Here is a 72089-nt window from a genome sequence, read left to right as displayed (position 1 = left end):
ACTTATGTTCTTGGAGGTTTTACGACAGCAGTTTATGACATGCAAATATTTTTGTCATGAAAACTCTGTTTTCGTATACTTTCCTTGATAAAATTATTTATATTACATATTTATAAATAATCACTAACAGTTTGCAAGAAGTCATTTATAGGGCATAAAGTTCCAAACTTTGAAGATTCTAGAAATAGTGATAATTTATAAGGTCTATTTTAGCAACTTTTTATTTCTAGATATGGAGATACGGAATAAAGGGGGTATATTGGATACACCCAAAAACCTTGAGAGGCTCTTTTTGTATACAAAGTATTCTTTTTGTGGTGATTTTTAAACATTTTGCTGTTTTTCATGAAATCTGTGAAGTTTCACGTTCATGAAGATTGAAATAAAATAATAATATTTCAACTCACACACTAAACATACAAATACATGCAATTATCCAAAGATTTAGACAAGATTTGACTTGTATTCTCCCCCAAAAACAATAAAAACTTAGAAAAAGGTGGGGTATGAAGCTCACCTTGAGTTATTTGATGAGTTCTTTGGAATGATGGAGTGAAGATCTCAAGCTTAGACCTTTGGCTGAGATGAGGAACTTCTTGGGAGGAATGTTGTCCTAAAGGTGATCATCACATATTATTATGAATAAAATAATATGGATTCATTTTGAAAATTACATAACATGTTAGATGAGTAGAGGAACTTACTTAAAACTCTAGAGAGAAGTTGAGAAATCTTGCTTTCAGCAAGATCCTTGATTTTTGCTCTTGGGAGGGGTATGTGAGAGAATAGGAGAGAAGTGAGAGGAGTATGTGAGAAAAAAGGAGGGAACTTTGGTGCATGGGGATCTGATGGTTCATGCATGGATATCTGGTGGTTAAAACATTGGATACTGTGATTTGCATGGGAAATGGAAGGTTACATCAAATCACAAGGTCAAACCTCCTTGTCCTTATCTTGATTTAGGATAAGATCTTCATAAATCCTAAACTTTTATTTTATGTAAATATGATTAAAATAATTAATTTTGGCATAAAATAAGGGTTAAGGGGTCTAATTTACAAAAAGCACGAGTTTGGTGGAAATCCCGACGTCAAAATGTCTCAAAATAAAGAAATGGCCCGAAATAGACAAAAATCCGGAGTGTAGTCCGGAGCCTGCGAGGGTCCGAAGTCTGATTCAAATTTCCGGAGTCATTCTCAATGTTTCGGAGTCATCAGGCGAGATCCGGAGTGACCTTCTCGGATCCGAAGTCAGGTGCTCAGCGGTCCGGTCCGGCCAGGGATTTTCGAAGCGAGGCAAGGCGAGGAGGGTCTTCCGGAGCAGAACCCAAGGGTCCGAACATGGTGGTTCCGGAGCAAACTAAGTGTCCGGATGATAGGCTTATTCTGAAACTGTGATTCCTCTTGGTTCCTTATGAGGCATTTCGGACCAAGAGGGTTCCGGCCAAGAGGTGCAGGACCAAGAGGATTCCGGACCAAGAGGGTCCTATTAGGTTTTCTCTTTCGGTTTTGAGTTGTTTTCGACAGAGGAAGGTACTTAGAGAGATTTGAGAGAGATTTGAGATATGTGGAGAGAATTGGGAGAGATTTCATATACTTGGAGAGATTTGGGAGAGATTTCACATACTTGGAGACATTTGGGAGAGATTCGATATTCTTGGAGAGATTTCACATACTTGGAGAGATTTGGGAGATATTTCACATACTTGGAGAGATTTGGGAGAGATTCGATATTCTTGGAGGGATTTCACATACTTGGAGAGATTTGGGAGAGATTTCACATACTTGGAGAGATTTGGGAGAGATTTCACATACTTGGAGAGATTTAGGAGGGATTTGATATACTTGGAGAGATTTCATATACTTGGAGAGATTTGGGAGAGATTTCACATACTTGGAGAGATTTAGGAGAGATTCGATATTCTTGGAAAGATTTCACATACTTGGAGAGATTTGGGAGAGATTTCACATACTTGGAGAGATTTGGGAGAGATTTCACATACTTGGAGAGATTTCATTCTAACACTACATGGCTCATTAGGAATTCATATTGTACACTTAAATGTGTTAGCACAAGTCTCACAATAGTCCTTGCTTACCTGAGGACGGAATTTCCTAGCCAAAAATGCTAGTTGTGACATACAGCTCCTCACTTTTATTGATTTTGATTTCTGGGATACTCTGACATGAAACTATTTTGAAAACACTTTGTAATAATTAATGGTTTTTAATTGGTTGAAAAAATTTTAAATTGCTTGAATTTTATGGGATACTCTGTCAAGGAACATTCCTTGACAAAAAAAATATTCAAGAGTTAGTGTGAGTTCTTATCAAGAAAACACTTCATATAATTTTATGTTCAACCCAAAACATCACAACTACCAATTTTAATTGTGCAAGAGTAAGAAAACATTTCTACTCCACATTTCATGAGGCGTTATAAACCTACTTAGAACATGTTACTCAAGGTACAACTTGGAGTAACTAGAGTTTTCGAACGAAGTATGACTCATCTATTGATTGAACTATTTCAACAATTCCCGATTCCTCTTCTTAGCCATACAAATACCCTAAGGTGTCCTTAGAGGATCAAAATTGACATGGTTCCATAATCATTAGGGTGATCATAAAACATGATACCAAAGTATTCTCCTTTCCTTTCATATTGGAGAAACTTTTATCTTTCTGCCCAATTTGATTCTTCTTATTCGCTCTGCTATACTTTGAAACCTTTACAAGGTATCAGAATTACACTTAATCTTGTAAGCATAACCATATTAACTGAATCAACAGTAAATCGTGACGAATAGACTTATCATCCCTTGTGGTGGATCCGACCAGTTCACATCAATGTGTACTAGACCCTTTAGTCCTTCACTTGACTCACATAAATATGTGAATAAGGAATCCGTCCTAATTTACCAAAGATCAAGATTCTCCTTCCTCACTTGGTAAATTGTGACACTACCACAAACGATACAATTAAGAATCAAATTCATTTTTCAACATTGCTAATAATATATAAACACCAATTTTCACAAATGCAAAGCAAGGAAACATAAAATAATACAAAATCAAAAATTTTCTTTATTTATAAAATGCGGAAAACTTTTCCTTACAATGTAAATACATATGAAAACTATGTTTCTAAATATTCCTAAGAAATCTATCATAACTCCTAAGTAGCAGCTCAAAAATCTGATCATCGAACCATGCGACCGAAATCCATCTCTTCACGATCAGACTCAACTTACTCTTCTTTTAAGCTTTCTTCTTTCTCTTTGATTCTGAAAAACATCAAAATGTAACTTTACATCATGTATTAAGAATCTATAAATAGGAACTTAATAGAGTTATCTAGTGGATGTACCTTAAGTATAGTCATACAATTTGATTTTACCATCTCTTAGATCTCTCAGGTAGTTAGGGCAGCTTCGCTTCCAATGCCCCTTCAATTGGCAATAGAAACAAATGGACTATTTAGGAGTGACATGTGGAACTATCTCATAATTTGCCTTTCTCTTATGGTCAAACTTTTTGACCTTGGCTAGTTTCTCTCCCTTAGGAGAAGAAATCATTTCTGGACTATTAATGTTATCGCCTACGTCCATGGAAATTTAGGAGGTAGATCTTCCAATCAGGTTTGCTTTACTAGTGCGCTAAATCATTGCTGATTCAGCAGAAATTAGCAAATATGTCATATCGATAAGGGTCACGGCATGGTCTGTCATATAGTAGTCCTTAACGAAATGACTATACGACTCAGGAAGTGATTGAAGAACCAAGTCAACAGCCAGCTTCCTCGGGAAAACAACACCCAACATTCCCAGTCTGTCAATGTGTTGCTTCATTTTCAGAACGTGTGCACACACAGGACTTCCATCTCGATGCTTACATGCCAATACGGCTTGAGTGACCTTGAACTTTTCAAGTCGAAGAAAACGTGGGTCTGGGAGAATCACTGGAGGATGTGGAGGAAGTGAAGTATGATTTCCAGTTCCACCAATGCACGAAGAAGGGAATAATCTCTCACCTTGATCGACACGTGGAAAATCATCTTCGGAGGGAAAACTTTTCCCAAAAGGATAAGGAAGACCATTGTTGTCAGAACTAGACATCTACAAAAGGGAGAAATTCAAGTTAGTTGATTTAATCCTTAATATAACACCCAAATGAAATATTAAGGCTAGGACCTAACACAATAATTTACAATTCAGAAGGGGGATGTCGTAATCTAATTGCAAATTATTTGAAGGTAGGTAAATGATGATTTACCAATTCCACCACGAAAACAAAATTTTAGCGAATTAGGTTTTAGATGAAACTCCTAGATCTTTTGAGATTCATTGAACTTTTCAATGGCATGTTTAATCTCGATTATGCCCTTCAAGTTTGTGACTGGGATACCGAGGATCACAAACAAGGTGTGAATAACCATGCAAATTAGCTTGGTACTCTCGATGTCATTTATCACATAATCAATGTGCCGGTTAGCCACACACGCTCCATCGATCTATGATAATTTACGAGCTACCCATTGTCATCCTTCATTAGTCCATATTAGTGTGTCGGTCAACCACACACGCTCTACTAACTGACCAATAAGGTGCAATGTGCAATTTCATGGATTAGCATCAAATTCACATTTTCCCTAAAGTGACTAAGATTTGGGAATTTATAAAAGCATTTAGTTACTTTGTATTTTCATTATACTTTTAATGAGATTTAATGTCCTATCAAACCCGTTCGGTTAACAACCCTCTACTAGTCAAGGTTGTGGTGGGTAAGAGTGGATACCCAATGGCGGTCATTTTACAGGCCGTTTCCTTAAACACCCCTTATAGACCAGCTTAGTGAATGAGGCCTACTAACGGTAAGACTGGCTTTTCTTATACATATATAATGAATTAGACTTTTAATGTTATATAGTATAAGGGTGTATTTTAAACTTTTAAAATACTAAGTGGTTTAATCTTTTAATAAATTAATCTTTTAACTTTATTAAATTTAAACCTATCTATGGATTTATTAATTGTCTTTTAATTAAAACCATTAATTAATTAATTAATAAAATCCATGAGGGTGTATTTTTAAACTATTAAAAATATTAGGGTTTTACAATTTAAATTTCCAAAAAAAATAAAACTTTTAATTTCAAATTCAAACTATAAAACCAAAAGGGGTATTTTGAAACTTTTCAAAATCTAGGTTAAATCTTTGAATCAAAATAATCTTATATTATCCATATTTAAACAAATCCTTTAATTTTGATAAGGATATCAAATTACCAATCAGAAAAATCGATTTTAGGCAATAAAAACGAGTTATGGTAATTATCCAAATCAAAATCTGATCTAAAAATCGAAATTTTAGGTAACAGACTAGTCAACTCGTCGAGTTGGGCTCTGAACTCGTCGAGTTCCATATAGAACTCGTCGAGTCCAGCAGTCAGACAACCAAAAAATCGATTTCTTCTTCTTTGGACAGTTCACTCTTGCACCAATTCAATTGAAAAAACATCATAGGCTCTGATACCACTGATGCGTTATGAGCATAACAACATTCCTATGTGATCATGCAACCCTAATTGCTTTGGATCTAAGTTTTTCTCTAACATACAAATATGAACACCAAATCAATAACCCTAGATCTGGTATATACAATTTCGAAATTCACATATATATTAGGGTTAGAAGATCACCTCACTTGTTATATGGTAATAACAAGAACAATCCTTGCTTGATCTTGACTTCTAAAAGCCTAGTGCCCCAAGTTTTGCACCTCTAATGGATTCACAAACACTCAATGCAAAGGGATGAGCTGGAGAGACAAGGAAATCGGCTACACTAGGGTTTCATAATCCTTGGCCGAAATTCTTATGCCTAGGGGGTTCCTTATATAGTTGTGGGCTGCTAGGGTTTCTGGAGGAAACCCTAATTCCTGCTTAAGGCTTAAGCAGCCCATGAACTCCTCCATATGAGGCCTTGGACGAAATCTATAGGGCTTCCCTATAGGATTTCGTCCACTCCTAATTAAGGAGTCCAATAGCCCAGTTCTGCAATTATCAATGATTTGCAAAACAGCCCCTCCATTATTAACCAGTTCCTTTAATCCCAAAATTAATATCAAATTAATTTCTGATTAATCATTAATTAATAATATGATTTCCAAATAATATATTAATCTTGTAATATATTAATAAAATCATTTGAGTACCAATTTATTATTTCACATAATAAATTCTACTCTCTCTCCACTTGTCATCCTGTCAAGTTGCATGAGTGAAGGCAACCCAAAAGGACCATACTACATATCAAATCAAGTACATACCAAAAATAGTTATGGGCTAAGACACCTAATCCAACACTAACAGAGGCCCATACTCAGTCAATGGCTCAACCCCAACAAGTTTTACCAAAATTCAAACATGTTCAAAAAGTTAAAAAGTCAATGGACCGGGTAAAGGGATCCCCGCACACCTTCTTAGGCGTCTAGTGCATGCTACAGGATAAAATAATCAAAAATATGGAAAACTCACAGACACCATGTACCCTCAAGGAGGTGCCCCATATCTATTCCTAAAATGTATTAATCAAATGAATTAATCCATTAAGTCAGAAGCCTAATTTTCAGACCTAAAATTCCTTGATGTCTTAATGGATAAAGTTTCCTATTTTATCCATTTGGATGGTCAAAACAACCAATATCTAAAACCCTAGTTCATAATGTATCTAAAATGAACTCATCTTCATGCAATGAAGCAAATATAGATCTTGCATGTACTCTTTACTCTGTCAAATGATCAGATCTGAACCCAAATATCATCCATGAGCTCTAGAGTTCTTCAAATTCCATGAAACAAGCCTCAAAGGGAGCAAAACTTAACAAAATCCTAGATCTATAGATGAAATAAGATAAATCTTGAAACTTTTGAACTTATAAAGGTACATAAGATTAAAGAAGGTTAATAAATACAAGTGTAATGCTACAATGACCAATCTTTCTTGTTTCATTCATTCAAGAACATAAAAACACACCAAAAATGGATTTTAAGAGAGAGGATGAGCTCCAAACACTTCAAAAGAGGCTATGGTTTTATTTGGAATGTTCAAGGGGTGATGGAGGCTAAAAATGATGTAACCCCAGGGGTTAATGCTCTTAAATAGGCCCAAATCCAGAGGCCTACGACCTCGACACACCACGCCCATAATGGGGCACCCCATAACTCAATACTTTTTCTTCTGATTAATTCTTTATTGGTTATAACTTCCCTCCTCACATATCTCCTTCCTTGGACTATAAAACACCAAACATAGGATGAAAAAACTCAATCGAAACTCAGTGTTACATTTTTTAAAAAACATATTATAACTGACTAAGCATCTTTAGAATTAATCGTCTAAATTACAATCCATGTATGGTCTAAGTAGTTTATGCCAAACAAAAATAATTTTAAATATCAAAATTATTTAGAAAGTATAGTTGGAAAATAATTATGTTAAGCGGTAAATAATTATGAAATAATAATGAAAATTGTAAATAAACTAAATTATGTATATGTTTAGACCGTTTGTCGACTAAAGTGGAATCACTGGAAATTATCTTTTGTGTAAGTTGAATTTATTATGTTAGTATATCGGGGATGGTCTGTGGGATAGGAAAAAAATCTAAAGCGGAAGGGATTCGATTCCTCACATCTGTTGGGGATAAGGTAGGGGATGGAAACGGGGTCAAGGACTCGGTGTAACGACCCAAACTTATGCTAAATAACTTTGTTAGTTTCCATTATGTTACTCTTTTTTATTTAACCCTTCATGACCCTTGGACTTTAGTTTTTTGGGATAAATTATAAAAACATGAACCCTGGACCTATATATGGTTCTAAGGGGTGTTTAACATACTTTGAGGGGCTAATATGAAACTTATGGGGTATTTGAGGGAACTTAACTCTATATAACTGATTTTAATCATATTTTGTAGCCTCCCCCATCCTAGGACACCTTCTTAATTAGATTGTGTAGCCTCCCTCATCCTAGGTCACCTTCTTAATCTAGGGTTGGTGATGATTTTTGAATAATTATGCTCAAATCCTTTGATTTCTACCCTTCTTATTGTGTTTTATAAAGTGCCAGAAGTTTAGTAGATATTCACCAATCAATATTTCTGTTTAGATTTCAATAGAAAGCATGTAGACTTTATTATGTGGAATGATATGATGTTTTAGTGTAAGTTGTGTCATTCCGTGTTTATGGCATATTTGGATTGCTTGGAGTTGTTCTTTGTGCTTGAAAACACCCCAAAATGGGTTGGGTGGGGTCTGGAATGGCTAGGTTTTCAAAATTCGATCATTGAACTGTTACGTAAAATACGGCACGTGGATTCCTAAAATGTGACGTGTCAACGGGTTGAATCGAGACATGGCCAATATACTGATACATGAATAGGACACGTTCTTCCTACATATGTGACACGTCAGGTAGTTGATCTACGAATGGACTTATTATCGGGTGCATACACATAACACGTCCTCCCTATGTACGCGACACATAATGTCTCATGTTTAGACCTTTCTCTTTGTTTGGTACTTTTTATGATTAGGTCTTCATGTGATGGTTTGGGGTGTTATATAGCATTGTTGAGGACTCTTTTGCCTTCTTATCACTTATCTATTGCCACTTGAGGTGAGTCAATAGTTTTCCTAAATCTAGTAAATTGTCAAAAACTACATCTCATGATTAGCTCGTTAATGCAAATTAGTATATTGTCTTTTATGCTTATACTAATGGGTAAATGTGTGATAACCTACTGTTTGTATTTTATGGTAATTTATATGCTTTGGAACTTATATATTGTCGTGTGACACATGGTTTGCAAGCACTACGGTGTACATGAGTTGCCCGGTCCTTCTAGACGGTCATGTGACACATGGTTTGCATGCACTATGATGTATGTAAACTATAGTGATGTTGGTCTTTCACTCGTTCCCAAATAAAGTATTATAAGGTGCTGTGAGTTGCATAGTTCGTACCGATTCCTGAATGACATTGCAAGTACTTGTACCTTTCAGGGTCAAAGTAGCGAAAGTGGAGTCTCAGTGTTGGTGTTTCGGGTGGGAACTATAAACTACTTAGAGAATTTGAATGACCAGGCACACTAGTAGTAAACAAGGTAATTCCTTTGGCTTAGGTATCACAATGAGACAACTAACTAATATACGGTTGAAAATGATACATAAAATCTGATTGAAAATAATATATAAAATGAGGTTGAAATTATATATGAAATACAATCGAATGATATATGAAATACGATTGAATAATATATTAATTTCCAGTGAATGATATATAAAATGCGGTCGAATGATACACAATATGTGATTGGAATATGCCTAAAAATAATTTGAATGAATGATCCATTAGGGGATTGTATGTTTTCCCTTTTATTGTGTACAACTTCTATTGGCTCACTAGGCATTTGATGACACTTGTTTCTTTTAGTTCGTCCCATATGGTTGGTGCAGGTAGCTTAGGAGTTTCGTGTGGTGAGATTGTGTCACTTTTTGGGTAGTATGTTATTAGAATAATAGATGCCACTTGAACTCGTTTTATTTACTTGTGCATTTTTCTTCTATTACATTTAAATGGTTTTGGTTTTTGAATGAACGTAACGTTGTGGTTTGTTTTGAAATGATTGAAATAAAGTCTTCCAGAAGTGTCTATATACTCAATTTTTAGGCTCTACTTGTATTTAGTTTTTATGGTTTTTTCTACCTCTTCCATTGCTAATGACCGAGTTTGACTACTTAACTAATATTAACTAATCAAATGTAAAATACTCGGACACTACTTCAATATTCTTTTTGTACATATGGAAGAATTATACATGGGACTGGTGATCTGTGTCAAAATAATCGAGATATATACGCTGTTTACGTAGAGATTTATCAGCCATCATGTGAAATGATAAAGCTACTACTCTTTAAATTAATACATATAATAAAAACATGTATTTATTTTTAAAATATTTATTTGTAGCTATTTATTATGACATGGCGTTATTAGTTGGATCATGCGGAAGAAAAATTCATTAAGGAAGATAGTTTTCAGTATAATGCATCATTGTAAGTTATTGATAAGCTCGTGAACTTTTCTTAATGTTATTATAAATTTCATGTTATAAAAAATATGTTTTGCATTACATTACTACTATTTTAGTTGGATTGCCGATAAAGGTTTAAAAGAACTTCAAGAAGCAAGCATATCAAAGTAGTGCTTTCTTATTACTATAATTTATTTAAAAGTATAATGCATTAATAATAAAGAAATTAAAAGAACAATCATTTTATGTTTATTTGTTAAATATTGCATCCTATTCTCACTATTATAATTGAAACAGTAGGTTGCATGCATGCAAGAAAGAACAATATACTTTCATTTATTTGAAAGTACAATGCTTTAATAAGAAAGGAATTGAAAGAATGATCATTTTATGTTTATTTGTTAAATATATCATCCCACTCTTACTAATATAATTAAAACAGTAGGTTACATGCATTGAAGAAACAACAATGTATTTTTATTCATTTGAAAGCACAATGCTCTAATAAGAAAGGAATTAAGATGAACATTCTATGTTATTTGTCAAATTGATGGATACTATATATATTATCAAGTTGTTTATATTTTTTTCTACATATCTCAAGCTTGTGCATGTTATTCCCTCTTTATAGTGTAGTATAATTTCTTTCTCAGGTTGGGGCGGCAAAGATGAATACACATATGTTGTTATTCATGGAAGTCGCAGAGAATGGTCGACTTTTGTGATGAATTTTATTTTCTGGTTGTATGTTATATTGACAAACAATATTTTTGATAACTTTGAAATGTTTTTAGTATTTGAAACATGATATCTACAATATTTTTGACAACTCAATTAAAATGTTTTTAAATTAGTATTTGACATGACGTTCTTGTGTAAAATGTATTCTTTTTTATATAGGAAAAGAACATGACATTTTGGTGAAAATGTCTAATTATCTGTTGAAATGATAATTCTTTGTTGAAATCGAAAGTTACCAAGATTTTCACAGAAGATAGCCTACGGAAATTATGGCTATTATGATTATTTTTCGGATTTGTAGTTATCTTTTTGAAAAGTTTTGGAAAGATTAGCTATGATTATTTTGTAGTTTTTGTTTTATTTCCTTTGTTTTATTTAAATAAATTACACTAGGTTTAAGAAAATAAATATTAATACCACTAAAGTTTCTATATAAAAAGTTAAGAACTAGTTATTATATATAATACAAAAACAAATGCCTTATGAACAATATATTTTGTCGTTTTAAATTTTGTCCACAATATTTTAATATGTTAACAGACAAGTTTGGTCCTTATATAAAAATAAATAAATTATAAAAGTTGTCCATATAATTTGTAAAAAACATACCTATGTTTTTTTTACATAAATGGTTCATGTGTTTAAATTGTATATACATTGGGTTTGACACTTTTGTTATAAGATTTTCGTATGTTGGCAGGTTTGGTCTTTTTGTAAAAAATGCATTATGAATAGTAGACTTTGGTGTTTTAGACTTTGACCACAATACTTTAGCATGTTGGCATGCTTCGTCCCTATGTGGAAAATAAAATACAAAAGTCGTCCCTCTAATTTAAAGAAATTGTCCTTATGCACTTTTTTTTTAGAAATGGTCCACGTGTTTAAAATTTAAATAGTATACTCTTTGGGTTTGATATTTATACCACGATACTTTTGTATGTTGGTAGGTATGATCCCTTTGTAGAAAATAAATTACAAAACGATCCCTATAATTTATACAAAAGGTCCCTACAACGACTTTTTTTTTATAACAAATGGTCCATGTATTTAAAAAAATTACAAAAATACTCATTGCCTAATAGAAAATTTACAGATTACGTCCCCCATAAAGCAAACATTTGGATTTATGAGTTTGACAAACGTAATTGAAAATAACCGTTGCGTCCCCACCAAGCGGGGAGGATGCATCGTGTAATAAAAAAAATTCAAAACAAAAATGTTAATGGTTTAACTAGAAGATTCCCACAAAGATTGTTACCAAATAAAATATAGAATGTAGTGGTTAAAAAAAAAAAATACAAACATTCACTATTGAATGGGATAATCAACAAATAATGCATGTACTTTTAATGCACCAAAATGCACTGTACCCTGGGCATGAAGCCAATAAACATAGCATATTGTATGGTAATAATATCTTTGAATGTGTAGCTAGTGGATGCAGCAAAGTTGTAGTCTTATTAATAATATGATCCACATAAAGAATAATGGAATAACCTTTAACATTCAGAAATAATGCACAATTATAGGCATGCATGTGTTCTTGGGTGCATCCCCTTTCTTTCAAGAGAACTATTTTCAGTATTTTAATTCTAGAAGTTAAATGTTTATGTATATCATGGTAAATTATTTTTCTTAAGTCACATGCAATTTTGATTTTTAGATGAAACATGTAACTATATTTTATATAGGCCTATAATGTACAATATTTTACTTGTGTCATGTCTAGATGGTCAAAACTTGAATGTGTAATTCATGTTAATTAATTGCATAATTGATAACAAAAACAATGATGTATGTATTGGTTAAGGAGCAGCTGGTTGTAATTTGTAAAGAAACAAAATATTGTTCTAAAAATTGGTAAAAAAATACACTATAAGGCAAGAAAGAATCGCTATATTATTTTTTAAATATTTTTTATAAAACATTTATCAATTTCTATTACACATCCATAATATATTGAACTTAATAGAACTTTTATATATATATATATATATATATATATATATATATATATATATATATATATATATATATATATATATATATATATATATATATATATATATATATATATAGGGGAAGAGTTATATAGAAAACAAAAAAACCCTAAAAATCATAAAATACATAAAAAAAATACTTAGAGATCACAAATCTTTTTTTTGACTTTATATTCTTAAAAATCGCAGCTTTTTTATAAATTCGCTGAAAAAAAATTAAAAATCGATTTTTTATTTTTTATTTATTTTTTAATTTTTTTTTAGTTTTTTTCAAAAAAAAATCAGAAAAATTATATAAAAAATTACGATTTTTAAGAATATAAAGTAAAAAAAAAAAGATTAGTGATCTCTAAGTATTTTTAATGTAAAATTAGCTTATGCAAGTCAAACATGTAAAATTAGCTTATGCAATTCACTTTCTTTCACAATGGTCCTCATTAACGACGGATCCTTTATATATTTTAATAAATATTTTAATTGTTTGTAAATATATAATAATTTAAATGATAAATAACTATTAAAATATATAATAACTTAATTAGTATGTTTTTGCAATTCTTTTACTTTATTTTATAATATAAGTATTAGTTAAATAAATAGCATTAATATATAAACTAAATTGTTTTAGTGTGTAAACATCTAAAGGCATTCATATAAAACAATACATTGATACAATAATTTTATTTTGTGATTAAACAAAATAAATATATCATTATATGTTTTAAACTAGATGATGGGCACTTCATGTCAATTGCAACTTGCACGGATTGCCAATTCTGCACGAACGGGGGCGTGGTACTCAAAATAGTTTTGAAAAACATTTGAAAGGGTGTTTGATATAATACTTGTTTTCAATAGATCGTAGAATTATCATTTTATTTTTATATATAATTTTTTAAAGTTTAAAAAACATATTAAAAATTTTTATTTATTATTTATTTTATATTAAAATACTTTCATTTTCTAAATGAACTCTGACTATTGAACTCTATATAGATTAGAATATAAAAAAAGGCATCTCATTATTATTTAGTTTAATCTAAGAATACAACTAGATACTTCAGTATTTCACATCATCCATCTATCTATTAAACTATACAAAAAACCCTAAAAATTATAAAAATGCATTAAAAAATTACTTAGAGATCACAAATCTTTTTTTTTTGACTTTATATTCTTAAAAATCGCAACTTTTTATATAATTTTGCTGATTTTTTTTTGAAAAAAAAACATAAAAATAAAAATAAAAATAAAAAATTGATTTTTAAATTTTTTTTTCAGTGAATTTATAAAAAAAGCTGCGATTTTTAAGAATATATAATCAAAAAAAAAGATTTGTGATCTCTAAGTATTTTTTTATGTATTTTTAAGATTTTAAGGGTTTTTTTGTTTTCCATATAACTCTTCCCTATTTATATTAGTATTATATGGCATTTTAATTTATAAAAATAAAAAACTATACATTGACATGTAGATATAAAATTAATTCAAAAATACCACAAAATAACATGTGACAAAACTTATAAAAAAAATAACATATGGTAGAAAAGGATTTTTATTCATTAGGGTAGAAGAGAAGATGACTAAATACAAAATATGGTGTATCAAAATCAGAATTATTAAATACAACTAATTTTAAATAATTATTGCAAAAATATTTATTTGGTATGGTACTTGGTTGTTATTTATTTTTTTAGGGATATGAAATTCAAATATGTTTTGAATTTTATATAGTGATTTTTTCTTTAATTCAAATGAAGAGTATAAAAGTCAAATCATATTTTTTAAATGGATAAATAAAAAAATATAAGGGAAAATATCACCTCCAAAAAAAATTGATGCAACCGTTTTATTATTTCAATTATTCTATGAATTCTATGATTATTATTTAAACATAAATATCTATTTAACTATTAAAATTAATAAAATATATTCCGTGGAAAATTGGTTGTTATGCCGTACATAACGTACGGGAAATTCCACAAGCGAAGATGCTTAGAAGCCTCCCCCTAACGTCTTGTGACAATCAACCCGGTGATCATGGCTAACATTTTCTCTATACAAGCGACAATGGATGCATAATAAATTCTTTCATATAATTTAAATTGTTATTTGAGTTCAGATTATTAAACAAACATTTATTAGCATATATATATATATATATATATATATATATATATATATATATATATATATATATATATAGTTATAATAATAATATTATTATAATAGCGTAATTGTTTTTTAGTATTCATGATATCGGTGTCTTTTTAATTCTTATACAAATAATTTTCAATGATACATATATATTTTTTACAAAATATACTCCTTCATGTTTTATATAAGCTCTGAAAAATCACAAAATCTTTTGGTTTGTGAAACTCAAAATTTTTCAATATTCGATTTTAACTTTTGAGAAAAAAAAAGAGGTATAGATGTTAAAATTAGACTAAAGATGTTGAAGTAAATATATGTCGTTTCGATCATTGTAAGCTATTACTAATTATGTTAATAATATAAATTTGTTTTTGACTAATATATGGAAAAACAATGATCTTGAATCAAATTGTGGCACACAAAAGCTCTATTATTTTTTTATGCGTGATGTGGGAAAACGGATTTGTGGAGTAGTAGAAAAAGACCTGTAACTCCTTAGTTTTTATTATATATTATTTAATTAATATGGGACCAAATCTTATAGTTGAAAAGTCGATATATCCTGTCAACGAGTTCTGCCCTTTCAAGTAACTTAATCAAAAATTGTAAAAACAAATTTGCGTTCTTTTAGTTTTTCGAAAAGGTACTTATTCTATGTTAAAAGATATTTTGATTTATATGTTTATCACAGTATTTAGTTAATAATTAAAATATTTATTAATAAGACAAAAATAAAATAAGTTGTGAACCATAACGTAAAAATGTCTATTAATAAAAATAAACTAGAGAAAAAATGCAGAAAAAAAAAATCAATGTCACAAGTAACAAGTAGATGCTGTTAATTATCAAATAAGTAGGTTTAAATTATAATATTTACTAGAAAAAAAATGATTTTTCTTAGCAACGTGATAAATTGCAATATTCTCTTTCTTAAGACTTTAATCGACATATATTATTTTATCCGTTAAGGGTCATTGCAAGATGTATATGAATTTTGCTATGTCCACATGTTTTGTCAAGTTAATTTACTAATAGTTACGTGTTTTGATTATTAGAACCATTGAAAAGCTCTTTTCAGAGGTTGATATATCATTCTATAGTCTGTACAAATGCATTTTTATCACTGGAGTCAATAACCTCTTTAGCAATACCGTTGACATTTAACTTGTATTAGATATTTTTGATTTTGGGTTTTAAAAAAGCAACCTCATTCATTCAATACTATTTGACTTCATTTTCATTATTACATTTAAACTTTAATTGTTTATTAGTCTTGACCTTTAATTTATGATGTTGTAATCTTTACTAGCAAATATTAGGTGTATAATGATTATATAGTATTTTTATTATTTTTATTATATATATATATATATATATATATATAATTTTCAAAGAAAAAGAAACTCCACACAATGATTATTTTTTTGATTTATCATATTGTAATATATTCATTTCATTAAATATTTTCACAAGTTAAATGAGAGGCTATTAAAAAAAATACGATATACACTTAAATAAGACAAATTAAATATTCAGCTGTTAAAAAAATGACAAATTAAATGAGAGGTTTAATTAAATATTTCCTAAAAATAGGATCATTTTTTTGTAGAATCGACACTTCAAGGGTATTTCAAGTAATAATCGATCAAACAAAAAAGCGTAGATGTCTTTTTAATTTTCTTTAAGGCAAATCGATAATATTTTCATTACATCTTAGTCATCATCGTACAACGAATGAGAAGACAAACAGACGACAAGTTGCGCCGCTAAACCTTTTTGTATAGTAAAGTCAATTCTTTTGAAGACTACATCCATAGATTTAGGGATATAACATTGTTATGCATGATCCGTTGTACTCTACTAAGAAGCTCCACCGCATCCGGTGCAAGAAAATCAAATGTATCAAATGCAAATGGTATGAACACGTGTTGATTTTCCATGCACGGTTTCTCATGTTTGATGACCTTGGTTGTAACAGCTTTTAATGCAGCCTGTCCCACCATGAAACCCTCAGCTCTCAAGCCTACAAGAGGGGATACCACCATAAGGTCCACATATGTGTGTTTCCCTCCAACCCATCCAAAAATCAAAACGTCAGCCGGTCTAAAGGTTGACTTTCCTTCTGTCGGATCAGTCAGGAAATTCACAGCAGCCTCTTTCTTGGCGGAAGCCCCAACACGCTTTAATAAAACAATAGTTTTTGTTCTTTTATATTCATCAGATCGATTTTGTGGGAAAGGTAGTACCTGTATGTCTATAAACTCCGATTAATTGTACACAACATTGATTAAGGTATATTTTTCTCCAATGTTGTATAATGTCTAAACTTTGAAACCTTAATCTTAACAATACAGATCAATGCATACAGGATGAAAAATTCCACATACATTAGTGCTTATGATTCATCATCGTTGACAGTTGTCATACAAAGGTCCTTTTGTTCCAAACCCCTAACATACATAGGCCCAACAATATTATCTTACGTTGATACCAATTTCGTGAATAAGGACCATGATGGCTTTCTTTTTTTTCATCATGAAATGGATAATAGTATCATCCACAATGCATATTACTGTATATTCCAAACAAACCAATCTACAATGGCCTTAGACTCTTGAAGTAATAAGTGTCTACATTGAACATATTGAGTATGTTATATGTAAATGGCTTGCAGATGAAATGGGTATAGACGAAACAACTGAAAATTGATAGCCAAGATGATGAAAATTTACCAAGATGACCAAGACTTAGATCAACATGAAAGTCAAGTACATGATTAGTCCTTAACTCAAGTACATGATCAGGATGACACTAGGGATGAATGGTATCCAGATGATAATGTGTCATTTGATCTTGACCCTATAGAAGGTTTAATAAGTAATTTTGAGCAATTGAACCCTTTCTTGACTAAAAACCTAAGATTTTGGTATTTTATAGCGAATTCCGCAGAGGTTCGACTTGCAAACTTCTCAAAGTTTTTTTATTTTTTTGGCAAGTGAAAACTACAATGTCAAGCTTTCTTTTGTTGAAGAGACGGTATTTGAAAACTTCTGACTCAACAAATAAATTTAAAAAACAATTGTTCTTTTTTCGTATTTTCGCAGATAGAACCTACGATTTTGCAAATGACATCAACGAATTATTATTATTATTATTATTATTATTTTCAAAATGACGTTTTGGTGATGACATCACCATTTCGTAGATGACATTACCATTTTGCATAATGCATCGACAAAATTGATGACTATTTTGATGATCATACTAATTTTCAACAATTTCTTGAAAAATAGTTAATGTGATTAAATATGTTTTCATTTTTTTCTTAAATATTTAATACACCATTATTTAAAATATTAATGAATGACTTATCAAAAAAAAATATCTGAACAATCAAATGAATAGTATAAAAGATAGATAAAATTGTCAAACATAAAATAATGTTAATAAATTTTGCAAGAAAATTCGTACGAGAAGAAATGTGCATTTTGACTTCTAGTAAAGACTACATTTGTCATCATAAGTTTTTATTAATTGGTCAAAGTAGTTGCTTAAAGGGAACTTCCACCGTACCTTCTTCATTGTGAAATACATAAATTTATAAACATTTTTAAAAGCATAATATATATTGCAAGATATTTTTTATTGTAGAAAGTGCATTTTATAACATATTATATTTGAATAAACCTTATTCTAATGATATTAAGTTTTAAGAAAATGTCACATTTAATGTATACATTTAGGTATGTTTAGTTGGACACGGTAGTTTAGGTTCATTTAGGCCATTAACTTAATATAAACTATGTTTGTCTAAATCGATGCATATACTATACACAAACATTTTGATGGTATGAATCATTTTCATGATCAATGTGTCTATAGTATAGATACTATCTGTGATACTTAAATAATTGTTAATTTTCTTTATAAAGATGATAGACATTTTGGTACCCTAAGCCAAATAGCGCTACATTCCTACTATCAATTAATATACTTGGATCATATTTGTTTGGTTGTTGTTTATGGCACATGTATTTGTACTATATAAGATTTGAATTATCAATGGTGTGATTTTAAAGTGATCCACACATCTTTAATACAATATGCAATAAGTGTTAAGTAATTAGGCTTGAGGTCGTAGATAGAAAAATAATAATTTCCTTTTGACTTTAGATTGAATTTTGATATTCCGAGGATGATATAGGCTGTTTATTAGCATTTGAATCATTAAAGGGAAAATTTGTGAAATGACCAAAAAGAAAAAAAAAAAAAGGGGGGGGGGGGGGGGGTGAAAAAAAATGACTAACGAAATGAAATGACCACGATTTTCGCAAAGAGGGTCTTTGTGAAAGTCGTTAAGCTCTAGGGAATTGGACACGTGGGGAAAAAGACAAAAAAATCACGTCTGAGAAATGGTTCCGCAGAGAAGGTCTCTGCAGAAATGGTGAATGCTCTGCGGAACTGGTAGTTGAAAGCACTAAATTACGTCTGACATTTCCACAAAGGACGTATTTGCGGAAATAGTACAACCCTCTACGGAAATGGTACGACCGTTTGTGGAAATTTCAATTTTCTATTGAAATGGTTGTTGGATCATTAATGACGTTAATCAGGAATATATAAAGTTTTTTTTTCATTTTTTTAAACGTTTTAAGCATAGAAACCGTTTTTCTTCTTGATCCATATCTAATTCTGCGGAGAGTTTTATGAAAAAAATGAGTTTTATTATTTTGTGTACGGGAGGGTTGTGGCAGTCAGTTGATGGAAATGACGTGTACATTAGAAATAATGTTAAAAACTTTGGTTTAAATCTTCCTCCTAATTTGGACCATCAGATGTTGATACAAATGGTTAGAAATAAGGCATGTGTGTTCGATAGTCATATATCGTTGTCTTTTAAACACCCAGACTGTGGGTATGTCATGGAGCTTGAAGATGATTTAGATATATTTCAACCGAGACATGTAATGTCTGAAATAAAGCAGACGGTGTATTTGTATTTATCGGTGCTTGGTGTAGAACTTGAAGAACAACCTGTGGTGAATCAGGTTATTGGAGCAAAAACTAGTAGTGGTTGTCAAGGAAGACAATCCAGTGGAAACCGTTCCAGTGGACGAGGAGATGACGTGGGAGTGGGTTGTCAAAATAAGCTTCAATTCCTGATAAGTTCGTATCAGATAGTGATCAAGAACAAAATTTGTGCATGACAGAATTAGAAGAATAAAATTTATTTGAGTGTGGAGAACTACTTGCTTTGGATAATCAATTATCTGATGAAAAATCAATTGAAAGATGGTCAGAAGATGAGTTCACGCAACGAAATACTGCTTTTAACCCATGGTATTGTATTCCTCTTATTCCTGATTGTGCAGATCCGATTCTTGAACTTGGACCATTTCACAGTTTAGGTCTAAATGATAAAATAGTTGTGAATCAAACCTATAACACCAAAAAAGCACTAACATCTTATGTTAAATTCAAAGCCGTTAAAGAAAAGTTTCAGATGAAGGTTAAAAAATCAACTAAATCTCGGTACCAGGTTGTTTGTTTGCAAGAAGACTGTCATTGGCGTTTATATGCAGCTGTCATTAAAGGAACTGAAATGTTTGAAATTAAGACGTTTAATGACGAGCACACATGTTCTTCATTACTGACACACCCAATCATAGGCAAGCAAATATTGAAATTGTGGGAACCATAATACATGACATTATTGGTCAATGTAGTTTGAGAGTTTGGAGGCCTAATGATATAATTAGGGATATGAATGCGTTGCTACAAATTAATTTGAGTTATTCACAAGCATGACATGCAAGAGAACTTGTTATGGAATTGATGATGGGGACCCCTGAAGAAAGTTTCTCCAAACTTCCTATTTATTTTCACAACCCAAAGAAACATAATCTTGGGACAGTGGCGTACATAGAAATAGATTTGGAGGATCGGTTCGAGTATTCTCTTTTCGCTATTGGTTGTGCAGTAAATAAATAAATTAAATTTAAATTTTTGCAAATATATAATGTTTATAAACAAAATATATTGTTCATATATTCATACTTTTTACAAAATTGTTGCTGATACATGATTTCAGAGGGTTTTGTAGAAAAGTTGTAATGATGGATGGTGCCCATCTGAAGAGAAAGTACAAAGGAACCATATTGCATGCAATAGCCATGGATGACAACAATCAGACATTGCCTATTGGGTATGGAATTTGCCCAAAAAAGAGTACCAATTCTTGGACATGGTTTCTTGAAAAACTACATGAATGCATTGGTGATTTGGAAGGTATAACATTGGTAACTGATAGGGCGGCGTCAATTGCCATAAGTATTCAAAAGTTTTTTCCGAATGCTCAACATGGCTTGTGTGGTTTTCATCTAATAGGAAACACAGTACACACCTTTTGGAAAAAACAACAGGAGTGTTGTTTTGGAAGCTTGTCCGAGCTTACAAAACCAGTGAGTTTGAAGAGTTATGCAAGAGATTTAGTACTCTTAGACCAGATGTAACGGCGTATCTTAGTTAAATTCCACGTGAAAAATGGACTAGAGTGTATTGCCCTACCATAAGGTACGATTACTTGACCTCAAACAGTGTGGAGTCCTTGAGTGCTTTATCAAAACATGCAAGGAAGTTGCCTATATTACCAGATCTTGATTTCTTCCGCGCACTTCTGCAGAGATGGTTTTACCAACGTCGGATGGCTAGAGGTATGATTTATATTATGTCAAATTATACTATAAATCTCATATATAATTATATATCTTTGTTTTTACAGAAAAAAGTACAACAATACTAACGAAGTGAGTTGAAACCATGGTTAAAAAAAATAAAGAGGGGATAACATGATGGACAGTATCTGGTGTTGACAATGCAACATATCAAGTCCAAGAGTTCAAAAGGGGTGACATAGTTGATTTGAGGCAAAAGACTTGTTCTTGCAGATATTGGCAACTAACTGGTTTGCCTTGTGGTCATGTGATAATGGTTCTAATGCACTAGAAAAATGAAAACTGTGGGAATTTGGTTATAGACATGTACAAAATTGAAACATATCGAAGAACCTATAAGGAGGCCATGTACCCCCTTCTAGAACATCATGATTAGGAGGTTCCTGATGACCTTATGGTTGTTAACCCTCTGGTAATGGAAGTACATCAAGCTGGTAGACCGAAAATCGTATCCCCTCACAAGGTTAGGAACCGATACTAAGAAGATGTACTAGATGTCATAGTGCAACACATAATGCAAGGACTTGCAAGGAAATTGTCCCAAAGAAGCAAAAGAAGAGTACAAAACATAGTGGTGCGTCAGGAAGTGAGACAAAAGCGACAAAAAACCAAGGGACGCACATGACAGAAAACCAAGGGACGCAAGCCACACAAAACCAATGGACATAATATGAAGACGGAGCTTACTTTCCGTGGTTCGATTTGAAAATTTGATTTTTATTTTGAATTATGTTTTTTATGAAGTTTGTATAAGACAAAATTTTGAGTTTTCCAACCAACTTCCGCATTACAATTTCATCAACTTCACAACAAAGTATTGTTAATTCCGCAATACTGTTCCACCTACTCTGCATGACATAGTGTTATTTTCCGTAGTAGTAAATTTTTATTATATTCAAAATACGGTTTCATAAGTAAGGTTTTACTATAAAATCACTTGAAACCTTGTATCATTTCATCTACTATGTATCTTTTCTTCATTTCATTTTTCTGAAAAATTTACCCTCATATTTCACTCACAATGGGTTCAAAACCATGGAGCATTGAGGAGGACTTGCTTATCACTCGTGCATATATTAATTTCTATGAGATCAACAACGTGAATGATACCATGTTTTGGACCCCCTTTAACCTATACCTTCAATGCTTACGCTCATACCACCGCAGAAAACTATTGTACCACCCTTAATATCAAATCAAAATTGTATGAAATTAAAACAAAAATTTTGTTATTCAACAATCTATATAAAAATATTGAATACTCACATCTGAATGATAATGAGAAAATGATCTTGAAGGCGCGAACCTTCCTTACTGCTATACGCCTCAAATAAACTTTTTACCTGCTTCCAAAGTGGTGCCTTGAGGATTAATAATCGTCCACCTAGCAGTCGCATGACTGATTTCCTTGAGCAACGACGTCCATATTACCAAAGGTTGTGTGTTATAATAAAAAAAATGTTACATTTTGTACAATTAATTATCTAAAACGCTTTGTGCTATGAAATAATATATTTTACTGCAGAGTCCAACCACCCACTCCCATGCATACTTATAGATGTCATTCTATGCATCTTTTAGGGTAGTTTTTATTAGCATTTAGCATCATATTTTGTACATTTGCATGTCAATTATTTAAATAATGTTCAGCTCATATCTTTTGTCAGAATTCTCGCACTGTTAGTATTTTTGTGTCGTTTTTAGATAGCTCGAGTGGAGCAGTACTTTGGGCGCAGCTTTGGATGCGTTTGATGGAGCATTGTAGTTAAAATGGAGCTCGGAACTTATTAAGGATTATGAGGAATTCTTTGAAGATTTTTTGGTCAAGAAAAATTTGATTGAATTGATCATACGAAGACAGATTGCTACATTCTAAAGCTTAAAGGATGTTGTCAGCAACTTTGACCCCCTGTCAGTATCTTAACCATATCTCATGACTCGTAACTCCGATAGACGAGATTCAAAATGTTCTGGAAACTAGACAAAATTTCGGACGACTTTTGTGTATGTGAAAAAGGCCAAATCTATGATCTCATAAGCCAAACATGCGATCATAGAAGTGATCGCATTTTTTTTATGCGATCACATAAACATGTCGAAGTCCCAAAAAGTTCAGAAATGGCTTCGTACTTCATTCAGACGCAATCCTAGAAGAAATTGAAATATTTTTTATTGCAATTCCCTTTTTGAGATTGCATTTATGGCCCGAAGTTCTAAAAACGTTGAAAATAGCATCCAACATCATTCAGGGAAAATCTGGAAAAAATCACATTTTCTGGGATCGCATATCAGACATCTGTGATCACGTATTTTCGGTTTATTTCTCCAGAAGCTTCCGTATCGCATATAAATACGAACCTTATCATCATATTAGAAGGTTAGACGGTTCCAGGCAACGAAAATCACTTCTGAATGAGATTTCTGATACCTGTTAGGGATTTCTGAAGATCTGAAGGCTACAAATCATCTCACACATTTAGTTTAGAAGATTATTCAGTTAATGTTTCTTTTTGCTAGTTTAGATTCGTTTTTAGTCATGTCTGGATAAAACCCTAGTTTTCAGTTCTACATAGACTAGTACTTTTCATGTGATTAGTTTTCAGATCTGGTTTTCTTTTTGTGTTTATATCTAGATTTTTCTGTTTGAGCTAAATGAATGTTTAATTTTAATTTTTGTTAGTCTGATCACCTAGCTAGGGTTTTATCATTCCAGTTAATCAGTTAATAGAATCCGCAATTGTTCTTGTCAACTGGTAAAGGTTTCAAGTATCAGATTAGTTCCATGTTAGGATTTAACTCTGATATAAACTATAAAAATCATATCTTTACGATTTCAAGCTTGTGAAAAGTATTTGGTATTGCTGGGAATTTTGCATAGATCATAAAGCTGCTTTTCTGATTTAAGAGCTTGTTTAATTGAACAGTAAGAAGTTATGGTTAATTCAAAGAGCTTGTTTTGGTTAACTAATTAGGTAAAAAAAGATTATAATAGAGCTTGTTAGTTTTTCTCAGTACCAGCCTAGATAGAACGCATTCCGAATAACTAGATCTGAGCTGATTGCATGATTAGGAAAGTCGCAGCAGAACTGAAATCGTTTTTATTATTGATTTTCGTTAATTTATTTTCACTGCAATTTTTAGTTTAATTATTAATCAAAATCCCCCATTTATATTTTCTGTTTTAATGACTAGAATGTGCCTGATGGAAAACGACATTGATTATTAGGCTGTGTCCCTGAGGATTCAACCCTGCTTCCCTGTGTTATATTATTAGTGCAACCAGTAGTGAAGTTTTATTTGTTTAATACGTTCGTGATAGCGTGTTAACACATACCAAGTAAAATCGCCCAAAATTCTCAATCCATATCAAAACCTCTATAATGCTTATGTTCTAAAAAAGTGTCGCATGGTTCTTTCCCCATAATTTCCAAAATTCCTCATCGGTAGGCATGTAATGGTCCAATAGTAATTTTTCATTCTCTATAGTAGCATCATTCTACAACTTTCTTCCTTTTTTGTTCTTCACTAGTGCTGTGGACAGAACCTATAAAATCACATTGTTAATTAATTATCAATGATGTTATAATTTATAAATACACAAAAATTAGTTTAATACATGTACGTAAGGCTCCCTTTGATATTTCGGTTTCATTTTAACCCGCTTTACCGGTGTAACTGTCTTATCGTCAACTTCAACAACAATCGGTGGTGACGGCACATATGTACGGGGTGACTCCGTCTCCAAACCATCGAAAACTGTTTTCGGGGCACCTACACCAAATATTTCATGCACAACAAATCTTGTATTTTGTTTTTCATTTTCCCATTTGTTTATTTTCTTCGTTAAGTGCTCGGTTGTGGTTTCCAAATTATTAACAACGCCTACTATCTTGTCTAATTTATTGTCTTGTGAGGTGTTGTACTCTGTTTCCCGAACATGAGAGGGTGAGGTGATGTAGTATGGTTCCAAAAAAAGAGAGGGTTGAGGTGATGGAGACCGCTAATTAGGGGGACTCTGTTGCATCAGTTGAGATTCAACTCCATTCAAAGTCCAATCCAGATAACGCGTATAAAATGGTACTCCGATCTCAATATCCGTTGTTTGGACAACGCGTGGAATGTTGTTTACCTGTAAAAATAATAACATTAACTTTAACTACATATATATATTTTTAACTATATAACTATATACAAGTATGTATAGTTGTTGGATTAGGTGTCTAAGCCCATAACTATATTTGTTATGTACTCAATTTGATAGTAGCATGATCCTTTTGGGTTGCCTTCACTATACCAACTTGACGGGATGACTTTTGGAGAGAGAGGTTGAATTTATTATTTGGAATAATAAATTGATTTATTAATGTATTATGAAAATAATATATTAATTAAAAATCGTGTTATTTAATTAGTATTTAATCAGAAATTAATTTGGAATTAATTTTGGGATTATAGGAACTGATTAAAGGAACATGGGCTGTTTTGCAAATCATTGATAGTTGTGAAACTGGGCTAATAGACTCTTTAGATGGTAGTGGACGAAATCCTATAGGGAGGCCCTATAGATTTCGTCCAAGGATTATTGTTAAAGAGTCCATGGGCTGCTAAAGCCTTAAGCAAGAAATTAGGGTTTCCTCCAGAAACCCTAGCAGCCCTCAACTATATAAAGACCCCATGGCTTAGGATTTTCAGCTAATGTTTGCATTTGGTAAACCCTAGCCGAAATTCTAAGTGCCTTCCCTCCTCTCTCCTTTCATCCTTTTTCAAGTAGTGTTTGTGAGCCATTAGAGGTGCAACATTTGAGGCACTTGCTTTCAAGAGTCAAGGATCTACAAGGTTTCTGGTTATAGCTACATAACAAATGAGGTAAACTTCTAAACCCTAATTATGTGTAATTTTTGCATTATATATGCTAGATCTTGGGTTTTGCTTGGTATTCAATTTGCATGTTCAACTAGTGAAAAAGTTAGATCCAAAGCAATTAGGGTTGCATGGACACATAGGTTTGTAGTTATGCTCAAAACCCATCAGTGGTATCAGAGCCTAAGATGTTTTTCAGTTGAAATTGATGCATATGTGAAATTTACAAAGGTGGAGGGAACAGATTCGTCAATCTGTTCATGGAACTCGACGAGTTCCTCATGGGACTCGACGAGTTGACTCGCCAGATCCCTGATTTTTCATTTTTCATATCTTGATTTGATTAGGATAATTACCTTAATTCGTTTTTATTGCTTAAAATTGAATTTTTTGAAAAGGTAATGATATATCCTTATCAATATTAATGATTTGGTTAAATTTTGGATAAAGATAAAAATTATTTTGTTAATTTACAATTTAACCAAGTATTTTGAAAAGTTTCAAAAATACACCCTTATGGATGTTGTTAATAATTTAATTAAATGTTTCATTAAAAGATAATTAATAAATCCATAAAAAAGGTTTAAATTTAATCAAATTAAAAGTTTAATTTATTAAAAGTTTAAATCCTAGTATTCTAAAATCTCATTCTTAGTTACTTTAGAAAAAATGTGAATTTGATGCTAAACCATGAAATTCCACATTGCACCTTATTGGTCGTTAGTGGAGCGTGTGTGGTTAACCGACACACTAATATGGACTAATATTGTTGGAAATGGGTGTCTCGTAAATTATCATTGATCAATAGAGCGTGTGTGGTTAACCGACACATTGATTAGGTGATAAATGACGATGAGAATACCAAGCTAATTTGCATGGTTATTCACATCTCGTTTGTGATCGTCGACATCCCAGTCACAAAGTGAGAGCATAATTGAGATTAAACATGTCATTGAATAGTTCAATAAATCTCAAAAGATCTAGGAGTTTCATTAGATTGAAACTGGTAAATGCTTACCTACCTAAAATAGATTCGAATTTGATTACGACATCCCTCTTCAGAATTCGAATCGAAAATATGGATCCTAGCCTTAATTAAAATTTTGGGTTAATATTTAAAGATTAAATAAATCAACTAACTTGAATTCTTTTCTCCCTTTATAGATGTCAAGTTCAAACAACTATGGTCTTCGTGGAAATGGTTTTCCTTCTCTTTCTGAAGATGATTTTCCACAAGTTGATCAAGGTGAAAGAATTTTCCCTTCTTCAAATGGTGGAACTGGAAATCATACTTCTCCAACTCTTCCTCTACCTCCTCCAGTGATTCTCCCCGACCCACGTTTTCGTGAAATTGAAAAGTTCAACATTACTCAAGCCTTATTGGCATGTAAACACTTAGATGGAAATTATGTGTATGCACATATTCTTAAAATGAAGTCGCACCTTGACAGATTGGGAATGTTGGGTGTCATTTTCCTAAAGGAGCTCGCTGTTGACTAGGTTCTTCACTCGCTTCCTGAGTCATATAGTCGGTTTGTTAAAGACTACTATATGACTGACAACAACGTGACCCTTATTGATCTGACATATTTGCTAATTGCTGCTGAAGCAGAAATGCTAAAGTGTAATGGTCAAGCAAATGTGTTTGAAGGATCAATCTCCCAAATTTCCATGGACCTTAACAATAGCAACATTGGTAGTCCAGAAAATGTTTCTCTTCCCAATAGAAATGGATCGGCCAACGTCAAACTGTTTGACCATACTGTAAAGAGAAAGGCCAGTTCTGAGATAGTCCCATGTGCCATTCCTGAAGAGTCTATGTTTCTATTGCCAATTGAAGGGACATTGGATGCGAAGCTGCCCTAACTACCTGAAGGATCACATAGATAGCAAAGTCAAGATGTATGACTCTACTTCAGGTACATCCATTATCTAACTCTATTAAGTTCCTATTCATAGATTCTTATTGCATGATGTGATGGTCACATTTTTATGTTTTTGCAGGATCTAAGAGAAAGAAGGAAGCTTAAGAAGAAGTAAGTTAATTCTGATTGTGAGAGATGGATTTCAATCATATGGTTCGATGATCAGAATTTGAAGCTGCTGCTTAGGAGTTATGATAGATCAATAGATTGCTTAGGAAATATGTAGAAACATAGTTTTCATATATATTTGCATTGTAAGGATAAATTTTTCCGCACATTATCAATAAAGTAAATTTTACGTTTTATCTTATTTACTTTATATTTCCTTGCAATGGTATTTATGAAATTTGGTGGTTATATTTCCATTATTAGCAATTTTAAGTATGGATTGATTCTTTCTTATATCATTTGTGGTAATGTCATAATTAACCAAGTGAAAATGAATTCTCATCACCCAAGGTTCAATTGGATAGAAACTTGGAGTCATACAATTCAAATTGTGTGATGTATGAGAATCTTGATAGTTGGGAGATTATGATTAATTCCTTGTTCACATGTTTGTGTGAGACAAGTGAAGGACTAAAGGATCTAGTACATTCTGATATGCACTGGTCAGATCCACCACAAAGGACAATAAGTCTATTCGTTATGATTTACTGATAGTTCAGTAAATATGGTTATGCTTATAAGATTAAGTGTAATTCTGATACTTTGGAAAAGTTTCAAAGTGTGACAGAATGAATAAGAAGAATCTATTAGGCAGAAAGATAAAGGTTTCTCCAAAGGAAAGGAGAGTACTTTAGTATCATGATTTATGATCATCTTAATGATTATAGAACCATGTCACAATTGATCCTCTAAGGACATCTTAGTGAAATTGTTTTTGACTAAGAAGAGGAATTGATAATTGTTGGAATAGTTTAATCAAGCGATGATTAATACTTCGTTTCCAAATTAAGTTTTAGAATCATACTCTAATAACTTCGAATTGTATGTTGAAGCTTATCCCAAACTAAGTAGGTTTATAACACCTCATGAAATGTGGAGTAGAAGTGTTTTCTTACTCTAGCACATTTGGAATTGGTAGTAGTGTTGTTTTAGTTAAAACAAAGGATAAACTAAGACCAATTGTATGAAGTGTTTTCTTTTCGAGAGTCCACACTAACTTTTGAATATTTTTTTTGCTTGTCAAGGATTGTTCCTTGAGAGAGAAACCTATATGTAAAGAAGTCAGTAGGAGTCTTGTTGATCCTAAAGAGTTTCAGGAGTCAATTGAAAATAAACCTTTTAGTTATCACTAGTACACGACCTGAAGTTGATAACCTATCGTATTAAGTTGACACATTCTTGTTTCTGTGCACCTTCCACTAAAGTTGACTATGCATGTGAGTTTTATGAGTCCTCATTTGAATGCAAAAGGCAGAGCACATTGGTCAGTGATAGTACATTGGTCAATGGAAGTGAGCTGCTTTACAACTTGGAAGCAATGGTAGGCCCTTGTGCTAGCAGCAGGCAAGGAAGTAAGAATAAACTAAGTTCAGTCCATGAAAGGGAACTAAATTTTATTTTGGTTTTGTCCTAAACCTTATCTTATGATTGTAGGTTGGAAGTGACAAATTCACATGGATAGAACACATACACCAGAAAATCTAGGTGGAAAAAGGTTTCACTCAAATTCATGAAAATGATTACGAGGAAACATTTTCGCCAGTAGATTTTAAATCTAGTTGATATCATTATGATCAACAGTTGTGATAATTGCGTTCTCAAATTTGTATATGATTATGACATCCCTTTTCATAGTTCGAATTGTGAGAAATGGCAAGTAATAGTTTGAACATTTAGGACTTATCGCTATAAGTTCTAAATGGGTTTAAACACATACACATATGCTATCTAATGAAAGGTGTATGAGTTTGATAAGTCTAGATGAAGACTTATCAAAGCACAATGTATTATAAATCTGAACTTTAGTAAGAAAGTCAAGATAATTGATTTTCTGGAAGTCCATAAAGTCCGGCTGGTGAAGCCACTGAGACAAGAAGGCATTGATTGAAGTGTTTGCATCAGGAGTCCAAGAGGGACGGGTAAGCAGTTGATTTATGGATACATGTCAGGGCTAGTGGGAGCATAAGTGTTGTGCTAATAGGAGCATAATTGTTATGCTAGCAAGAGTATAATTATTAAGCTAGTGGGAGCATAATAGTTATGGTAAGTATTGCAAGTTGGTAATACTATTTATAGGAAACAAAGTTTTCAAATTGCAAAGTGCTATATTTGAGAATTGTTTTACTATAAAAGGATTTAGGGGAGAAGGTACTAATACTTCATTACAAATCTAAAAGTTTAGATTTAATGGAACTTAGTCATGAACATATATGAATATCGTGTTGAAATAATTCAACATAGGAAATTGTATATTTGGAAATATTATAGCAAAAGATTGATCACATATGCTATAGTATTCGCTTGTTCTAATTTTTCCGAATGCCTAGGGCATTAAGAAGGGAAAAAGGACTGGAACTGGACATGCCTAGAGTTGCTAAACAACTGTTAAAGGAAAATCTGAAGTTCGCTGAAGATTGGTTGCTTATGGACAGTTGGAAGTATAACATTTGGACGGACCATATTGACATGTTTCAGATTGGGATAATTCCTTATCAGAATTGATAGTCATATGGAAAAATGGAAATGTTTCCATAATAGGAGTTGCTGATTAGAATGTGACTTAGAAACCTTAATGCAAAGAAGGTGTTCAAGGAGTTACTGATACTTCATTACCATGGAATTGGTTTAAGTAAAAAAGCTTCATTGGAGCATTTTGTGACATCGTTGGAAAAGTCTTTGTGACTTCCAGGCCACAACATCACAATAGGAACATTGCATGAAAGGTTAGATTCTAAAACATTTAGTCAGGGGCGGAGGTAATGCAAGGGCTAGCAGATACGCTGCCCCCCCCCCCCCCCCCCACCCAACATCTTTTATTTGCTTTATATAGTATTAGTATATCTAGTTTTTTAAGCCCAAAAAAGAATTAATTTAAGCCCACTGGCCCCCTATAGGCTACAACCCATTTATTTAATATTATGTTAGACAAACAAATACTTACTTTAGGCATACCGCATACGATATTTACAATTTAAAATTTATCGGCAGCCGGCAAATCGTCGATTACTTCGAAGGGATTACTTCAGTTATATTCATCAGAATTAAATTCAAGACTCCCAAAAGGTAAATTTTAATCCTCATTAGTTAATACATATTTAAGCTTTTGTAATTTGTGGTAATATTTATTTTAAACAGTATAATACTTCAAAGGGAGTACTTCAAGTCTTCAGTTATAGTCAATTGGTCATCACAGTAGGTTCATCGGACATCCAAAAGGTAATTTTTTAATTCTTACTAGTTAATATATATTTAAGCTTTTTGTAATTTGTGGTTAATATTTATTTTGAACATTATAATTTGTAATTAATGATGGTATTATGATTGGTTAAGTGGTTTCTTAATTTTTATAATTATAGGGTAAACTATAAGCAAAAAAAAACCATCGATTCTTTTTTCAAACGAATAGAAGATTTTAATGATAACTGCATCTTGTTAGTGATAATATTGGGAAAAATGTTAATACATGCCCACAACCAGAAAGGAATAGTAATATGGAAGATCCGATTAATGTGGAACCTGGAAAAAATGATATTTCAAATTCAAGAGAGGTAAACTTAGATTCTTTGATTCGTGATCCCGGAGAACGGCCTTTGATCTTAAGCTATCCAAGTCACCAACGGGATGAGATATGACGATTGTGTATTACACTTGGACCATACCAAATTCAAAAATCAAAGTATCCTTCTAGTCCTAGTGGTCCAAATGGTTCTATGCCCAGTTTTCAACAAGCTTGGTTTAAAAGATTTTAGTGGTTGGAATATTCTGAGAAAAAAGATGTTGCATTTTGTTTCCCTTGCTTTCTTTTTAATAAGAAACCTATTGGACGAGTCGGGTCAGATACATTTGCCGTGACAGGATTTACTAGGTCGAAAAAGGTGAATTGTGGCAAAGATTGTGCTTTCATCGCCCATGAAGGTAAGACTCCGGCCTCAGCACATAATTTTTCTGTTAGATGCTATGAAGATTTAAAAAACCAGTTGTGTTACATAGAAAATGTGATTGAGAAACAAACGACTCAACAAGTTATGGATAATAGATTACGCCTTAAAGTTTCTATTGAGGTTATTAAATGGCTCACATTTCAAGCATGTGCTTTAAGAGGTCATGATGAGCGACCTGACTCAAGAAATCAAGGGAATTTCCTTGAACTTATAAAGTTGCTTGCTTCTTATAACAAGACTATTGATGATGTTGTGTTAGAAAATGCTCCTCAAAATGCAAAGTACACATCACCCGATATCCAAAAAGAAATATTACATGTTTTAGCTACAAATGTACAAAAAGCCATTTGTGATGAAATCGGGATGGCAAAATTTTGTTTGATAGTTGACGAGTCTCAACATGAATCTAAGAAAGAACAAATGGCTATTGTTGTGAGATTTGTTGACCGAGAAGGACATGTCAAAGAAAGATTTTTGGTTTTGATTCATTTCAAAGATACAACTTCATTGACCTTGAAAAATGCGATAATAGGTTCATTGTCTTATCATAAAATTAGTGTCCAAGATATTCGGGGTCAAGGATATGATGGAGCTAGTAACATGCGTGGAGAATGGAATGAGTTGCAAGCTTTATTATTAAAGGAATGCCCTTATGCTTATTACATACATTGTTTTGCTCATCAATTGCAATTGGCTCTAGTTGCAGCGACTAAAGATGTGACTGAGGTACAAAACTTCTTCAAAACTTTAAACTTTATAGTTAATGTCATAAGTTCTTATTCCAAGCGTACTGATCAATTACAAGATGCTCAAATTGCTGAAATTTCTCATTTAATTGAGGTTGATGAGATTGAGAGTGGAAAAGGAACAAATTAAATGCGAACATTACAAAGGCCTGGAGATACTAGGTAGAGTTCTCATTTCAAATCAATATGTAGTTTGATGAGACTTTTTGGTCCATCTTGTGTAGTGTTGACTGACATTGCTACAAAAGGTTCTACATCTTCTCAAAAAGGTAATGCAATATTTGCACTTAAACATGAATTGTCATTTGATTTTGTCATTGTTTTACATACGATGAAAGAAATAATGGGGATAACTGACAAGCTTTGCTAATCTTTACAAAAAAAATCTATAGATATTGTTAATGCATTGGTCTTGGTTTCCACAACAAAAATATTGCTTCAAAAACTAAGAGATGAAGGTTGGCAATCGTTTTTGCATCAAGTGGTTTTCTTTTGTAAGAGGAATGACATTCTGGTTCCTGGTATGAATGAAACTTATAGATATGTAATTCGAACACGGCGTGATAAAGATGATATCACTGCAGAGCATCACTACCGAGTTGAGTTGTTTATTGTTGCTATTGACAGTCAGTTACAAGAGTTAAACTCTAGATTTAATGAGTCTGTAACGGAGCTTCTTCGTCTTAGTGTTGCGCTAGATCCAAAAAAAATCCTTGAATGTTGAAGATATATGTAAATTGGAAAGAACTTATTATCCTTTGGACTTTACAGAGCACGAAATTAATTTGCTGAAACTTGAGTTACGACATTATGAGCTAGATGTGCGCAATCAACCACAATTGAAAAATTCATCTACAATTTCTGAGTTGTGTAGGGGCCTACATGAAATAGGAAAGTCAAGTACTTATCCTTTGCTTGATAGATTGATTCACATTATATTGACGCTTCCTGTTTCTACCGCGACATCTGAAAGAGCATTCTCAGCAATGAAAATCGTGAAAATGCGACTTCGGAATACCATGAATGATGATTTTCTTATAAGTTGTCTGCTTATTAACATTGAGAGAGAGATTGATGACACGTTTTCCACAGATAAAATTATAGATGATTTTTCTTCTATGAAGCAAAGACGGACACAACTTAAAGTGAGCAAGGTACTACTTTTTATAATTTTAAAAAAATTATTTGTATTGTAACGACCTAAAAATCAAGGGTAAAAATTTCATTTTTAATATAGCTAAAACATTGATACCATTTATTTCAAACATTTCAAATCATCGTTAAGTAAAACATTTATCAGAGTTCATCCCAAAATCATTCATTGCGGAAATCATAGGTGTGTGCACTGCGATCAATCCGAGCTCTTCTTTTCCAAATCGATGATACCTAAAACCAAAACTGTAAACCGTTAGCACAAAGCTTAGTGAGTCCCCCAGAGCATACCCCACACACAATCCACATAACACATATCATATTAGCTGTAAAAGCCATCTCTACCACATAAGCCCTGCATATAATCATATAAGGAAGCCATAGAAACCCTCCAGGGCCTTACACCTAGTGCCACAAGAACCCCCACGTGGTCTTATCTGCCATGGGAACCCCCACATGGTCTTCCTACCTTGGGAACCCCCACATGGTCTTCCTTCCAAACAAGTCATAATGCAACTATACATACAAACATATAAGATAAACATACAAACATATAAGGATGCCTTAGAAACCCTCCAAGGTCTTACACCGGGTGCCACTGGAACCCCCACATCGTCTTAGCCCTCTGCCATGGGAACCCCCACATGGTCTTATGTCCAACTGCCTCGGGAACCCCCCGGGGTCTTCCATGCAAGTATCACAAAGACAACTAGCATACCAAATACCACATAATCAACTAACATACTGCATATATAACTATTTGCATGGGAACCCCCGCATGGTCTTCACATAAATACATAATGTATCAATAACAAATTCGCAACAATCATCACAACTAAAAAAATGGCCCGACCTTGTTGCCAGTGGCGGAGACAATAGGGGGGCATGCGGGTGTTGAGCCCCCTCTAAGTCTCTTAATTTATGTATTACATATATAGTCCATTTAAAGCCCACATAAGATAACTAAACACCAAAGCCCCTATCATTTTTATTTAATCTCTAAAACTTTGAAACAAGTAGACTTCATTTGAAATTAATTAATTTTTTAAACAAACCAAACAAACAAGTTTAATCTTAATTTATATCGTAATAACTCAATACTGCAGAATTTAAAACCCTACAAAATTAGCAGGCATATTGCAGCCGCTGCTCCCTTGCGTAAAAGAGAAAAAGAAGAAATAAAGTTCTCATATTTTGTGACTAAGAAGAAGAGATCAATATCTATTATTTTAAATTGTTTCAACCTTTTCAGTTGAGGTAATTCTATTGGCATTGTTTGTGGCAAGGTTATGGAGAAAAAGGTCAAGAAGCTATTGTTTGTGATTCTCATTGGAAACAAAATGTAACTTTTACTGTCATCATTTTATTTGTTTTTATTTGTATCAGTTTTGTTTCTTTATTGCTTTCAATAATTATTTATCATCGGTTAAATAAATCTTAAAATTTAATAGGTTGAGATAAGTCTCAAGAAACGAGTTCAAGCTCTAAAAGAATTAGATCAAAAGATAATTATCACTATGTCTATTAGAATTAAACAAAAATACACTTATAACTTATTGATTGTTAATTTACTATCTTATGTTGTTATTTTTATTTTGTTTTTTAGCTATTAACTTCTCAAAATAACGAGTTGTTTGACAAAACATATTTGTCAGTTGTTATTTGTTTGTTAAACATGAAATTTTTTTCAATATCATGATTGTTTTCTTTATAAATATACCCCTACCTCTAGTGTTTTTTTTACCAAGAACCAATCTAGAAAAGAAAACATTGGGTGTTTCTTTGGAATTGTTTTGAAGTTTTACTTACGGTCCCTGATTCTTGTGTTTGTATTCCACCTTTGATTACAATGTAAGCCCCCCTTATTTTAAAATTCTGGCTCCGGTCCTGCTTGTTGCCTTAGACCCATTGGTATGGTGAGAAGACTCACCTCGCACTGCAGAAGCTTCCCGCATGAATTCCTTAGCTGCTGCCCCGCCAGCTTCCCGAGCTGTCACTACCAATCAATATACCCAATTAGCAATTGGGTCCCATACCATAATCCTTAATCCATGCATGGGGTAAAATGACCATTCTACCCCTGGCCCAGTAAGATCCAAAACTAAGGCCCAACCCAAAAACAAAAGCCCAACACTATAATGTCCATAAAACCATCAATGGCCCTATTTTACAAATTGGGCCCAGACCTTTCTAATGGGCCTTATCCTAAAGCCCAATATTCTCCTTAGTCATTAACCCAATCCCCATATGGGCCATGAAGGCCCACAACAACCTAATCCAAGAATTGGCCTAAACCAAGGCCCACAATGTGAAGTCCATTTCTATATTGGGCCACAAGGCCCAATAGGCCCAACTATTCCAATATTGGCCCAAGATACATTCAGGCCCAGCAAACCGCACATCCAGGCCCAAACCATTACGGCCCAAAGGTCCGAAGTCCACTAAGGCCCAAGTCCTCCTGAGAGCGTACGCCCAACGTACCTCTTCTGTACGCTTAGCGTACTGGGAAAATGGACTGTACGCGCAACGTACTACATAGTACGCCCATCATACAAATAGCTCATGCACAAAAATCCATTAAGTGCTTAATACTTGATCCTACCAGTCCAAATCACAGATCTGAGCTATACTTAACGTCTAAACCCATAAAGTCACTGACTTGGTGACTTTGCATGCCCCAAACAAACCCAAACTCCAAAAATGGCATTCTATTTCCATAAAAGTGACCCTAACTCATGCATGAACCCATTAAGACCTTCAAGATGGCAACTTTCTATCTTAGGGACTCAAATAGCATCAAGGGTGGCAACCCCAAGTCTAAGAATCGAATTTGAACCATAAAGCTTCATCCTTGGGACCAAAAAGGAACCATAACCCAAAAATGATAGAGATAAGAGATGAATGATCAAGTTCAAAGCTTTATACCTTCATCAAGCTGAGAATGAGTCCTAAAAGCCAGATCCATAAGCTCCTCCATGATTCCCATCTTTGCATCAAACTCCATCTTCTTGAAAATTGATCAAACACCCCAAAATGGACTCCATAAGATCAAAATGCCACCATGGATGATATATGACGATTTCTAGGGTTTAGAGGGGTGGAGGCTGAAGATATTAGGGTTAGGTTATGAGATAAGGAGCTTAAATAGGGTCCAAGACCCTAAAATAGGGTTCTGATCTGACTGGAGTACGCCCAGCGTACTCCTGGGAACCTTCGGGACCATCCTGGTCAGTACGCCCAACGTACTCCAAGGTACGCCCATCGTACTGCCTTTTTCACTAGTACGCCCCGCGTACTCTGCTAAGCCTGAAAACCACGAAACTTCCAAAGGCCATAACTTCTTCGTTATAAACCCGATTCCGACGATCCTTATATCTACGGAAAGGTGACGAGACGCCCTACACTTATATAAACTTATACCTTCCTTAAGACCTTCTGAACAAAAGTCCATTTTCCACAAAATCCCAAACTGCCTCTTTACCGAAATAGCCCTAGGCTCCAAAACATGAACCGATCCAAATGGGCCTAAATCCTACCTTTTCAAAAGCCCTAATCCTTATGATGACCGATCTTCGGGTCACAACCTCGGACTAGGAATCGATTCGGAACAGGATGTTACATGTATTATTCTTAATTGAGCATAATATCATATGTGTTTATGTCTAACTCGTTCTTTTTATAATTTTAGGTTAATATATGAGAATCAGTGTTTATAATCATTGGAAAACTTTTGAATATTGGTTCTTACAAAGATCGATGCAATTTCTATTTAGACGGTTTTTTTCTTTATTAGTATATCTTTCAATTTTACAGACTTGATTATGTTATTTGATTTTTTTTTAAATATATATAAGCCCCCTTTATCCTAAAATCCTGGCTTCGCCCCTGCATTTAGTGGTGACAAGAATTTTGGAAATTCTTACACTTGTAATATGGATTTGAAATTGTGAAATGAACATCACTCCAATTGATCTATTCACAAAGGAAGGACCATAGAGAGACATGGTATGCTTGTTTATAACATGGCATGACTAATGTTTAATTCAAGTGATTAGTTGATTACTCGAAACATTATACAATTAATAAAGTCTAATTAATATGGTGATTAAATAAAAGGAGTTTTATTTATATTCAAATAGTTTTGAGACCATATTTAATTAGGTTATTATTGTGTTTCACTTCGCATGTTTTACTTCCCGAATAATTGGATTATTCAAAACATCCACAATCGATCACACTTTGGAAGTAGGTAGTGAATTAAGGCTGTCGTGAATTGGATTGTAGATTGTCTAAGGGTTTAGACATAGAAATGGTTTGTTGCAACATTCACGAGTACTTCTGAAATGGAGATTTTATCACGAGTAATTTCGAGACGATAATATCTTATATTCTTGAAACGGAGACATATGATTTGTTGTTTACGAGTCAGTTGTGCATTGATAATACGTAACCGTATCAGTAACTTGATGTTATAAAACGTATTGTTGTGTGTAATTTGATGAGTAAATGGTGCAAACATATAAGTCGAAGTTTATCCATTCCTTTTTGCCCTAACGGGGAAAAAGCAATATCTGTGGGCCCCTCGATGATTTGATGATGACAACTAAAGCGCTTGGACAAGCCTGGACTGAATTGATGTGTTCAATTAGTAGTCTGTTATCAGTCGTCATAAATCAGAAATCGGGAAACAAATCTTGGACAGAGAGAATGATTATAATCCATGTCTCATGTCCATATAATATCTTATAGAACGGAGGAATATTTGATCCCTTATCTAAAGGACACATAAGTGACTAGGTCAGAGTTCGACATCGACTTTTGAAAGCTACGATTGCTGGTCCAATTTTGAGGTCATACTTGCAATTGTAGTTATTAGACTTATCCAAGTGAGAGACTGTTGGATTAGGTGTCTAAGACCATAACTATAATTGGTATGTACTTGATTTGATAGTAGCATGGTCCTTTTGGGTTGCCTTCACTCTAGCAACTTGACAGAATGACTTTTAGAGAGAGAGAGGTTGAATTTATTATTTGGAATAATAAATTGATTTATTAATGTATTATGAAAATAATATATTAATTAGAAATCATGTTATTTAATTAGTATTTAATCAGAAGTTAATTTGGAATTACTTTCGGGATTAAAGGAAATGATTAAAGGAACAAGGGTTGTTTTGCAAATCATTGATAGTTGTGAAACTGAGCTAATGGACTCCTTAGATGGGAGTGGACGAAATCCTATAGGGAGGCCCTATAGATTTCCTCCAAGGATTATTGGTAAAGAGTCCATGGATGATTATTGCATGTACAATGAGAGAAAACTTAGATCCAAAGCATTAGGGTTGCATGTGCACCATAGGAATGTTGTAGTGTTCAAAACCCATCAGTGGTATCAGAGCCTAGATCATTTTTTCTATTGTATTCGATGCTATGCTTAACCTTTCAAAGATAAAAAATTTTCGTTTTTTGATATTGTCTGATTCCACGACGTGGAATAGCCTTCCACGACACGGAATGGAATCTGACGAAAATTTTCTGGATTTTGGCTAAGATTGGATTTAGATGATTACCATAAATTGTTTTTCTAATAAAAAATTCGTTTTATCTGTTATGGTAATGCATATCTTAATCCAATTAGAAGATAATTGTCAAACTATAAGACAATTATTAGTTTATATGATAAAGATAATTTTTTGTATTATTTGATGTGAATTATCTTGCCATAATCTGAATTAGGTCAAATTTAGATAATGACAGATTATTTTAATTATTTTAAATTTGATCTAGAAAGTTTTGAAAAGTTTTAAAACTTGCCCTCAAGTTTTGGAATTTAAAATTTGATTAAAAGGTTTTAATTTTGAAATATTAAATTCTAAAACCCTAGTGTTGTAAAGGTTTAAAATTACACCCTCATGGATTTTATTAATTAATTAATTAAGTGTTTTAATTAAAAAACAATTAATAAATTCATAGATAGGTTTAAATTTAATTTATTAAAAGATTAAACCATTAGTATTATAAATGTATAAAATACACTCTGATACTATATAAAATTAAAAGTCTAATATATTATATATGTATAAGTAAAAGGTCAGTCTTACCGTTAGTAGGCCTCATTCACGAAGCTGGTCTATAAGGGGTGTTTAAGGAAGCGGCCTGTAAAATGAACGCCATTGGGTATCCACTCTTACCCACCGCACCCTTGACCAGTGGTGGGTCGTTACCCGAACAGGTTTGATGGGACATTTAAATCCTCATTAAAAGTATAATGAAATATAAAGTAACTAAACCTTTTACAAATTCCCAATCTTAGTTACTTTAGGAAAAATGTGAATTTGATGCTAACCCATGAAATTGCACATTGCACCTTATTGGTCGTTAGTGGAGCGTGTGTGGTTAACCGACACACTAATATGGGACTAATGAAGAATGACAATGGGTAGCTCGTAGGTTATCATGGATCAATGGAGCGTGTGTGGTTAACCGGCACATTGATTAGGTGATAGATGTCTTCGAGAGTACCAAACTAATTTACATGGTTATTCACACCTTGTTTGTAATCTTCGGTATCCCAGTCACAAACTTGAAGGGCATAATCGAGATTAAACATGACATTGAAAAGTTCAATGAATCTCAAAAGATCTAGGAATTTCATTTAAAACCTAATTCGTTTAAAATTTCATTTTCGTGGTGGAATTGGTAAATTGTCATTTACCTTCCGACAAATAGTTTACAATAGGATTACGGCATCCCTCTTCTGAATTGTAAATTATTGTGTTGGATCCTAGCCTTAATATTTCATTTGGGTGTTATATTAAGGATTTAATCAACTAACTTGAATTTCTCCCCTTTTGTAGATGTCTATTTTTGACAACTATGGTCTTCCTCAATCCTTTGGAAAAGGCTTTCCATTCGAAGATGATATTCCACATGTCGATGAAGGTGAAAGATCATTCCCTTCTTCGTATAAAGGTGGAACTAGAAATCATACTTCTCTTCTTCCACCTCCTCCAGTAATTCTCCCTGACCCACAATTTCGTCAACTTGAAAAGTTCAAGGTCACTCAATCCCTATTGGCAAGCAAACACCAAGATGGAAGGTCTGTGTGTGCACACATCTTGGAAATGAAGTCACACATTGATAGACTAGGGATGTTGGGTGTCGTTTTCCCGAGGAAGTTGGCCGTTGACTTGGTTCTTCAGTCACTCCCCGATTCGTATAGTCAGTTTGTTAAAGGGATCGGCCAAGGTCAAACCGTTTGACCAAATGGTAAAGAGAAAGGCTAAGTCTGAGATTCTCCTGTGTACCATTCCAAAAGATTCCATTTGTTTCTATTTCCAAGAGAAAAGGCACTGGATGCGAAGCTGCCGTATCTACTAGAAGGATCGCAAGGATGGTAAAGTCAAAATGTATGACTCTACTTCAGGTAAACTCACTACCTAACTCTATTAAGTTCCTATTTATAGATTCTTAATACATGATGTGATAAGATTTCATTTTGATGTTTTGTAGGATCGAAGAAAAGAAAGGAAGCTTAAAGGAAGAGTAAGATGAGTCTGGTCTCGAAAAGATAGATTTCGATTGCATGGTTGGATGACCATATTTATGTGCTGCTACTAAGGAGTTATGATAGATTGCTTAGGAATATTTAGAAACATAGTTTCATGTGTATTTGCATTGTAAGGACAAGTTTTCCGCATTTTTTATAAATAAAGAAAAAATTTGATTTTGTCTTATTTTATGTTTCCTTGCAATGACATTTGTGAAAATTGTTGTTTGTATGTTTCTATTAATAGCAATGTTGAAAATGTTTGATTTTTAGTTATATCGATTGTGGTAGTGTCGTAATTTTCTAAGTAAAGAAAGATTCTTATCGCCCAAGTTTCAATTGGATAGAAACTTAGAATCATATGACTTGAATTATGTGATGTATGAAAATCTTGGTACTTTGGGAAATTAGGACTTATTCCTTGTTCACATGTAGATGTGAGTCAAGTGAAGGACTAAAGGATCTGGTACACATTGATGTGCACTGGTCAAGTCTGCCACAAAGAACGATAAGACTATTCTTCATGATTTACTAAACGCTTAGTAAATATGGTTATGCTTACAAGATTAAGTTTGATTCTGAATCATTGAAAAAATTTCAATGTATAGCAGAACGAATAAGAAGAATCAAATTAGGCAGAAAGATAAAAGTTTCTCCAATCTGAAAGGAAAGGAGAGTACTTTTGTATCGTGTTTTATGATCATCCTAATGATTATGGAACCATGTCACAATTGATCCTCTAAGTACACATTAGTACATTTGTATGGCTAAGAAGAGGAATCGGGAATTGTTGAAATGGTTGAATCAAAAAGGGTGAGTCATACTTCGTTTTAAAATCGAGTCTTAGAGTCATACTCGAAGATTGCGCCTTGAGTGACATATCTAAAGTAGGTTTATAACACCTCATGAAATGTGGAGTAGAAATGTTTCTTACTCTTGCACATTTGAAATTGGTAGTTGTGATGTCTTGGATAAGACAAAGACCAACTAAGACCAATTATATGAAGTGTTTTTGTTGATAAGAATCCGTACTAACACTTGAATGTTTGTTTTTTGAGGAACGTTTCTTGACAGAGAATCTTATATATCAAGAGTTCAGTGGGAGTCTTAAAGGTCTTGAAAAGTTTCAAGAACTAATCAAGAATGAACCTCTTGTTCATCACTAGCACACGATTTAGGTTTGTAACCTATCGTGTTGACATATTCTTGTTTCTGTGCCTTTCCATTTAAGTTGATTATGCATGTGAGTTCTATGAGTTCTCAATTGTTTGCATAAGGAAAAGCACCTGATCAGTGAAAGTTCATTGATCAGTAAGGGTGATCTGCTCAACAACTTGGAGTACATGGTAGGCCCTGTACTATTAAGTGACAAGAAATTAAGATTGAACAAGTTCAGTCCATATGAGTTTGGATTTGTCACAAACCTTGTCTTGTGATTATGGTTATGACAAATTCACATGGATAGGAATACATACACCATAAAATCTAAGTGGCAAAAGGTTTCTCTCCAATTCATGAAAATGATTGTGAGGAAACGCTTTCACTAAGTGGATTTTAAGGAGTTAGCAATTGTATTATTTGCGTTCTCAAATTCGATTATGATTACGACATCCCTCTTCATAATTCGAATTGTGAGAAATGGCAAATAGTTTGAACATTCAGGATTTACTGCTGTAAGGTCTGAAATAGTTTAGACACACATATGAGCTATCTAAGGAAAGGTGTATGAGTTTGAGAAGCCTAGATAAAGTCTTATCGAAGCACCGCATATCAGAAATCTGAACTTTAGTAAAAAAGTCAATAGGTATTGATTTCTAGAAGTCCATCTGATTTCTGGGTACATGTCAATGCTAGTGGGAGCATAAGTGTTATGCTAGTAAGGCAATAATTATTATGCTAGTGGGAGCATAATCATTATGATAGGTTTTGCTAGTTAGCAATGCTATTTATAGGAAACAAAGTTTTGATTTGCAAAGTTGCAGAGTTTGAAAAATTGTTTTGCTATAGTAAGGGAGAGGATACTTATACTTTATTTCGAATCTAAAAGTTTAGATTGAAGTATTTATCGAACTTAGTCATGAGCATATATGAATTGCAAGTTGAAAAATGTTTCAACGTTGGAAATTCATATGTGGAAATATTATAACGAGAGATTGGTAAAGTATCGTATCTTTATTATGAATCGTATCCCATATGCTTCGGGTATAGGATCGATCACATATGTTATAATATTCGTCTATTCTGATTTTCCAAATGTCTAGGGCATTAAGAGGGAAAAAGGACCAGAACCGGATATGACTAAAGTGATTAAACAACTGTCAAGGACGATCTAAGGTTAACTAAGGATTGGTCGTTTGTGGGCAGTTGGAAGTATAGTAATGAATGGGCTATATTGACATTATTATGAATAGATAGGACTTTATTAAGAATGAATTGTCATATGGAAAATATGGAAATGTTTCCACAATGGGGTTTGGAAATTAGGAATCTATGTGTAGGTTAGAAACTTTTATGCAAGAAGGATGTTCAAAGGAATGTACTTTGAATATGAGACTTCGTATCTATGGAATTGTCTTGTAACAATCTCCAATGGAATGTTTTGTAATTGGCAAAGTCTATGTGACTTTGGTGCCTAGACATTACAAAATAATCATTGCATAATAGCTTAGGATCTGACACATTCTAATAGTGGAAGAATTTGGTATTCTTACACTTATGATAAGGATTTGGAATTGTGAAATGAGCATCATTGGAAATGTGTTCAATTGATCTATTTCACAAAGTAAGGACCATAGATAAACATAGTGTGCATGCTTGGAGCATGGAATAACTATTGTTTTAATTCAAGTATTAAGTTGATTAGTCGAAACATTATACAATGAATAATGTGTAATCAATATGGTGATTAAATAATAAGTTTTTTATTTATATTAAAAAGTATTGAGACCATATTGGATTGGATTATTATTGTGTTTCACTTCGCATGTTTTACTTCCCGAATAATATGATTATTCAAACATCCACAATCAATCATCTTTGGAAGTAAGTAATGAGGTAAGGCTGTCATGAATCCGACTGTAGATTGTCTAAGTGTTTAGACATAGCAAAAGTTTGCTGCAGTGTTCATGAGTACTCCTGAAATAAGATTTGAGTATTGGATTAAACCCACGCTCACTTGAACCACTTCATGGATTTTATCACGAGTGATTGTGAGACGATAATATCTTATATTCTTGAAACGGAGACATATGAGTTGTTGTTTACGATTCGGTTGCACATTGATAATACGTAAACGCATCAGTAACTTGATGTTATAAAACGTATTGTTGTGTGTGATTTGATGAGTAAATAGTACAAGCATATGAGTCGAAGTTTGTCCGTTCCTTTTACCCAAAGTGGGATAAAAGAGATATTTGTGGTCCCCTAGATGATTTAGTGATGACAAACCTAAGCGCTTGGCCAAGCCTGGACTAAGTTTATGTGTTCAATTGTAGTCTGTTGTTAGTCGTCATAAATTGGAAATCGGGAAACAACACATGGACAGAGAGAATGATTATAATCCATGTCTCATGTCCATACGATATCTAGAATGGAGGAATATTTGATCCCTTATCTAAAGGACGCGTTACTGATAAGATCAGAGTTCAACAACGGCTTTTGAAAGCTACGATTGCTGATCAGATTCTGAAGTCGTACTTGTAATAATAGTTATTAGACTAATCCAAGTGGAAGACTGTTGGATTAGGTGTCTAAGCCGATAACTATTTTTGGTATGTACTTGATTTGATTATGAGCATGGTCCTTTTGGGTTGCCTTCACTCATGCAACTTGATAAGATGACAAGTGGAGAGAGAGAAAGAGAGAGAGAGAGAGAGTAGGATTTATTATGTGAATGATAAATTGGTACTCAGAATGATTTTATTAATAGATTATATGATTAATATATTATTTGGAAATCATATTATTAATTAGTAATTAATCAGAAATTAATCTAGTATTAATTTTGGGATTAGAGGAACTAATTAACAATGGAGGGACTGATTATGTAAATCAATAATAATTATAGTTTGGGCTAATGGACCTTATTGATATGGGGTGGACGAAAATCTATGGAAAGCCCATAGAGTTTTCGTCCAAGGCCCTGTCATATGGGGTTTCATGGATTGCTTAAGGCCTAAGCAAGGGAATTAGGGTTTCCACCTGGAAACCCTAATAGCCTCAACTATATAAGCCCTCCTAACATAAGGATTTTCTGCCCCTATGAGTTTTAGAGAACCCTAGCCGATTTTCCTTCCCTCTCCAAGTCTTCCTTTGCATTGAGTGTTTGTGACTCCATTAGAGGTGCAACACTTGGGGCACTAGGCTTTCAGAAGTCAAGATCAAGCAAGGATTGTACTTGTTATTACAATATAACAAGTGAGGTAATGTTCCAAACCCTAGTTTACATATGAATTTCGAAATTGATATGCTAGTTATTAGGGTTTATGCTTTGGATGATTATTGCATGTACAATGAGAGAAAACCTAGATCCAAAGCATTAGGGTTGCATGTGCACCATAGGAATGTTGTAGTGTTCAAAACCCATCAATAACTATGTATAATTAGATAATATAAGAAAACATACCAGTGGCACGTGTAATATATGTAAACATTGCTCAACAGTTAATTGTGATTTTATTCTTAATGCCCTCATCCATGGAAATTCATTTGCAGTGTGATACACATACCTCATAGCTTCTGGAAACCTCTCCAAAATCCATACCTAGTATTACTTTAAAATGTTATGATTTTTCGATAAATATAAACACTTTATAATGTAAATTTATAATATCAATTGCACTTAAAACTCACCTTAAACGGAAGGTGAAAACCAGTCACCGTATACTTCAATATTGTCAAGAACCCACATTGTCGTGATCTCATAAAAATCTGTGGATTTTCCCGAACACGAGACGTAATTGTGTTTCACTATACCCCCACAAAAGCTTACCCCACGCAAACTTGCCGTGCTTATTTGAATTAATATAAATCATTTTGTACTTATAAAGAAATACTAAATTTAGTACATGTTTTAATTATATAAATTATCGACGAGCTCATACACTACCGACAAAATGCACGTATTTGTATCCTGTCCTATGATACCTTTCAACAATAACAAAATTTGCATAAGCAATACCGCATCATCATAGCCACAATGAATTATGACACTTTTATGTAGTCTTCTATATCTTTCAGCCGCAGATCTCTGTCTGTCACATTTTGGAACAACTGATTCCGTAATAAAGATTTTCTGTCAAATTTTGTATTTATTACATCGACATAAGGTCCACATCTCAACACGCTTATCAAACAAAATTCTGTTTCACCATATTCCACGACCTTCCCTTGTAACTTGAACCGAAACCTCCCAGTCCTGGCTACCACCTCATCACGTACCTCATGCAATATCATCAAATGATAGAGCATCGGGTCACCATTCGGGATGGGCATACTGATGAATGTCCCAAACGGTGCTTGTTGAAATAATTCAATTCGCCTAGTAGTTAGTTTTGGAATGAACTTCCTTAAGACTGTCCCCACCACCCGTCTAAAAGTTAATTGTGCAGCCCATCAACGCATATTATGCTACAAAAGTCTATATATATATATATATATATATATATATATATATATATATATATATATATATATATATATATATATATATAAATGTTGAAAATTTTAGACGATCACAAGTATATAATTACTACCAATCCGAAATAAATATCACAGTATATGTAAAAACTAAACCACTTCGATCTACAATTTCAAAAAAATAACAAATTTCCACGCTTAGACTGCATTTTTTTTAAATCACCATTTATACAGAGGCCTAAGAGAATCCATAGAGCAGCCGTCTACGAATCTGTTCTTCAAACACATGTGTCTGAGGAATTGTTCTTAGTGTAACCATGGCCTAAAAACGATTTTCGAAACTGTTTTCTTCTTAATTTAACAAGGTATCACTATTTCGCACATATCATTGAGTCAATATAACAATTTAAACTATAAAACTACGTTTCTAAGACAACTTATAAGCTAGGGTTTCATATCATTTTAAAGGAAGATGATGAAATTACATGAGTTCCATAGCCATCTGATAACACGTCTTCGTTTAGTTGTTGTTGCTTCCTCGCTTGCCTCACCATGTTGATCGATTTCCAGCTTTCGTTCGGATTAATTTTGAACGATTTCTGCCTCGTTTCTTCCTTCATTTCCCTTGTTCCGGAGTGACCCTCATTTCTTCCGCAGCCCTCCCTCTTCGAATCCGCATACACTATCAATTTGCTTATTTTTTTGTGTTTTAACAAATTTACCTCTGCCACGTCATTTCCTCAGACTTTCCTCTTCATGAGAGGCTAACGAGTTCCGTAGAGACCCACTTTGCGCAAATCGTGGTCATTTTCTGAAAGTTCCATTTTCTTGGTTATTTTTTCAAACACCACCCTTTTTTGGTCATTCCCCAAATTTTCCCATCATTAAAATGGTAAATACTTCTAACGTTGAGTTGTATTTTGAGGATTAAATCCTTTAGTGTAAAAAAAAAAAAAAAAAAAACTATGAGGCAAAGAGTTTCATACACAATAGTTTGTTGGTGAAATTCAAATATCATCATTTAAGAAAAAAAAAGTACTTTGGATTGATTAACCGAGCATCATTTTAAAAGAATTAGTTTAGAATTACATACTTAGTATTTTTCAAATTAAATTTCACTAGTTTCCTAACTTTCGCTCAAAACAATATGTAGTTGATTTGTTTAACGGTTAGGATGTAAGAATCAATAAGTAATGTCTCATGTTACTGTTTAAAAATAACCTTTTCTCCTAAAGAGATATTGTCATTTACCTCCGAATATTAATTAGATCTCTTTGTGGGATAAGGACGCCAAGTGAGAAATGACATTACACAAATTTTGGATATAGAATCTACATAAATTGTCCTCATGGTTGTCCCAAAGTTGAATTCTCAATACATTTTTTTTTCTAACCATTCCATCCTTAAACATAGCATTTGTTTTAGTTTTGATCTCTATGTCGACTAAACAAAGGTAAAATTATTAAATTACCCTTTACTACTTGTTTCTTATTGTAGCAATAATATTACCGAAACGTACGAAATTAAACAAGAAAATAGAAAAGGCTAAGGCATGTTTTTAACATAGTGTCCTTAAAATAAATTTGTCCGCTATCGGGTACTTGTCTTCCAGGATACAACAGTTTAAAGTGGTTCTTTCAGACCACCCGGACTCTCAATAGATTTGGATTATATCTTCGATATAGAAAGAAAGCGAAGAAGACCAAATGGGGAAGAAGAGATTTGGGTTGCATTCTTTTGTTTCTCCTAAATGGTTGTACAATGATTGTATTTATAATACACCACATAACCAACAAAACAATTAAATTGGCATTAAAACGCAATTCATAACCGACATTATATTTAATATCGTTCTAAATTACGAAATATAATCGAAAATTAAACATCAGTTTTCGTTTATACACTATTCAACCCCTCAACTTTGGTGATTAGTTTCAGTTTTTTTCACCAATTATTTTTGCAACAATCCCCAACATGAATTGAAATTGATCTAACATTTTCAAACAATTTAGATAAAATCTAACAGTTGAATCATGCATATCATAGGTAGGTGTTACCCTTTGAACATTCCCTTAAGATACATATTTATTTTACTAGCGGACCAGTAAACTCAATGTCATTGAACTGTTCTACCGTTTGTGTAAATAATCAATATGTGTCCCACATGATTTTCCCTGGCCTAGTTAGGTTCTCATGGGTGTGTCTATTATGGTCATGGACACTTTACTGGTTTTGTAAGAGCTCTTAGAAATGTGCCAATACAATTCCCCTTGAAGCAACCCCACTTCTCTCTCACATAAGTGATTCTATAATAATCATTAAAAACTAATTCGTGATGATATATATTTTATCATCCACGACTATAAGCTTAACCCGCGTCATTGTTTCTTTTAGGAATGAGTTGGGGTTAACCCATACAATGATTCACAAATGTCATATGCAAGAAGGTTTTCCTAGTGAACCTAGATATGGGGATCTCTAGTCAACTAGGTTGGGTTTTCCTTCACAATAACTTATTAATTCATGGGTTTAGTCTCATTCCTCATAACGACCTCTCATTTCAAGCATTTCATTAACAGATCTGCAATCTTATTCTAACTTTATGTAGTCATTAAAGATAATTCAACTTGAGAGTCGTTGCTCAATGGTGTTCTATGTTTGACAAATACATATAGGCTCACCATACTATATATATATATATATATATATATATATATATATATATATATATATATATATTAGCTCATATCGTGACATCTCCCAAGAACTTGTGGAGCCCTTTAGTTCATTGTCCAACCTTGGATAAAATTCAAAATTTATTCTCCTATATTTTTCAACAAATGTTGACCATTATTAATATGGTTATTACTACATTATAGTTACCATTATTGAATATGCATAATTGTGTCAACATAATACGATAAGCATCTGCCCTACATGTATTTGTAAATTCACAATAATATTGGCCAGATCTAATTATGAATATACCATAAAAGAGTATCCTTGAAAATATCGTATTTTTCCATGCAATTTCTTGATTTAACCATCTACATATAAAATTCTTAAGGAATCCTATCTCAAGGATTCTATTAAGTCATAAAATAGAATAACACTTTAAAGTTCCATTTATATGGATCTATTTCATCACATCCATTGATGTTGAATGACATATTCAAACTTTTGATACCCGTTGTTCCAAAGCTTGCTTGTCACACTCCCGGCCGGCGGCGGAAACGTCGGGCTGTGCGACGTTAGGATATTGGATCTGGAGGCAGGTATATTAAACAGTACACAGAAATACAACACACGTACTTCATTTATTCATTATTAACAAAGGGTTACATTGTTTGATATCCAAGCACACTTTCTAATCATAAACTAAATAATAGGAGAACAAACAAAACTTCCATCAGCAACTTGTTGATTTCCTTGAACACTCCACTGCCTCTGATACCATACATGAGTCTCCCTCCAAATATCGTATTTTTCCATGCAATTGCTTGCTTCAACCATCTACATGTAAAATTCTTAAGGCATCCTATCTCAAGGATTCTATTATGTCATAAAATAGAATAACACTTTAAAGTGTCATTTATATGGATCTATTTCATCACATCCATTGATGTTGAATGACATATTCAAACTTTTGATACCCGTTGTTCCAAAGCTTGCTTGTCAAACCCCCGGCCGGCGGCGGAAACGTCGGGCTGTGTGACGTTAGGATATTAGATCTGGAGACAAGTATATTAAACAATACACAGAAATACAACACACATACTTCTTTTATTCATTATTAACAAAGGGTTACATTGTTTGATATCCAAGCACACTTTCTAATCATAAACTAAATAATAAGAGAACAAATAAAACCTCCATCAGCCACTTGTTGATTTCCTTGAGCTCTCCACTGCCTCTGATACTCATTTCCATGAGAATACATGGCCACATGGGTTTTGAAAACGTCAAAGAAATGTTGGTCAGTTCACAGGTGTTTATGGTTTTATACTTTTTAGAATAGTTTTATCATCTATTTAAAAAGTTTATATTCTTTCTATCTTATTTTTCTAGGATAAATTAGTCATTTCGTCTTTATCCTATAACTTTTCCTTTTATAGATTTTTATCCCTTATTCTTATCCTTTTCATACTTTGACTACTTTCAAGGCGTTCCCCTCTAGGTAGTTTAATTGATTAAGTTGGGCGAACAACGTTACAATGAGTTCCTATAATCGAGCTATATGGCTTGATATTTCCTCGCCACGACGCTTCATTAGACGTCACAAAACTATAAAGTTATGCCTTCATGGGTTGAAGCTAGCAACCCTAGGTGGGGGTGTCAACCCCGTACAGATCTATACATACATTTAACGCTCACTTAAGATTAAAGATTATAGGCCCAAGGTAAGCTGAACTTAATCGGCTAAAGGATGAATAATAAGACTCATTTAACAACTGTTTTGATAAAGCTTTAAAGTATGATTATTTATCTTTATTATTCTTCCATTTTGTTTTTTCTTTAGTGTGATTTCCTTACATATATATATATATATATATATATATATATATATATATATATATAGGAGTAGGATCAAATGAGAACACCTAAAAGGTTGAGAACGCGAGAACATATCTCATCCATCTATTATCTTAGATCTAAGGCTATAATTAATTAGAAATTTTGTTATTATTAAAATGTTTAAATTCAATTAATTTAAATTAAAAATAAGAAAAGGGTATCATGGTAATTAATCATTCCCTTATTTTAAACAACTCCTAAAATCTCTCAATCTCTCTCTGTATAAACCTACAACTTCATCATTCACTCCCCCATTTTCGACTTCATCTTTCTCTCTATACCTAGGGCACGCCTCCCTCATCTATACATCGGTCTCAACTGCTCCGTCTAAATCAGACGGTTATTCTTGGCAACAAATGAAGAAGAAGAAAGGGAAAGAAGGAGGGCTCGGTGGTGGCAGATTGATTGCAAATAGGAGGGCGAAAAGACCACCGGTTCTCGGTTCGATTAAAGAAAGGAGAAGGAAGAGGAAAAAGAAAACTGCTCCGTCTAAATCAGACCCTAGCTGTCAAACTCGCCTGCGTGTAATTGCATTGGTGAAAAAAGACAACCACCGGTTCCCGATAGTCTCGAATGAAACAGATGTAATTTCTACCTTTGCTTGTTAATCATTGATTGCGTTATTATGAAGCAATGGGTTTTGGATCTTCATACAGACAATTTGTATAATGCGATATCGCATTAGGGATATAAAGAAGCAGCTGCGTGTAATCAGTAATTCTGATCTCAATTGTGATACTCTCTAAGTCAGCAATGGGTTTTGTCATGTGCCTCATGGGATCGGCAACTATGGTATTCATTTATGATTAGAGTGGTATTTGATTATGATTAGAAGTGTATTCATTTGTGATTAATGATATATATATATATATATTCATTTATGAATATAATTACAATTATAGGATTTCATATGTATTTTATATTTTGTTCATGTCTCTTCGTATATAATTCGACGTCATATGTGTTCTTCTAAATCTTTTTCATTTAGTTGATTGTTAATTGTATTTATTTCTTTATTTGACAGTGTGTAGAGGAAATCGAGATGCTTCTACAAATGGAATGTTGGAGTGCTAATATACAACCAAACAATACAAAGTGGAACAGATCTCGCCTTATTCATTTATGATTATATAATAATAATAATTAATTGTTTTTATTATAATTTTTGTTATGTTGTATTCAAATGTGATTATAGAAAAATAGATATGTATTACATTGTAACTTTTTGTGTTATTATTTATGAATGGATGTATAATCCATATATATATCCAATATGTTTTATTTATTTTTGATTATAGTTGTATTGCAATTTCTCTATATAAATTGTGTTATATTCGTTTATTATTATAACTTAATTCATGTATTCATTCACGATTACAACGGATTCGTATATGACTACAAATATGTTTTTATTTTTGTATGATTACACATATTCGGTTGAATGATTAATTCATCAATATTTTTGATATACTGGTAAAAAAATAAAAAAATAAAAAACATTTTTTAATCATGGTAAAAACGTTTTTTTTAATAATCTTATTGATTAAAAATAGATTAAATTCATTTCTAGAATTTAGTTAAAAAATCAATTAATTAGATAGCATCCCATGATTGTAGGAATTAATTAATTATCAATATTTAATTACATTGTAAAATTCCTTTTATACCCTTATGGAATGATTGGTCTAGAATTGTTCTCGCGTTCTCAACCTTTTAGGTGTTCTCATTTGATCCTCTCCCTATATATATATATATATATATATATATATATATATATATATATATATATATATATATATATATATATATATATATATAATATTTATCTTTGTATTCATATTCTTTGATAGGATATTAGGGCAGTGTACAACTAAGTACATTGCTCAACGTGTATTTGTGTATAGATATGGGCTTTCTAGTTATTGGTTGATCCATGTTATAACTACACGAGATAGAGCGCGCAACATCCACCTGCTCCTACTATCTCCACCATTGGAACCAAAGACAGAACATATATTTGTTAATATCTGAGAAAAGTTAGACAAATCACATAAAATGGTTTCAATGTCTTTCAAGAGCACCAGTTTATTTTGGTCATCGGAAAGAGGAATTATCGTGATCGATAGGGTTTCATTGGACATAAAATCATTAGCATTTGTAGTTGTAACGCCCGCAGATTCAGGCTAGACACTTAACAAGTAATAATTATTCATCTTGTGAGCGATAAATATATGATTTTGATAGAAGATTATTTAGGATAAATAATCTTAACCAAAGTTATAGTAAATGTGACAAGGAGTTTATACATATAAGGAACACTTAAATCTGACTTCGTATGAAGAAGTTATGCTTCTTTGAAGTTTCGCGATTAGACTGACAGGACTATGCGCATCATAAAAAGTGAATTAGAGATAGATTGGTTATTAGCCTAAGTAATCTAAACCAAATTCGTAGTAATCGTAAAACCGAGAGCGTGCATATAGAGAATGTTGAAATCTGACTTCGTACAAGGAAGTTATGATTTTTCGAAGTTTCAACGCAACTGTATTAGCACAAAAATCGAAATCCAAATTGGTTGATTTTTAGGAAAAACAATCTAAACGATAGTTAAAGATCTTGTGATTAGAAGTCTGTCAATATAAAGACAATGGACAATGGATGTCGTATGGGAAAGTTATGATTTTTACTCGGACTTTAACAGTCTAAGGGGATGTTTGATAGTTTCTGGCCTAGTAAGATGTGAATGAGTTAGATCGTTACCATGTATGAAGTCTGACTGAAGCTACATCTGACTAAAACCATTCTATTTGATTATGTGTCTATTTTATTATGTTTCTGGCTGGTTGTGCTGACTGTTGAAAATGACCATTTTACCATTCTATTCTATTTTTTAATGGTATGACAAAAGAACAAAAAAAAGAGTACATTGCAAGTTCCTCCACAAAAATCAAAACCCAATGAATATGTTTGCATATTCAAGTTATAAACAGAAGCTATCCAACTAAAAAAATCTATTTTGTTGGTATGAACCTATCCAACTACAAAAATTAATGAAAAAAAAACTTAAATCAAGATACTTGATTCACCTCCTGTAACCAACCAACAGGTAATGAGATAAATGAAAACTCTAATGGTAACAACCTTCATTAGGAGAAATCCCAGGTGAACTATGAACTATGATGAAGACTCGTGGATTATGTATCTACAAAAACAATTGCAAAAGCAAAATATATCAAGAAAAGCTAATATCTCACCATGAATCTGAAACCATTTCTTACAATAAAAAGGGGCAACGATATTCATTAGTAGGCACCAAATTGATCAACAGCCAAATCTTTCATCACCATAAGGGGGTTAGGGCAGTTCCAATCGATTCAGAAGGGGTTAGGGAGAGAGTAGATACACAAAGAAAAATTGATAACATAAAAATGGGAAAGATGTATATACCTACAACTTGATTAACAGAAATAGGGATGAAATATCGTTTGCACTCATCACGATAGGAGGGAGAACAAGAGAGAGAGGGCAACGAAGGAGGTAGTCGATACCGGGGGAGGACGATGATGGAAGAGGTGGTTGGCGAGGCTGAAGACGATTGAGAGACACGAGATGAGTGAGGATGAATGTCGGAGGAGGGTGGTTCAATGGAGGAAGCTGTCGACGAACAGAGGTTATTGAGATTGGAGAATACGATGGAAGTGTCGATGAAGAAGGAAAAGGGAAAAAATGAGAAACACCCACAACAGACTCGGTCAACTTTATCTTGTTATAGGACCGAGTCAGCTATTAATTACCGGGTTAGAAGCATTTTTTGTGTTTATCAAACATGCTGACTGGGCTGACTGGACCAAGTCAGTCAAAAAGTGCTAACCGAACCTGGTCAGCAAGATATCAAACATGCCCTAATCCTGTTAAAAATTTAACTTTAAAACTAAAGTGAGAATTAGCCGAAAAATTCTAAATGAAAGTTTTAGATCTCGTCGATAGCTACATATGGATATAAAGAACGTCAAAAATGGAGTTCGTATGAAGAAGATATGAATTTTAGAATATTTCCCGGTGGCGCCACACATAGGAGGTGCGACATGCGCTTCTAGAATCCGCCACGATGCTCCACTTCAAACCTGCCATGTGTCACAAGGAGGGAAGATAACCAGTTCTAGGACACAGCGCACCTTTATTTTAGGCGCAATGCGCCTTTCCTTAAAATGCACTATAAATAGTTTTTGTTGCCCATATTTCCTCTCCACATCATTCTAAGCTTTCTCTCAACTTTTAGTCTCGGTTTTAGAGATCTTTCTTCATGATTTCAAAGTATTTTAGTTTAGCGAAGCTCTAGGTATCTAGGCTCGACTAGTAGAAGTGCTCGGGTCAGAATTCTACTCGTGTAATTTCCTTGTTTTTTGCTAAAATCTCTGTAAGTTAAGCTGCAGGTATCTTAATTCAAGTTTTACTTATATTTATAGTCATAGTCATTATTATGAACCTATAAATAAGATTTATCATTGATTTCAATCTACTTGATGTCTAGGCTGGATTTAGTGAAGTATTTAAAGTGGAATTTCCAAATAGCATACTTTGTATACCAAACGGACCCTACCTCTAATACGTTCGTACCTGGTTATTCCTTACTTGATGGATCTTGATGTAGACATTGAGATTGTTGAGGAATCTAGAATATCATTAGTCATGAGGAATACCAGACTAAGACTTAGTAACAACCTAGGTCACATCAAGGGAAAAGTCAAGGAGCTAGGCGAAACTATGCCCCAATTCCAAGGCATCCACTTTTAACAAGTGAGTTCATAGTTACTTTCAGCTTACACACACACACACACACACATATATATATATATATATATATATATATATATATATGTAGTATCTATTAAATGCTATATGTGCTTATTATCTGTGTTCTTGATATATATACTATATGCAATAATATGATATGATTTTACTGTGTAAATTAATTTATCATATTTAAATTTGTGGTGGGTAGTACGGGGTTTTGGGAAATATAAAATAATGGTGAGAGGCTTAGAATTGTAGTATCTGTAATATCGAGACCACTCATCTACCAGAGTATAAATGACAACCACTGTTTATTCTAGATAGTCTGATGGAATGCTAGGTGGTTCGCCACCAGTAGGTGTAAATGATCTTACTTTTCAGGGAAAAAGGAAATTCGTTCATTCGGGTACTATATCCCCCTCAGGGTTGCCTTATTGACACATATTGCTACGGATTCCCCGAAGTAGTATTGTCTACTCACATAGATCCTTTAGGGTAGGTCTCTTGAGATTAGCATTTTAGATCAGAGAGTGAGAATAACGGGAACAGATAATCGGGTTAATTCTTTGTTTAGAAATATAAATAATATTATTGTGGGTTAAAAAACTTAGGTACAATCCACTGAGATATTCAAGGAGTTTAGGCCATTAATATAATAAGTAAATGTAAGGAATGTAATGACCATGTTTATGCTTATGTTTTGTATCAGTTATGACATCCCAAGTTTTTAATAATCAATGAAAAACATTTCTTCGGAAATACTTTTTATGCGAAAAATTCCACACCACTCTGTTTTTAAAATAAGCATAAATGAAAGATCTTTTTAGACCATGAAAATTAGGGATGTCACAGTTGGTATCAGAGAATTAGTTTAAGCTAACTAGGAATTTTGAGGATTTCTAAACTTAAAATTAGAATGCTAAGAAATGATTGTGAGGTGTGTGTCTATTTTATTTTAGGTAGTATACTTGAATTGACACAAACACTAGATTACTTTAGGGAAGGTGCCTTAATTGCTATTATGTGCTAAATGATTTATATGATAGCATGCTTTAGGATTTATTCCTAAATTACAATAGAAATAAGCACTAACATACTATAGGAGATGCCTTATTTTCTATTAGGTGCTAAATTAGTTGTTATATATAGTAACTAAAATATTACTATATTAAAATACTTGAACCTACGAAAATAGAACGACATAACGATCACAAGGAGCGGTATAGTCGTCAATAACGAAGGAGGTCCAACACCTCAAAACATCGGAGCAGAAGTTGCTCAGTTCACGATGGATGAAGTTCGATTGATGATGCATAACATTCTAGATCAGCAAAAGGAATGAGTTTAGAGAACTCCTAACCCAAGAGCTAGCTAACGATAGGGGTGGAGTACCAGTGGTCAACGAACCGATAGCCGTCAAGCAAGTTAACCTTGGGCTGGTTCCTTCACATGAAACAATGGTCCAGGAAGGAAACAATGAGTCTCAGAGTTATCAATGACCAGAAGAACCAGAGGTCTGAAGGAATGATGAACCCCGAGGCAACTGCAAGTATGAGGACTTTATGACTTGCAAGTCGTCATTGTTTAGTAGGAAAAAGGATCCAATATGAATCATGGACTGGATTTCTGAAATGGAGCTAGCCTTCATAACCTGCGTCTGCACGGGCAATTTGTATACCACCTACGGTGTGAGGCAATTCAAGGGTGCAACGATCCGTTCATGGAATATGTTGGGAAAAACTTTAAGTCCTAACAAACCCCTACAACTAGCTTGGAAAAATTCTTGACCCACTTCAATCGTAAGCTCTGCTCAACAAAAAATATGTTGGAGTTAGAGAATCAAGTCCTAACATTGAAAAAGGGAAACATGTCTGTTGATGAGTATAATAGTGGTTTCACTGACAAAATGGTGTCCACCCTGCATGTTGTTCCAGACGAACAAGCAAAGATCGATATGTATGCCAAGGGACTACCATGGGACTACTCTATGTCGGTTAAAAAGCATATACTTTCGAGGCAACCGTCTGGACTGCAAGGTCTATGGAAAACATGATCAAGAAAAGAACCGCCGAAAAGACTGAAGAACCGCCAACAAGATTGAAGTTGGCAAGAAGATGGAGAGTGAAGGATTCCCGAACTCCAATAAGAAGAAAAAACTCTCGAAGTCTGGACCCAACAATAAAATGTATGGGGATAATAGTGAAGAAAGGTGGTGTGAAAAGTGTAAAGTGAAGCATGTCGGACAATGCATAAAAGTTGTGACTTGCTACAGGTGTGGAAAAACTGGTCAATATGCTAGCAAATGTACAGTCGACCATAAGTTGTGCTGCGAGTGTGGAAAAGTTAGACATCTCAAGAATGATTTCCTGAAGAAGAAAGGAGCTACAAAGGTGAATGTGCCAAAGTCAAGGGCATTCCATATGATCCTAGATGCAGTAGGAGATGAAGTAGATGGCACTTAAGGAAGACAAGAAAAGGAAGCCGCTTCTCTAAAGTTCAAGACACAAAGTAGTCATCCTATATAAATAGTAATATCTTGTGTAGCCTAATGTAAGAGGCATGAAGTATGAATAATTGTTGTAATCATTTTCAAAAGTTATAAAATCCCTAGTTATGTTACATTGTTCGCTGTGCGACGATAAAAAGTTGTGATTTAAACATAATGGGGTGGTTAGGCTGAATGGAGTAGAATAAACTTTGGTATAATGTGCCTTGTAGATAGGACGCTACACGTGGAAGAATTTATACTAGGGATTTCAAAGTGTAATCATTGTGAAGATAATCGTAAGAGAAGAAAATCCTAGTAGAATCTAGAGAAATTTGCTTTATGTCCTTGAATGGATACATTCATATGTGTTAAGTTGCTATGTAATTTTATGTGAGGTGACTTAAGAACTACAATACAATTCTTGGGATAAGTATAAATAGGTGTTGAAGGTAGTATGAGCCCGTACTACCAAAAACACATGATTTGTACTTGAATCAGGATGAATCACAAGGTTACTAAGGTACTAGTAGTTAAATTAGTTTTGTTCATGTCCGTCGTTACCATCGTTTCGGTAATGACTAGGAAAATGAATGTTATTCCAACCTTAGCGGTCATAGCGAATCGATTCCAACTAAGATAGAAACTGTGAAGTAAATTACTCGGTTCAGAGAACCATGCTCGTTGTAGTGTCCAACTTTAGTCAGGAGATTGAAGGAAAAATTAAAGCTATCGATAGAAGTATAGCAGTTCTCATTAAAGACTAAGCAGCCCGTGGCTAAAAATGCTACATGCTATGATTTGATTATATCATATTAAAACATGAAGGAAGGTATCTTCCGTACTAGAGTCAGCTTAAAAAATATTTGAATCTAGTCATTGCATCATGTGGTGGAAGACCATTAGAGTGTGACCCATCAGTCTATTACGGTAGTCGAAGTAAAGATATTATCATGGATTGAGTCCATTTAAGAAGGAGAAGGAGTCTCCGATAAATATCGAGTTGTAATTTGAAGATTAGGACTTAAGGTCTGAAAAAGAATGAAAAGCGGATGCGAGGTTCAGCACCGCCAACAGAAAAGAAGTCCAAGATCTAATACTCATTTGGAAGGACATGATAGTTACGGTAATTGCATAAAATGGAAGAGGTCACTCGCGGGATTATCATCCAGTTTTTTATATTGATGATTCTAGGACGTAATCATCATAAGGGTGAAATAATCTTAACGCCCGCATATTCGGGCTAGACACTTAAGATATAATACGTAATAATATTCATCGTGCGAGTGATAAATATAAGATTTTGATAGAAGATTATTTAAGATAAATAATCTTAACCAAAGTTATAGTAAATGTGACAAGGATTTTGTAGATCTAAGGAACGCTTAAATCCGAATTCGTATGAAAAAGTTATGTTTCTTCGAAGTTTCACGATTAGACTGACACGACTATGCGCGTCATAAAAAGTGAATTAGAGACAGATTGATTATTAGCCTAAATAATCTAAATGAAAATAGTAGTAATCGTAAAACCAAGAGTGTGCATATAGAGAACGTCCAAATCTGACTCCGTATGAGGATGCAATGATTTTTCAAAGTTTCAGTGCAGCTGTATTAGCACATAATTCGAAATCCAAATCGGTTGATTGTTAGGAAAAACAATCTAAACAAGAGTTGAAGATATCGTGATTAGGTGACAGTCGAGAACGAATGTCGTATGGGAGAGTTATGATTTTTACGTGGACTTTATGAGTCTAAGTCTATTAGAAATATATCATTAAAAATAAAGTGAGAATTTGTTGGGTTTTAGTTCAAAAATAGTTTCATAAACTAGAAAAATATGGCAACTGAAGACTTTAATTTATGAAATAACATAAAAATTTTATACCCACCAAGGATCTTCTTGTAAGTTATTGAAAGATATAAACACCAACCAAAGAAAGAATGTAGAAATAACAACCTTTGTAGTTCTTTGGGTCCTCTTGGGAGGCTTGGAAGTTGATGAAGAATGTGGAACCTTTGAGACACCAACAATGACTCAACTTGATGTAGATGCTAGTCCAAAACTCTTAAACCCTTAAGCTTTAAGTTCATAACCAATATGAACTTAAAGAGGGTATGAAGATGCAAGTGTTCTTCAGGTTTTCTAACCAAAACTAGAGAGAATGGGAGAGAGGAAAGAGGTTTCGGCCTCTTGCAAGAAGTGAAGGATGAGCACTCTAGCCAAATTCAAGCCTCTTATTTATATGCATAAAGTGAAGGTATTAACACTTTGAGCACATATGTCCCCATGTCATAAACATGTCTCCCATGCTTGAATTCTTTTGAATAAACTAATGGAAAAGCCATACTCTTCTTCATTTTATGCAAATCTCGAAAATTACATAAAGAAGAGGAAAGTTAGTTTAAATTTTATAAACTCAAGGTTTATAAAATATAAACTTTATCTTCTGAGTAAAAGACAAAAGGTTTTCAACTAGTCCAAAAAGTTGTGCATGACTAATTAATTCATACCATATGAAATAATATAATGTTACTTGCTAATGAAAATTATTATTTCCATGAAACATATAATTTCCAATTTAATTATAAGAGTTTTTATTAAATATTTATTAAAATCAATTTCTAATAAATAATCAATTGTATCAAATTGTTGTTAGTGTGACCCATTAGTATCATATGTTATTTAGCAATATCACTTTAATATGACTCTTGAGCATACTAGACCTTTCAATCTCCCACTTGCGCAGGACTCATGTTAGACTGATATAGACAATGGTGAACGTCTAGCAACATTTCACTGCCCCTAAGACCATACGACTGTTTGTGCCATTCTATGAACGCCCAATTCCCAAAAAGCTCAAAGCTACAATTGGTGTATAAGGTAGGTTTATCAGTTATCCCTTTGCTACAGACATCATGTTTAACATGAGATTCGAATCGTGATCAATCTGATTAGTTGTTCAACTTTTGGTAAGGCGCCTTAGATGTCTAACTCTCAACACATAAGAGGAACAAATCCCATCTTGACTACATAAGCCTCTTGCGTATATCACACCATACCTAAAAAAGGCTTTTATAATTGCCCAGTTAAGGAACAACATTTGACCATATCAAAGCATAGTATTGGCGGGTTTTGAGCACTACAACAACCCTATGGTGCACATACAATCCTAGATGCTTTGGATCTAAGTTTTCTCAAGTTATAGATGCAATTTCATTTCATCCAAAACATACACCCTAGCTAGCATACAGTTGGAGATATTGTTGGATTAGGTGTCTAAGTTCATAACTATTTCTAGGATGTACTTGACCCGGTTGGCATGGTCCATTTGGGTTGCATGGCATCATGCATTTGGATAGACTAAAATGAGAGAAATAACACTTTAGGTTTATTAATATATTATAAGTTCTAATATATTAATAGTATTATTTAATTAGTATTGATCAAGAATTAATTTGGAATTAATTAAGTGATCAAAAGAAGACTAATTAAATATATGGGTTGATTGTGTAAATCACTCATACTTGTATAGTGAACTAATGCTCCATGGATTATCAAGTTGGGCTAAAACCCATAGGATGCTCCATGGATGCTCCATGGTGGTTATAGAACCCATGGGTCATGGAAATGAAAGGTCATCACAATTAGGGTTTACATAGTGTAACCCTAATTGTAACACACTATATAAGGATCCTTATGTTCACCAAAATCGGACTCAAGCAAGTAAGAAGAGGGCTAGTCGATTTCAAGTAGTGTGACATTTCTCTCAAGTTTATTCCAAGTGCATTTGGTTTTGTGTGAGACATTTGAGGCATCACACTTGGGGTGCTAGGCTATCAAGGTTTTCAAGGAATCCAAACTAGTACAAGGTATGTTTTCTAGCTTACTTTTATGTTTAAAGTTTCCCATGTATGCTAGATAGGATTATGAACCTTGGAAAATCAATTTTGCATGTATCTTAGTCAAACATAGATCCAAGGTTTCTAGGGTTGCATGTACACCTTAGGAGTGTTAGAATGCTCAAATCCCAACAGTGGTATCAGAGCCTAGGCTTGTTTGTTTGATACTTGATGCAAACTAGATGAAAAAGTCGATATTCTTGCTGTCTGCACAGGGGACTCGCCTAGTCCATGGGGGGACTCGACGAGTCCAAGCGTATCTTCAACCAACCCGGCGAGTCAGTTCTTGCACTCGACGAGTTGGCCAGGCAGAGTGTAGATTTTTGACTTTTGCTGCTGGAAATGGACTAGAAACATTACCCTAAACTGTTTTGGTCTTATAGAACTTGTTTTAGATGGTGTAATGGTCATGCTAATCCATTTTCAATATCTATTATCAAAATTTCAAGTTTTATATGGTTAATTTTATGATTCTTGAAATAGATGATATGCATGTTCATGAACTTATGAGTTTAGAAGATCATAGGAATTAGTTGTAACTTGCTTGTTAGTTTAATTCTTGATCATTATGTGTTTTAATGGAATCCATAATTTGTCCTCAAGTTATGGATTACCAAAAGTCATTCTTTTAAAGTCCATTAAAGAAACACATAGGTTACATAAAATGAAAAGTCCCTCATTTTAATAAACCATTTAACTCATGAGTTATGAAACATGAAAAGTTTTGAAAGTTACAAAACTTGCACTCAAGTTTTGGAACATGTAAAGTCACTTTAAAAAACTTTAGTTCCAATCCCTAGAATTTTAAAAGTTAAAATTCAACCCTTATACTTTATAATATTATAAGTTAATATATATATATATATATATATATATATATATATATATATATATATATATATATATATATATATATATATATATATATATATATATATATATATATATAAGAGCAAGTCAGTCTTACCGTTAGTAGGCCTCATTCACGAAGCCGGTCTATAAGGGGGGGTATAAGGTTGCTGCCTATAAAATGGCTGCTTAATGGGTGTCCACTCTCACCCACCGCTTCCTTGATCGGTGGAGGGTCGTTAGCCGAACGGGTAGGACAGAGACTAGAATTCTCCCCTCATTAAAAGTATTAATGATGAATATAAAGTAACTAAATGTTTTATAATTCACAATCTTAGTTACTTTAGGAAAATTGAATAAGGTGCTAACCCATGAAATTACACTTTGCACTTTGTTTAAGTCGGTTAGTGGAGCGCGTGTGGTTAACCGGCACACTAGTTGGACTTAACAAGGTAGGCAAAGGGTAACTTAATGTTTATCATAGTATCGATGGAGATGAAGTAACATATTGACAAGCCGGGAGAGTTGGGTTTCAAAGTCTTAAGAAAGTTGGTTGGTCAATCAGTTTCTAAGTCACATAGTGAGTGTCCTTTGGGACTACTATGAAAAAGACTATGACATGACCCTTAATGATCTTATCTATTTGCTTGGTGCTGCTGAATCAGAAATGATTTGGAGCTCTGGTAAAGCAAAGTTGATTAGTAGATCAACTTCCCAAACTACCATGGACATTGACAAATTGGTGACATTGGAAATCCAGAAAGCTTTCTCTGTTCCCAATGGAAAGGGATCGGCCATAGTCAACTCGGTTGACCAAATGGTAAAGAGAAAGGCTAAGTTTGTGATAGTCCTGTGTACAATTCCCAAAGAGTCCATATGGTTCTATTGCCAAAAAGGAAGGGCCATTGGTTGCAAAGCTGCCCTAACTACCTGAAAGATCATAAGGCTGGTCAAGTCAAAAGTTTGACTCTACTTCAGATAACTCCACTATCTAACTCTGTTAAGTTCCATTTGGAGATTCTTATAACTTGATGTGACTGGGTAACATGTTGAAGTTTTAAGAATCAAAGAAAAAGAGGAAGCTTAAAGAAGAGTATGCTGATTTTGATCGTGAAGATGGATTTCGATCGCATGGTTCGGTGATCAGAATTCTTGAGCTACTAAGGAATTATGATAGATTACTAGGAAATATGTAATAGCATAGTTTTCATTTAAAGCTACATTGTAAGGAAAAAGTTTTTCCGCATTTTATAAATAAATAAAATTTTGATTTTATTTTAGTTTATATCTCCTTGCAATGGCTTTTATGAAAATTGATGTTTATATGGTTTTAGCAATAATGGAAATATGAATTTGATTCTTTCATTTGTGGTAGTGTCTAAATTTACCAAATAAGGAAAGATTCTCATCACCCAAGGTTTCAACTGGACCGAAACTTGGAATCATGCAAGTTGTATAGTATGATGAATGACAACTTTCAGCTTTGGAAAATTAAGACTATTTCCTTGTTCACATTTATATGTGAGTCAAGTGAAGGACTAAGGGATCGAGTACACATTCTTGTGCACTGGTCAGGTCCACCACAAAAGATCGATTCGCCATGATTTACTAAAGTTTAGTAAATATGGTTATACTTACCAGTTTAAGTATAATTCTGAAACATTGAAAATTTTTCAATGTTTGCAGGACGAATGAGAATAATCAAATTAGGCAGGAAGATAAAAGTTTCTCAAATCTGAAAAGATGGGAGAGTACTTTAGTATCATATTTTGTGATCATCTTAGTGATTAAGAAACCATATCACGATTGGTCCTCAAAGGACATCTTAGTGCATTCCTATGGCTAAGAAGAGGAATCAAGAATTGCTGAAATGGTTAAATCAAGAAGGTGAGTCATACTTCGATCCAAAACAAGTATTAGAGTCATACTCTAAGACTGTAAGTTGAGTGACATATCTTAAAGAATGGTTTATAACACTTGTCAAATGTAAGAGTAAAATCTGTCCTACTTTTGTACATTTGAAATTGGTAAGTTGTGATGTTTTGGATAAAACAAAGACCAACTAAGGCCAATTGTGTGAAGTGTTTGTCTTGATAAAGAATCCGCACTATCTCTTGAATATTTGACAAGTGAGTCTTATATGTCAAGAGGACAGTGGGAGTCTTAAACATCTTGAAAAGGCTTCTAGATCTAATCAAGAAGAAAAACCTATAGTTTATCACTAGCACACGACTTGAGGTTTATAACCTATCATGTTGACATATTTCTATTTTTGTGCCCATTCCAGTTAAAGTTGGCTTTGCATATGAGTTCTGAGAGTTCTCAATTGGTTGCATAACAACTTGTAAGCAATGGCAGGCCCTTGGGCTGCCAGGCGACAATAAATTAAGATTGAGTTCAGTCCATATGAGTTTGGATTTATCATTATTCTTGTCTTGTGATTATGGTTTTGACAAATTCACATGGATAAGAACACATACACCATAAAATCTAAGTGTCATAAGGATTCTCTCCGATTCATGAAAATGATGGTGAGGAAACACTTTCACTAAGTAGATTTTAAGTAGATAACAGTTGTGATATTTGCATTCTCAAAGTCGTTAGTGGAGCGCGTGTGGTTAACCGGCACACTAACATAGATTTGTGAGAAATGGCAAAGGTCTAAACAATTGAGACTATGATTACGACATCCCTTTTCATAGTTCTGAAATTGTTTAGACACACATGTGAGCTATCTAAGAAAAGGTGTATGATTTTGATAAAGTCTTGTCAAAGCAATCTTGTATCAGAAATTTGAACTTTGGTAAGAAGGTCAATAAAGTATTGATCTCTAGAAGTCCAGCTGATTTCTGAGTACATGTCAAAGCTAGTGGGAGCATAAGTACTATGCTAATAATCATCATGCAAGTGGGAGCATGATAATTATGATAAATGTTGCAAGTTAACAATGTTAATTATAGAAAACAAAAAGGATTCAATTGGGAAAAAGTTGTTTTGCTATAATTAAAGGAGAGGAAATTATACTTCACTTCAATTCTATAAGCTTAGATTGAGGTTTTAATCATATTTAGTAAAGGATATATATATATATATATATATATATATATATATATATATATATATATATATATATATATATATATATATATATATATATATATATATATTGAGGTTTTAATCATATTTAGTAAAGGATATATATATATATATATATATATATATATATATATATATATATATATATATATATATATATATATATATATATATGAATTTCATGTTGGAATGTCTAAACATAAGGAAATTCTATGTATGGGTCCATTATTTGCGTTCTAAAATTCGATTATGATTACGGCATCCCTCTTCATAATCTGAATTATGAGAACTTGGCAAATAGAAATAGAAATATTATAGCAAAAGACTGGTCTAGAATCATGTCTTTGTGAATCGTGTCCCATATGCTTCGGATATAGGATCGATTGCATGTATAGTGGGCTAAATGCTCCATGGATTATCAAGTTGGGCTAAGAGTCATGTCACATTAGGGTTTACATGGTGTAACCCTAATTGTAACACACTATATAAGCAACATAAAGCTCACCAAAATCGGCCACTAGAAAGAAGAGAGAGGGCAAGCTGATTTTAGAAGTGTTCTACATTTCTCTCAAGTCATTCCAATAGCATTTGGTGTTGTGTGAGACATTTGAGGCATCACACTTGGGGTGCTAGGCTCACAAGGTTTTCAAGGAATCCAAACTACTACAAGGTATGTTTTTCTAGCTTACTTTTACATTAAAAGTTCCCCATGTATGCTAGATAGGATTATGAACCTTGGAAAATCAATTTTGCATGTATCTTAGTCAAACATAGATCCAAGGTTTCTAGGGTTGCATGAACACCTTAGGAGTGTTAGAATGCTCAAAACCCTACAGTGGTATCAGAGCCTAGGCTTGTTTGTTTGATACTTGATGCAAAATAGCTGAAAAAGTCGAAATTCTTGCTGTCTGCATAGGGGACTCACCGAGTCCATGGGGGGACTCGACGAGTCCAAGCGTATCTTCAACCAAATCGGCGAGTAAGTTCTTGCACTCGACGAGTTGGCCAGGCAGAGTGCAGATTTTCGATTTTTGCTGCTGTAAATGGACTAGAAACATTACCCTAAACTGTTTTGGTGTTTTAAAACTTGTTTTAGATGGAGTAATGGTTGTTGTAATCCATTTACAATGGCTAATATCAAAATTCCATGTTTATATGTGTTCATATATTCTTGAAATTTTTGATATGAATATTCATGTTCTTATGAGTTCTTGCAAGATCATAGGAATTATGTGCTATTGATAGATAGTTAATTCATGATCATGATGTGTTTTAATGGAGTCCATAACTTGTCCTCAAGTTATGGATAACCAAAAGTGACTTTGTAATAAATCCATTAAAAGAACACATAAGTTACAGAAATGAAGAATCTTCATTTTTAATAAACAATAACTCATAAGTTATGAATTGAAAAGTTTTGTAAAGTTACAAAACCTGCCCTCAAGTTTTGGAACATGTAAAGTCATCTAGTAAACTTTAGTTCCAACCCCTAGAATTTTAAAAGTTAAAATTCAACCCTTATACTTTATAATATTATAAGTTGATAATATATATATATATATATATATATATATATATATATATATATATATGTATATATGTATAAGATCAAGTCGTTTTACCGTTAGTAGGCCTCATTCACGAAGTCGGTCTATAAGGGGGGTATAAGGTTGTTGCCTATAAAATGGCAGCTTAATGGGTGTCCACTCTCACCCACCGCTTCCTTGATCGGTGGAGGGTCGTTAGCCGAACGGGTAGGACAATGACTTAAAAATTCTCATTAAAAGTATAATGATTATTATAAAGTAACTAAATGTTTTTATAAATTGCCAATCTTAGTTACTTTAGGAAAATGTGAATAAGGTGCTAACCCATGAAATTACACTTTGCACTCTGATTAAGTCGTTAGTGGAGCGTGTGTGGTTAACCGGCACACTAACTTGGACTTAACAAGGTAGGCAAAGGGTGACTTAAGGTTTTTCATAGGTCGGTGGAGCGCGTGTGGCTAACCGGCACATCGATTGAGTGAAAAACATTAAGGGTACCATGTAATTTGCATGGTTACTTCACACTTTGTTTTGCGATCCTCGGCATCCCAGTCACAAAACATGAAGGGCACACTCGAGATTGAAACATGCCATTGAAAAGGTCAATGAATCTCAAAAGAATATAGGAGTTTCTAAAAACCAATTAAAACCTAATAATTTCGTTTTTCATGGTGGAAATTGGTGAATCGTCATTCACCTACCTTTCAAATATGTTATTGCTTAGATTACGACATCCCTTGTTTTGTGATCCTCGGTATCCCAGTCACAAAACATGAAGGGCACACTCGAGATTGAAACATGCCATTGGAAAAGTTCAGTGAATCTCAAAAGAATCTAGGAGTTTCTAAAAACCAAATAAAACCTAATAATTTATATTTCGTTTTCATGGTGGAAATTGGTGAATCTTCATTCACCTACCTTTCAAATATGTTTTAGCTTAGATTACGGCATCCCTCTTCTAAGTTATAATATATTGTGATTGGATCCTAGCCTTAATATTACATTTGGGTGTTTTATTAAGGACTATCTTTATATCTAATCTAAACTAGTTTTTCTTCTTTTTCAGATGTCTTCCAATAATGCTGTTTCTGGCTCAAACCCTACCGGATCCTTCTCTCTCATGAACCTTTGTGGGAGAGTCATCTTTGATGGATTCAACTTTATGGATTGGATCAGGAACATCAGGATGGTCATTCAGTATGAGGACGAGGAATATGTCCTCGACAAGGAGCTTAAGGTACCCGAGCCGTCTGCTTCTCCTGAGGAGGTCGCTGAATATGAGGCACATGAAAGGGATGCTACGAAAGTGGCATGCATGATGTTGGCCACTATGATAGCAGAGCTCCAAAAGTCCTATGAGGACTACTATCCTTTTGAGATGTACCAGGATTTGATGGACCGCTACCATCAGAGTGCTCGTCAAGAGCGATATGAAATCATCTCCTCCATGATAACAACCCGGATGAAGGATGGTGAACCCATCACGGGCCACATGCAGAAAATGCAAAGGTATGTGGACCATTTGCTGAAGCTAAATGTGAACTTCCCTGAGGAGTTAGCAATAGATATCATTTTGCACTTCTTACCATCGTGTTATGATCAATTCCGCATGACATACCACATGAACAAGGATGAAGTTACCATCACCAAGCTTCAAGGACTCCTAAAGACCGCTAAAACAGGTCTTAAAGGTAAGTCGGTTGTTACCACTCCTACTCCTACTCCAAACTCCGCCCCTGTCCTGGCAATCGTGAAAGGTAGAGGGAAAAAGAGGAAGAACCCTTCGAAGGGCACCAAGGGTAAGACCCTTGATGGCTCCTCTTCAAGTGGAACCAAGAAAGGTTTTGTCACTCCTTCTTCTGACCCAAAAGAGGCTGAATACTTCTATTGCCATGAAAAGTCGCATTGCAGCGGAACTACCCAAAGTACCAGCAAGATATTAAGGATGGGAAAGTGAAACCCACCCATGCAGGTATTTACACAATATTGTCTAATAACTCACCCTATTCTAACTCTTGGGTTCTTGATACAGGATGTGGAATTCACATATGTTCTGATTTGCAGGGACTCACAAGAAGTGAGAATGTGGAGCATGGAAAGATAAACTTGATCATGGGGAATAGGAAAGCTTCACCTGTCACCAAGATTGGAGTTTATTCTTTGTTGCTAAGTAATGGGTTTACATTAGATTTGAATAAATGTTGTTTCTCGCCTGAAATGGCAAGAAATATTATTTCCTTTCATGCTTTGTACAAACAAGGGTTTACCTTTTCTTTTGATAATGAAGTTGGTGGAATAAATGCTTTCTTTAATAACGTTCTTTATTTTAAAGCATTACCTTGTGATGGTGTGTATGAAGCTGTGTCTGTTGTAGATAACCTAGGAAATAATGTGTTGTGTATTGATTCTTCTAATAATAATAACTTGGATAAAGCATCATTATGGCATTGTCTTCTTGGACATGTAAGCAAGAAACGCATAGGCCAACTCCAAAAGGATGGAGTCTTGGAGTCATTTGACCTGAAGTCAGATGATAGTTGTGAATCATGCTTACTTGGAAAAATGACAAAGTCACCCTTTACTGGTTCCTATGCAATGGGTGAAGGTTTGTTGGATCTAGTGCACATAGATGTGTGTGGACCCTTTAAAACTGCCACAAGGGATGCTAATCGTTATTATGTGACTTTTACAAATGATTATAGTAGATATGGTTATGTCTACTTAATCAAGCATAACTCAGAGACTTTTGAAAAGTTTAAAGAGTTTAAACAAGAAGTCGAGAATCATTTGGGCAGGAACATTAAGATGCTTCGATCCGATCGTGGTGGTGAGTATCTCAGTACAGAGTTCCTCAACTATCTTAAGGAATGTGGGATTGTCTCACAATTGACACCTCCCAGGACACCACAGTTGAATGGTGTGGCTGAGAGGCATAAGCGAACCTTGTTGGATATGGTTCGTTCCATGATGAGTCGATCTTCGCTACCATTCTCATTCTGGGGGTATGCCTTAGAGACTGCCGCCCATATCCTTAATCTAGTCCCAACAAAGAAAGTTGCCAAAACTCCTCATGAGATGTGGACTGGAAAAGTTCCTAATCTAGACCATATCAAGATTTGGGGTTACGAGGCTTT

General features: G+C 33.5%; 1 protein-coding gene across 1 annotated transcript; it reads left to right on the top strand.

The window, feature by feature from the left end:
* The first annotated feature begins 33565 nt into the window (after window positions 1–33565).
* On the top strand, window positions 33566–36134 carry LOC145130913 (uncharacterized). Its single transcript, XM_079065667.1, has 7 exons — window positions 33566–33638; window positions 33762–33995; window positions 34141–34523; window positions 35628–35679; window positions 35808–35863; window positions 35973–36040; window positions 36128–36134. Exons 1-7 carry the CDS (start codon window positions 33566–33568, stop codon window positions 36132–36134), a joined length of 873 nt encoding a protein of 290 aa, XP_078921793.1.
* The last annotated feature ends 35955 nt before the right edge of the window (window positions 36135–72089 follow it).

This window comes from Lactuca virosa, chromosome 8, assembly GCF_052849685.1.
Source record: "Lactuca virosa cultivar CGN04683 chromosome 8, Lactuca_virosa_CGN04683_v6, whole genome shotgun sequence".
In the NCBI taxonomy this organism is placed as follows: domain Eukaryota; kingdom Viridiplantae; phylum Streptophyta; class Magnoliopsida; order Asterales; family Asteraceae; genus Lactuca; species Lactuca virosa.
Note: the sequence above shows the minus strand (reverse complement) of the source record. Positions and strands in the feature narration are given on the sequence as shown.

Bases quoted from the DNA above. Each gene is read 5' to 3' on its own strand.
- LOC145130913 (XM_079065667.1), top strand. From the start codon at position 33,566: ATGAGACTTTTTGGTCCATCTTGTGTAGTGTTGACTGACATTGCTACA. The intron at 33,639-33,761 runs GTAATGCAATAT...AAAAATCTATAG, and splicing joins TTCTACATCTTCTCAAAAAG to ATATTGTTAATGCATTGGTC. The intron at 33,996-34,140 runs GTCAGTTACAAG...TGGACTTTACAG, and splicing joins GTTTATTGTTGCTATTGACA to AGCACGAAATTAATTTGCTG.